Source organism: Lactuca serriola, chromosome 8 (genome assembly GCF_051521515.1).
Source record: "Lactuca serriola cultivar US96UC23 chromosome 8, Lser_US96UC23_V15, whole genome shotgun sequence".
Lineage (NCBI taxonomy): Eukaryota > Viridiplantae > Streptophyta > Magnoliopsida > Asterales > Asteraceae > Lactuca > Lactuca serriola.
In genome coordinates, this window is record NC_136415.1 from 135102619 (window position 1) to 135174707 (window position 72089).

At 37.4% G+C, this 72089-nt stretch overlaps 4 protein-coding genes and 1 long non-coding RNA gene across 7 annotated transcripts; 3 read left to right on the plus strand and 2 right to left on the minus strand.

Annotated features, from left to right (window-relative positions):
• The first annotated feature begins 30324 nt into the window (after positions 1-30324).
• On the plus strand, positions 30325-31857 carry LOC145067432 (uncharacterized). Its single transcript, XM_079014574.1, has 4 exons — positions 30325-30545; positions 30785-30941; positions 31035-31426; positions 31584-31857. Exons 1-4 carry the CDS (start codon positions 30325-30327, stop codon positions 31855-31857), a joined length of 1044 nt encoding a protein of 347 aa, XP_078870700.1.
• Positions 31858-41890: 10033 nt separating this feature from the next.
• LOC145066232 (Nuclear transport factor 2 (NTF2) family protein with RNA binding (RRM-RBD-RNP motifs) domain-containing protein) lies at positions 41891-45014 on the plus strand. Of its 3 annotated transcripts, none has more exons than XM_079013443.1 (8): positions 41891-42147; positions 42301-42365; positions 42789-42926; positions 43013-43751; positions 43842-43963; positions 44035-44103; positions 44191-44257; positions 44520-45014. In XM_079013443.1, the coding sequence occupies exons 2-8, from the start codon at positions 42321-42323 to the stop codon at positions 44783-44785; spliced, it is 1446 nt and encodes a 481-aa protein (XP_078869569.1). In that variant the 5' UTR covers positions 41891-42147; positions 42301-42320; the 3' UTR covers positions 44786-45014. The 3 variants fall into 3 exon arrangements, with proteins under 3 accessions (XP_078869569.1, XP_078869570.1, XP_078869571.1); XM_079013444.1 differs by having other exon boundaries at positions 44038-44103; XM_079013445.1 differs by having other exon boundaries at positions 44044-44103.
• Positions 45015-50647: 5633 nt separating this feature from the next.
• Positions 50648-53667, minus strand: LOC145069233 (uncharacterized). The gene is made up of 3 exons (XR_013689379.1): positions 53498-53667; positions 51423-53117; positions 50648-51135 (listed from the first exon to the last, which is right to left on the minus strand). It is a non-coding gene; the product is annotated as an uncharacterized LOC145069233 (long non-coding RNA).
• Positions 53668-56126: 2459 nt separating this feature from the next.
• LOC145067433 (uncharacterized) lies at positions 56127-57864 on the plus strand. Its single transcript, XM_079014575.1, has 3 exons — positions 56127-56366; positions 56464-57447; positions 57529-57864. The coding sequence occupies exons 1-3, from the start codon at positions 56127-56129 to the stop codon at positions 57862-57864; spliced, it is 1560 nt and encodes a 519-aa protein (XP_078870701.1).
• Positions 57865-58216: 352 nt separating this feature from the next.
• LOC145069239 (uncharacterized) lies at positions 58217-65847 on the minus strand. Its single transcript, XM_079016183.1, has 2 exons — positions 63651-65847; positions 58217-58385 (listed from the first exon to the last, which is right to left on the minus strand). The coding sequence occupies exons 1-2, from the start codon at positions 64870-64872 to the stop codon at positions 58351-58353; spliced, it is 1257 nt and encodes a 418-aa protein (XP_078872309.1). The 5' UTR covers positions 64873-65847; the 3' UTR covers positions 58217-58350.
• Positions 65848-72089: the final 6242 nt, after the last annotated feature.

A 72089-nucleotide genomic window follows, 5' to 3' on the forward strand; every position in this document is an offset into this window, starting at 1 on the left:
CAAAAAAATATATATAATTAATTTGGGATTACAATTTTGGTTTTGAATTTAACACTAAACTTTATAAATTAAACTTTTAAAAAAAACAATCTTTAGATTTTCTTTTAGATAAACTTTATAAATTATTACTATACGTATACGACGAAGTCACTCGAACCGTGATGGGTTTTGAGCACTATAATATCACTATGGTGCACATACAACCCTAATGCTTTGGATCAAAGTTTTCTCTAGTTATACATGCATATTTCATTTATCCAAAGCATGAAGTCTATCTAGCTGACAAATTGATATATGAATCATAAAAACTAGTTAGATGATTACCTCTTTATGTAGCTTGTATTACTTGGCCTTTAAGAGCTTAGCACCTCAAGTCTGATGCCTCAAATGCTTCACAAAACACCACTAACAGTTAGAGAACTTGAGAGGGAGGTTAGGAACACCCTAAAATTGGCTATATTCTTGCTATAACACTTGTGCATCCAATTTTGGGCTCTAACGGGTTACATATATAGTGTTAGAATTCCAAGAATCATGTGTAACCCTAATTCTTACACTTAGGCTTATGACCCACAACTCATATGGACTAACTTTTCATGGACTCTCACAAAAACTTAGCCCATCATGGATCAATAGCTCAAACCATATGTATCACTAATTTACATAATCAGTCCTCATTGATTTAATTAGTCTCTTTTGATCACTAAATTAATTCTTGATCAATACTAATTAGATAATATAATTTCTCAATTAATATATTATACTTATAATATATTAGTAAATCATAAACAACCTCTTTCTCAAATATCCATCCTATCAGATTGTTCTGGTGAATACAACCCAAGTGGACCATGCTACTCTCGGGCCAAGTACATGCTAATTATACTTATGGGATTAGACACCTAATCCAACAAACCGCTAGTATGCCTCATTCACAAAGTCGATCTATAAGGGGGTACAAGGAAACTGCCTATAAAATGATGGTTAAATGGGTGTCCACTCTCACCCACCGCTTCCTTGATTGGTGGAAGGTCGTTAGTTGAACGAGTTTGATAGGACAATTAATTCTCATTAATTAGTATAATGAATTAAAAAGTAACTAGATATTTTAATTAAAATTTCCAATCTTAGTTACTTTAGGAAAATGTGAATTTGTATGCTAACCCATGAAATTGCACATTGCACTTTATAAGTCGTTAGTAGAGCGTGTGTAGTTTAACCAACATACTAATAGGGACTAATAAAGAGTGGCAATGGTTGTCTCAAAAATTATCATTGATTAATGGAGCATGTGTGGTTAACCGACACCTTAAAAGGAGATGATAAAAGACATCGAGAGTACCAAACTAATTTGCATGGTTATTCACATCTTGTTTGTGATCGTCGGTATCCCAGTCACAAACGGAAGAGCATAATCGAGATTAAACATGCCATTGAAGAGTTTCAATGAATCTCAAAAGATATAGGAATTTCATTAAAAACCTAATTCGTTCAAATTTCGTTTTCTAGTGGTGAAATTAGTAAATCGTCATTTACCTAACTTTTTATAATTTACAATTAGATTACGGCATCCCTTATCTAAGTTGTGAATTATTTAGTTGGATACTAGCCTTGATATTTCATTTTGGGTGTTATATTGATGATTATTCTTATCTAACCAAAAAATGTCTTCCTTTTATAGATGTCTACTCCAACTGATGCTTCTGGTTACCCCTCCTCCTCCAACGACAACTTCTCCTTGTTGAACATATGTTCAAAGGTGCAATTGGATGACACCAACTATAACGATTGGATGTGCAACATAAAAATGGACCTTCGTTTCGAGGACAAGGAGTATGTCCTTGAGAGACCATTGGATGAGATCGACGAAGAAAAAGTCACTCCTGAAGAAATGGTCTCCTACAAGAAACACTATAATGATGCGACAAAACTTGTTTGTATCATGGTGGCCACAATGACTCTAGGATTGTAGATAAACTATGAGGATTACCGGCCGTACGAGATGAACAAGGACCTTATGGAGAAATACCATAATCAAGCTCGTCAAAAAAAAGTATGAGGTAGTAAAGTCCTTCATTACTAGCAAGATGAAGGAGGGAGAGTCTGTTAGTAGCCACGTTCAGATAATGCAACGATATGTGGACTGGCTCATCAAGCTGAATGTGAATTTTGATGAAGAGTTGACAATCAACAATGTACTGAATCTTCAACCTGAAGCCGAAAAAGAAGTTCAGTGGCTTCAAGATACAAAAGAAACGAAGAAGTGGACCCTATTCACAGATGGAGCTTCTAATTATAAGAGATCAAGTCTTGGAGTCGTACTAAAATCGCCACAAGGGGACATCATACCCCATGCAGTAAGTTATGATTTTCAAACAACCAAAAATGAGGCACAATATAAAGCACTAATATTGGGTTTAAAAATCGCTAAAGATATTGGAATAAAAAAACTTCTAGGATATACAGAATCATTGCCAGTTACTAACTAATTTAATGGAGAGCATGTAATGAAAAATGAAAAACTAACTTCATACTTGAAGATAGAAAAAAAATTGGCACTCAAGTTCCAAGAGTTCGACATCAGACAAGTACCTAAAGAAGATAACACTAAATTAGATACCTTCACCAATCTTGGTTCAACATTCAAGATCCATCCAAAAGCCAAAATCCCTATATCTCATGTCCTTAAACCAGTGACATAAGACATCCAAGAAGAAGTGGCACCCATCCAAGATCTTGGTTCCCAAGATCTTAGTCAATCTTGAATCCAACCCATCTTTTGATTTCTCGAAGATAGATTTATTCCTGAAAATGAGAAATGCCCAAGAACCATTAGAACCAAAGCTTCCAGGTTCAATATAATTGAAAATGTTTTATTTAGAAAATCTGTAGCAGGTCCATATCTTAGGTGACTTGAAGATAATGAAGCCCATATCATCCTCAAATAAATTTATCAAGGAGAATGTGTCAACCATATTGGGGGCATGACACTCTTCCCCAAGATATTAAGGACATGATACTATTGAACAATAATGAAGAAAGATGCTATGTAGTATGCTCAAATATGTGACACATGCCAAGACATAGCAATATCTTGCACAAGCCAGCTGAATCTCTACATCCAATAGTATCCATATAACCATTCATGAAACGGCGCATGGATATCTTTGGAAAACTCCCTGTAACACCAGGTGGCAAAGTATTCATGCTTGTAATGACCGATTACTTCTCTAAATGGATAGAAGTTGAAGCCTTTGTCCAAGCTATAGAAAAAGAGGTGATATCCTTCATCAAACACATCATATTAACCAGGTATGGCATCCATTATGAAATTATATGTGATAACAAATCTTAGTTTATAGGTAGAACCCAAATTTTATGTACAAGTTAGGAATCAAAATGGTCACTTTTACACCTGTTCATCCTCAAGCTAATGGACAAGTTGATTCATGTAACAAAATCATAATCAATAACCTAAAGAAAAGACTCACAAAAAGAAGAGGAAGATGGGTTGAAAAACTACCTTTGGTTCTTTGGGCAGATATGACCACAACCAAGAATGCAACAGGCCAAACACCATACTCGTTGGTATTTGGAACTAAGGTTGTGATCCCCCCCTCGGAAATCATGATCCTTATAACCAAGACAAGATTTTGCGGCCAAGTAGAAAACGAAAAGATCATAGTTAAAGATCTTGATATGGTGGACGAACTTAGGGATCTAGCCAAGATCTGGATAGCGACTGTCACAACTAGCATTTTTGCTAGGAAATTCTACTCTCATGTAATCATTCACCTAGTGTAATAAATTGTACTCTAAGAGAATATCATACTCTACGCTCATTCAAATACATCTCATGTGTTCAACTAAGGGCTGAAAACCCTAAAGATCCGGGTTCAAGTTCATTATGGACTAGGATTTCCTTATTGGGCCTAATGGACCAATAAGCATTCAATTCAACTATATTGGGCTTAGAAACCCTATTTGGATTCTAAATGGACCCAATTCATAAATCTATAACTTTTTGGACCATTTGGGCCTAGAATGATTCATTCTAACTATAATGGGCCTTATTGGGCCATAAATAAATCAATTACCTTAATGAACCAAAAACCCATCCCTTATCTTATGTTGGGCCGTAAGTACTTCCACGGGCCCAATGGGCCAAAAAATTTATGACTAGGCCCCAAAAATCCTAACTAAAGTTTAATGGGCTCAAACTATCCCATTCCTATTTTGTTGGCCCAAAATCTCGGCCCAACATCATTTAACAAAAAAAAAGGGAAAACAAGATAAATTGTGCACTTGCCACCTCATTAGTGCATGGGGGTATCCATGCACAAACCCACCATGTTCCTAGGAGACTAATACTCACCAAATATCTAGAAAACATCCTCTCTCCTCTCTCTTTATTACCCTTGGCCGAGAGGCAAACCACCCACCCACACAAAACTCAAACACTCTCTAATAACACCCAAGAACATCCTCCTTCCTTTCCTCTCAAATTTTCAAGATTTTGAGCATCTCCAAGACGGTTTTCACCACCAAAAATCATCATTTCATTGGTAAGTCCTTACATATCCAAGTTATATAACTTCATTCTCATGTTACATCACTCCTTCTAAACAAATTTTTGTGATCATACCTCTAGAAACCTCCTAAGTTCGAGATCCACTCAAGAAAGCTTGCTAGGACCAAAAATCTTTTCATTTCTTCTTCAAAACCGAAACATTAAAGCAAAAGTGAGTTCATACCCCCTTGTTTTCGGTTTTCATATGATTTTTAGGGGAGAATACAAGTAAAATGTGTAGACCTATGTGTTTTATGCATGTCTTTTGTGATTTCTTAGTTTATTATGTATAAAATGTGTTGGATCTTAACACATCTCGACATCTTAAGCAGCATTGAGTAAAAATCCATGAACTAGGACACCTTATACAACATATTATCAAGTTAAAAGTGGTTATATGTTTAAGATATAAAAATTTAAAGCAAAAATCTTGTTAAGAGTCATAATTGTCAAGAAAACAAAAGATAAAGGCAAAAAGTAACGTTTACGATTTTATAAGGATCAAACAGGTCATACTTATATAAAAATGATTATTCATGATAACCCTACTTTTCAAAGGGCCAAAAGTGTAAACTTTAGCCTATTGGGCTTAATATTTGGGCCTCACGGTTTTGGGCCCAAATTTGCTAAAAATAAGAAGTTTGGGGTTAAAAATGTCATTTGATCAAAGTTTGAGTCATAAATGTAAATAAACCAAATTTAGGGGTGAAAATAACATTTATTTCTAAATTGGGCCAAAAATGTAACTTTTATAAAAATTGGGCTGAAAGTGTCATTTTATGCAAATAAGGGGCTGAAAATATAATTTTCTGCAAAATTGGGCTAAAAATGTCAAAATATGAATTTTTGGACTAAATTCGTAAATTTCTAAACATTTGGGACGAAATTACAAATTTTTATAAATTATGGACTAAAGTGTTATTTTTACAAAAATTTGGGCCTTAATTGAAAATTAGAGGCTTATTGGCCAACAACGTCGTTTTTACAAAAGAGGACTTTTTATATCAATTTGGTAAACCTCAAGCTAAAAGAAACAACGAAATAATAACGAATGGACGAAATACATCGATAACAATTTTTTATTGGGCGTAATATTCAAGTTACATGGCCAATGGGCCTTAAGGACCCATTCAAGTGTATATTGAACCTAATATTTTCCATACATGTTTATTGGGCCTTGCGGCCCATTTACATTTTAATTTGGGCTTGAGCTATGGCTCACATGTTTGTTGGGCCTTGGTGGTCCATTTACATGTCTATTGGGCCTAAATTACCCTCTTACATGTTATTGGACCTTTGTGGTCCATTTACATGTTAATTGGGCTTGGACTAAAATTCACATGCTTAGTAGATCGTAACTATACCTTTTCATAATTATTGAACTTTGTATACTTATATATGTACCTTTTGGATATACAACATACGCGTAAACATTAAACTTGGTGAAAAACATAACAAACGTGAAAGGTTGAGAATCTAGTGAGACTTGTCGGTTGGCACATTTGAGTGTACAATCGTAGCCTGTACTTATAACCATAGTTTCCTGGAGGGAGAGCGGGAGTTTGTGTATAGATCTACACGGCGTGACCCCCCACGTCTTAGATGTTCGCTACAGCTAGACTAGGCATGTCTAGGGCGACAAACCTTACCTACATCAAAACTGGTGACTAAAAACGCCAAGAAATGCGAATTAGCCATTATATATTAAGCATGGTTGTAATGGCTCACTTAGAGACTAACTTCATCAAAGATTTCAGTATATTTATACAAATCTAGACGATACTAAAAACATACATACATCGATACTCGGTCTTGGGATTTTATGATTACGATACTTTTATATGCAGAAAATATCGGATTTTCTGGGATAAATACATTTATACATTACCTTCTACTTACAACAGAAAAATACATGGGTTTTTATCTGGATTACATTTTTGTTTATTTATACATTCCAAAAGCAGCAAACACACATGCATTAATACTTGATTTTCACACATTATTTTCAAACCACTTTACAGAAAATATTTGATTTTCTGGTGTTTTACGAACCATACAAAAGTTTTCAATCAAACATGATTATGAACTCACCAACATTATATATGTTGACGTTTTCAAAATAACTTGTATTCTCAAGGACTCATTAAGCAGAAGAATCAACAAGAATATGGGATTTTGTTTTGTATACTGTTAAACATCATACATTGAATGTTTTGGTCATGTAATTTAAAAGATTGTACTTGATGTAAACAATGGCAGTTGTATTATATTTTCATGGTGATGATGATATTGTGTTTCATTTATATTCTCACTGTAATGATATTTCAAGATGAAGTCGCGCACAAGCCCCCGGACGTTTCCGCCGTCTGGTTCGGGGGTGTGACAGCGATGTACCATCAAAGAATCTCCAAATCTTTCCGAAAGAATATCATAATCAGAAGATTCCATGTTGGAGATCTTGTCCTTAGAAAAGTATTTCAAAATACAACTAAACATAGTGTAGGGAAACTTGCTCCAAAGTGGGAAGGTCCTTACCTTATAGATTTAAAGGCTGGAAAGGGAACATACTGGCTCTCCATCCTAGATGGTCAAGTATTACCTATATTTTGGAACGATATACATCTTAAAACCTATTTCGTCTGAATCCAAGATCTTGGTCTATGATACTCAAGTACATTTTCCTTTCCAATTTCAATTATCAATTATATGTTCTTATTCTTGATAATGACTTAAGCATCGGAGGGGTGTTAGCTAAGTTAACACTCACCCTTTACCCAAGATCTTTGTTTTGAAGATATCAAAGAACCCGACCAAGATTTTAGGGGATTATCACCCATCCTACGATCCAAGGTATCCAAGATACCTTCTAATGATTAAATACTTACATCTTTTATGATATTAGGTTTAAACACTTCACTTGGATGCATGATTTCTAGTGATAGTCAAAGGATGCGAGTCAACTTACGCTTTAGTAGCCGGAAACCTCCATATTACAAATTATTTTCTAGAACTTAAGCTAAATTTTAATGGAATGACATGGGTGTTTCATAAATCCGGGAACTTATACCCACACGTTTAAAATTAACATGTTAAACTTAAGCCAAAGGAATATCCCAATGATGTATAAATCCCAAGGGAACAATCCTCAGACGAGGTTATCCAAAGATTTGCAACATTTTTATGTTATCAATGGGTGAGAACATCGCTATGTTCACTAAGTGAGAGATATTTGGATCTAAGATCAAAACCAAATATTTAAAACAACAGGGGAATCCTAAGATCTTAAACAAAGTATCAAAGATACTATCCCAATACTTAATTTCAAGATAACAAACGAAATCACTTTGGCTCAAGATACCATCCTAAGATTTCATCCAAAGATATTATGCATAACGTACACAATCATGATAACACTTTTGAGTTCTAAGATTGTTTCCTACTCATAATCATAATCCTTCCTCATTATAATGTGCCATATTTTTAACCGTACACTCAAAATTTTCATGTTGCATCAAAGTTATTTATTAAATTTTTATTTATCAAAGTACATTTTATCAAATATGTCTTTAAGAATAAGGTATGAAGTTGAAGATTTGTTTTAAACACAAATCCTTTTGCCTCATATCTTTATCTCAGGATCTTTCATTTCAAGGACCTATCTTGAATATTTAATCTTTTATTCAAAAGAACAAATGTTTTAAAAATATTCTTAACTGAAACCTATTTTCAAAAGAAAATAATTCAATTCGTTACTTGAAAAATGTTTTGTTAAAATCCTAAGAAAATATTTATAAGCAAACAAAATTAATTTAAACTGTTTATCATCATTCAAAAGAGAAAATAGTATTATGTCTCCTTAAAGCATGCATAACCTATCACGACTATTGCAGACCATAGATTGATTAAAGCATAAACCAAACCTAACTGTTCAAAGAAACCTAACAAACAACAAATTGAAACACATTGAGAGCCCATACCCCCACCTTTCTTCAGACCCTCAACATCCTGGTCCTCGACATTCCCCTCTCCAACCTTCTCATCTTCATGCTCCTCGTCCTTAAACTTCTTCAAAGCCTGCTCCCACTTAGTCGTATCTCAACAATCAACCTGATTCTTCTCAACATCCTCCACCATTTTCAACCTAGCTTCCAAAACCGAGACAATTGTAAATGTTTTAGTTTTGTTCTCAAGATCATCTAGCTAGTCCTTCAAGTCATACATTTCCTCCATCATTCTCTCCACTTCTTCTCTCTTGACAGTCACTTTTTTCACCTTTGCTGTAAGTTCCTTATCCTTCCGCTTCATATACAGCTTAAATTGTTTATTGGTGACCTCAATTTCCTTCTTGGGTACTTCACATCCCTTCAAAATAAAAGCGGTGGCCTGAAACCCAAAATTTATGGTAATTATTGAAATGCAAAAGAAGGAAGAACATAAAACTTACAGATTGAACCATCATAACCACTTTCTGCTTAACCTTGAAAGGATTAAGCATATCAAAACACTTCCTGATCCACCTCCAAAGTGAATTTCCTCTTATTGGGATTAGGACTCTTTACCTTGTTTTCTAATTTTCTTGTACCCATAATGGTGGATTTCTCGACTTTCACAACAAGATCTGTCAAAAGGAAGTCATCCACATTGAGAGTGAAGGGTTTTGAGCATTCTAACACTCCTATGGTGTACATGAAACCCTAAATACCTTGGATCAATGTTTTCTCTGTTATACATGCAAACAAAAAACTTTCCAAGGCATTACCCTAACTAGCACACAATCTTTGATACTTGGGTAATATAAGCAAGATAAAATACACACCTTTTAATGAAGCTTGAACTCTTGAACTTTAAGAGCTTAGCCCCAATAGTGTGGAAGCCTCAAGTGGAATCACAAATCACCAAAACCAACTTCGAATAACTAGAGAATAAGGATACTTAGGTTCTACTTATGAAATCGGCCTTGCCCTCATTTCTATGCATTAGTGCCAATTTCTTGAACCAATGACTTCTTTATATAGTGTGGAGGATTAGGGTTACATTCATGTAAACCCTAATACCCATGACCTTTCATTTCCATAGGATCCATGGATTAAACACTTCATGGACTATCCATGAAAGCTTAGCCCAACCTAAATGAACTTGGTCCACCACATATATATATATATATATATATATATATATATATATATATAAGAGTCCATATTTAATTAGTTCCTTTTTGATCACTAGATTAATTCTAAATTAATTATTGATCAGTACTAATCAAATAATATGATTTCATATTAATATATTAGAACTTATAATATATTAATATAAATCACTAGTATCCTTTTTTTTCTCATTTTTTCTATCAAATTGTTCCAGTGAAGTGCAACCCAAATGGACCATGCCAAGTCAGGTCGAATACATACAAATAATAGTTATGGGCTTAGACATCTAATCCAACAGTCTTCCACTTAGATAAGTATAAAACTATTATTGCGTATGACTCCAAAACCCGACTAGCAATCGTAGATCTTAAAGCCGCTGCCGTCGATGTAACACCCCATTTATTAAATAAATAAATAAATGAATAGAATCCCTAAAATCAATAATAATCGAGCAAGGAGTTGGTTTCGAGGAGTTAAAAGTCACGATTATATAAGTTGGGGGTTAAAATGTAAGTTTCAGATTTATTTTGTAAGTATTATGAAGGCAGGGACTAATTATGGGACTTCATTTGAAGAGGTTTTGGGGCCAAGGGGATGTTTGGTAAATTAGGGATCGAATTTGAGAATAATTATAGAAGCAGGGGTGAAATTAGTAAATATTGTACCTAAATTGCAATGAATCTTGGATGATGGGGGCTGATTTGTAAGTTATAGCCTTATAATGAAGAGAAGTTGGGAAGGAGGGGCTAAAGGTGTACATTAAGGAAAGGTTTGATATGGCTGGGTATTTAACCCGTCACCATGCACCGGTCACTAACCCTAACCCTAATAATTGGTTCAACCGTCTCTCTCTCAAATGACCACCTCCGGCCGCCGCTTAGTCGAGTGCGAGTACCGCCATCCATAACCATACTGCCAGATAGATGTAGCGAACAACAAGATCTTCAGGTGGGTCGCCGGAACACCATGAAGCGTGATTGTTGTTGCTGTCCTTGGTGGGTCTCGCGCCACCTTCCTTCTTCTCCATTCTTTCCGGCGCCGTTGCACGTCGCCATTTCAGGCAGCTTCTACGGCTGACGATTCTCCGAACTGCCACGCGCCACCGCTCGATTGCTGCTGACGTTGCTATAGATGACAAGGCCACCGACGAAGACGAAGATCGCCGTTAGCCGCCGTTGATGCCGTCGGGGAGGCTGGGTTGCTCACGTTGGACCACGTCTGTTCTCCGGCTTCAGTTGTAGCGTTGTCGGCTGCTATCGTTGTTGTTGTTTGCAAGTTTAACCCACTGCCACCGCCGTGCGCCGCCTGGTGGGTAGTGGTGTTTCTGTTCCGAACATTATGAATCATTATTGCATCGTTTTCAGTTGGTCGGACACTGAAGAGAGCCACCATGGCAGCCCACCATGGTGGCTGGCACCATGTTGTTCTGCCACCATCTACCACCGCCGGCCACCACAAGGTGGTTGTGGGTGTGTGTTTATTCTCTTAAGTGTGTGTTTATTCTCTTAAGTGTGTGTTTACTTTGGGATTAAAGATTGTACAATGTAGTTATAAAATTGAATAATAAAAGAAAGCTCGAAACCACCACTGTATGATGGTGGTTGCCGCCTCCTACCGCCACTGGCCGCCGTGTCGGGTGGCGGTGTGCTTTGATTGCGTTTGGACCTCGTTTAGGGGATGTTTGGACAATGTAGGACCAATGAAACCCTAGTGGGCCCAGTGGAACCCTAATGGGCGAATAAGGCCCAATGTGACCTAAAAGCCCAACCAATGAACTAATGAACTAGTATTGGGTTTGGAAAACCCTAAGGGCATAAAACCATAACTTGTGGAAATTGATCGTTAGTTATTTAATAAACTTGAAATATTAAATAATAATCATTGGCAAACTAACTTAAGGCAATAATTGAGTTAATGGATTAAGTCCTTAACGGGTTAAGTAAGAAACACTTAACCTTAATCATCGTTTCATGTGAAAACCCTAATTTTAGGATTATGGGTTTGGACTTATCGGGACCCACATTTAGGTCATTGCAATGGAATTGTGTATTAATCCCAATCAAACCATATGACTTATTTAGTAAAGTGAGGGACTTAATAGATTAAGTCCATAATGGGTTAAGTAAGAAACACTTAACCTTAATTGTCACTTTGTGTGAAACCCTAATTTAAATCGGGCTTTGTTTTGGGCCTTTCTATTGGGATTTGGTAATTGGATTATTAATGGACCATCCAAGAATGATCATATGGACTATAACAGGTTGATGGGCTTTAGGTTAAGGCCCGTATGAGGGGTTAGCCCCAATTTGGAAAATTGGGCCATAAATGGACCCTAGTTTGGGCATGTATGACTATGTGATATTGGGCCATGGGAATACCAAGAGTTTGGACCAGAATAAGTGGATGGGCCTTAAGGAAAGACGATGTAGAGGTCTTGGCCCAATTTGGAAACTTGGGCCGTATGTTGGGCTTTGGCCCATTACTTGGCTTTTGGGCTTTTGAAGTGTGAGTTGGACCTTGGGTTTGGAACCAATTATTAATTGGGTATTGTTTGATGTTGACAGTTTGGGAAGCTGTCAACCAGCAGTTGGAGTTTTATCTGTGGGACTTCAGCAGTGTCAGGTGAGTTATCCTCACTACATCAACATGGTCTAAGGCACCAATGTCGGCCCTTTATGGATTGTATTCAAATTATTATATGATATGCCTACTGATTTACATCCTGGTAGTTAGGATGTTATGTTAGTGACCTGTTAGGTCGGTATCCTGGTATATAGGATGAGGCTATGTTAGTAACTTGTTAGGTCGATATCCTGGTTACGGATTGTTGCTATGCTTTGTGATCTATTAGATCGGTTTGACTGTTATATATATATATATATATATATATATATATATACATGCTAGTGTTATATGATATCTATGTGCACATGATTATCCTGTTATAGGATGATGCTATGTTAGTGACCGGTTAGGTCTGTATCCCAGTTATTGGGATGTTGCAATGATTAGTGATTTGTTACATCAGTTTGACTGTTATATGATATGTGCTAGTGTATGATATTTATGTGCACATGTTTGTTTGATTTGGGGTTGGGTTGAGGCGCTCTTGCTTTGTGTTGTAGGCCATCATACCCAGTGAGCGGTTCGGATAGGCTGTAGGCCTTGCGAGGCGGTCCAGTCAAGTCGAAGGCTCGGGAGCTGTCCAGATAGGCTGCAGGCCCTGCGAGGCGGTCCAGTTAGGCCGAAGGCTCATTATGCATGTTGTTTTTTATTTGTTATATGATATGGTTATATTTGTATGACGTTGGTATTTTGGGGAAACTCACTAAGCTTCGGTCTTACAGTTGTTGATTTTATTTCAGGCATTTCTGATGATCGCGGGAATGCAAATGTGTGATTGTGCACCTCCTCATATTTTCATGATTGATTATAGGGATACTCTGATGCTTAAACTATTTTTAAAACAAATTGTAATAACTTAATGTATTTAAATGTTTTAAAAAGTTTTGAATTGGCTTGAATTTTACGGGTGTTACAGTCGATCTCTGAACAAATCAATGACGCGTCCATTAGATAAGAGATCATATATTCCTCCATTCTAGATATCATATGGACTGAGACATGGATTATAATCATTCTCTCTGTCCATTTGTTGTTTCCCGATTTCCGATTTATGACGACCGACTAATTGAACAAATCAAATCAATCCTGGCTTGGCCAAGCACTTCAGGGTGTCGTCAGTAAATCATTGAGGGGCCCACAGATATTGCTTTTATCCCTTCAAGGGTAAAATGAATGGATAAAATCCGACTCATATGCTTGTTCTACTACTTGTTGAATCATATACAAAGGCACGTTTTACAACATCGATTTACCAATGCGTTTTTGTACAATAAATGCATAACCAACTCATAGACAACAAGTCATATCTCTAGGTTTGAAGAATATAAGATATTATCGTCTCATGATCAATTGTGATAAAATCCATGAAGTGAGTCAAATGAGCATGGGTTTAATCCAATACTCAAAACTTACGAGCACTCATGAATGTTGCATCAACTCTTGCTATGTCCCATACCTTAGACATCAATAATCCAACTTCATTACGGTCTTGATTCATATCTACTTCCAACATATGATCGACTGTGGATGGTTTGAATAACTTAGTCATTCGGAAAGAACGACCTAGTTATTCTGGAAGTCAAAACATGCAAAGTGAAACACAAGAATAATCGAATCCAATATGGTCTCAAAACTTATGAATATAAATAAATCACCTTTTATTTATCACCATATTGATTACACATATTATTCATTGCATATTGTTTCAAACTATCAACTTTATACTTGAATTAAAACAATAGTTGTCCCATTCTCCGAGCATGGACACTATGTTTTCTAAACACTAGTCATGCCATACACCAAATATGCGCACTATGTTTTTCCAAACATTAGTTATGCCATACACCAAGTATGCACACTAAGTTTGTCTATGATCTTTACTTTGTGAAATAGATCGATTGAACATAATTCCAATGATTCTCATTTCACAATCCCAAATCCTTACCGCAAATGCAAGAATTCCAAATTGATGTCATTTACCGAAATCTGTTAGATTCTAAACTTATATGCATAGATCCTCTCGTAATTATTATGCACAGAGTCACCAAGACTTGTCAACAAACATTACAGAGTATTCCAATGGAGATCATTCCATGGAAACTAAGTCTCAGATTCAAAGTACATTGCTTTGAACATTCTTCTTGCATTAAGTTTCCTAGTCTTACACAGATTTAATGAATAACTTCCACCTATGGGAATATTTCCATATTCTCATTTTGACTATCACTTCTAAACAAGAGTTGCCTCTTTTCAGAATATGTCAACATGGTCCTTCCAAAATTAACACTATACTTCCAACTGTCCCTGAGCAACCAATCTTTGGTAAACCTTATATTGTCCTCGACAATTGCTTAATCAAATTAGTCATATCCAGTTCTAGTACTTTTTCCCTCTTAATGCTCTTGGCATTTGGAAAAAATTAGAACATATGAATATTATAGCACATACAATCAACCCAATCTCTGAAGCATATGGGACACGATTCATGATGTCTCACATAAAGACATGATACTAGACCAGTCTTTTTGCTATAATACTTCTATTTCTATTTGTCAAGTTCTCATAATTCAAATTATGTAAAGGGATGTTGTAATCATAATCGAATTTTAGAACGCAAATAATGGACCCATATATAGAATTTCCTTGTGTTGATCCATTCCAACATAAAATTCACACACACACACACACACACACACACATATATATATATATATATATATATATATATATCCTTGACTAAAGATGATTAAAACCTCTATCTAAGCTTTTAGAATTGAAATGAAGTATAATTTCTTCTCCTTTAATTATAACAAAACAAAATTTTCCCAATTGAAACTTTCATTTTCTATAATTACCATTGCTAACTTGCAACACTTATCATAATTATCATGCTCCCACTAACATGAGAATTATCAGCATAACACTTATGCTTCCACTAGCTTTGACATGTAATCAGAGATCAGCTGGACTTCTAGAAACCATGGCTTTATTGACTTTCTTACCAAAGTTCATACTTCTGATACGAGATGCTTTGATAAAAATCTTTATCAAAATCATACACCTTTCTTAAGATAGCACAAATGTATGTCTAAAAAATTTTAGAACTATGAAAAGGGATGTCGTAATCATAGTCTTAATTGTTTAGACCTTTTCCATTCCTCACACGTCCATGTTAGTGTGTTGGTTAACCACACATGCCCCACTAACGACTTTGAGAATGCAAATATCACAATTGCTATCTGCTTAAAATCTACTTAGTGAAAGCGTTTCCTCACCATCATTTTCATGAATCGGATAGAAACCTTATGACACTTAGATTTTATGGTGTATGTGTTCCTATCCATGTGAATTTGTCAAAACCATAATCACAAAGACACGGTTAATGACAAATCCAAACTCATATGGATTGAACTTATGCAGTCTTAACTTCTTGCCACCTGGCAACAAAAAGGTCTGCCATTGCTTCCAAGTTGTTAAGCAACCAATTGAGAACTCTCAGAACTCATATGCAAATCCGACTTTCACTGGAATGGGCACAGAAATAGATATATTTCAACACGATAGGTTATAAACCTCACGTCTTGTGCTAGTGATAAACTACAAGTTTTTACTCTTGATTAGATCTTGAAGTTTTTTCAAGATCTTTAAGACTCCCAATTGATGGATTTTAGCCATAAGAACTTTCCTATGTGCGCATACAAAACCCTAATGCTTGGATCTAGGCTTTCTAATTAAACATGCTTTGAATCCAGGACTTCTAATGACTAATTAGGTGTAATAACAATACTAAATCAGATCTAGAATCATACCTTTGAATCTCTTGTTTGATCTTGTTGTCTTGGAGCTCTAGAGTCACAATTGTCACTCCTCTAATGGCTTACAAACACCAAATAGCAAGGAGGATGATTTGGGAGAGAGGACAGGGGAGGGAATTCGGCCAGGGGTTCTCTACTTTAGATGAAGTGCCGATTTCCCTTTGCCATAGGGTCTATTTATACTTGTAGACTCCTTAAGGGTTACAGCTTAAACCCTAGTTGGATAATCTTCTCTTAAAGCAATCCAAATCCATTCCTTAGATAGCCTTGGACGATTTTAAGCTATCCATAGCTTCTAGAATCCGTCCACCATCTATTCAATATGGATTTACAGTCTAAAGTTTAACTATCAAACAATTGACAGTTTATACCCTCTTATTTAATTAATCTCTTTAAGTCACCAAATTAATTCTATGACTTATATTAATCAAATAACAATATTATTATTCTTTATATTATTAATAATATTTATTCTCTCTTAATAAACCATCCTATCAAGTTGCTATGGTGAAGGCAACCCAAAAGGACCATGCACAACCGGGTCAAATACTTGCCTAATATAGTTGCAGCCTTAGACACTATTCCAACAGTCTCCCACTTGGATAAGTCTAGTAACTATATGCACAAGTACAATTCGATTTGCAATCATAGCTCTCAAAGACGCTGTCAAACTCTGATCTAATCAATCTTGTCCTTTAGATAAGGGATCGTACAGTCCTCTGTTAGATATCATGCTGACAATTCTATAGAATAATTAGTCAAGCATTTAGGTTTCTCGATCTCTGATTTATTCGACATAGAACTTAATCGAACACATCAATTCAGTTCTGACCGGGCCCGACACATAAGTCAAATCTAATCATCGAGCGGCCGAGATATCGCTTTTACCTTCTTAGGATAAAAGTTACAGATAAACTTCGACTTATATGCATTTACTTATTCATTAACCAACTATACACAACAATGCGTTTTATAACACCGAGTTACTGATGCGTTTTCGCATTATCAATGTACAATCAATTAATAAATAACAAACCATATATCTAGGTTTTAAGACTATATGATATTATCGTCTTGTGATCACCCTTTTACATCATATTCCATAACGTGATTCCAGCAAGCGCGGGTTTGTTCCAACGCTCAAAACTAGTTCATAAGCACTCATGAACGTTGCAGCAATCTTTTGCTATGTCTAACACCATTTAGACAATCTACATACCAATTCATGACAATCTTCATTCATATCTACTTCCAACATATGAACGATTGTGGTCAATTTGAATAATTCGATTATTCTTAATAAATTCAATTATTCTGGAAGTCAAAACATGCAAAGTGAAACAATAGTTAAACAATTAACAAAAGATAGTAACATTACTCATAAATAAAACTCCTTTATTTAATCATCAAATGTTAATTACATTTATCTATTACACATTTCTAATACTATCTAATCTATGCTAATATCATCTCTCAGCCCAATACTCCTAGCATGCTGCAAGTGCTTAACCCTACTCAATCCCTTCGTAAGTGGATCTGCTGGGTTATCTTCTGATGATATCCTTTTCACTACGAGTTGTCCTTCTTATACACGATGTCTAATGAAATGATATTTTCTGTCGATATGTCGTGATCTACCATGATCCCTCGGTTCCTTGGTCAAGGCAACCGCTCCTTCATTATCACAGAAAATCTCCATGGGCTCCTTTATGGCAGGTACAACTCCAAGATCACCGATGAAGTTCTTCAGCCGTATTGCCTCCTTTGACGCTTTGCTCGCTGCAATGTACTCTGATTCTCACGTTGAATCAGCTACGGTTTCCTGCTTGGAACTCTTCCATGTCACTGCTCCTCCATTGAGGGTAAAGACCCAGCCCGACTGCGAACGGTAGTCGTCCCTGTCAGTCTGAAAGTTGGCGTCACTATACCCTCGCACCTTCAAGTCATCACTCCCTCCGAGGACTAAGAACCATTCCTTCGTCCTCCGAAGGTACTTAAGGATATTCTTCACCGCAATCCAATGGGCTCTGCCAGGATTCCCTTGATATCTGCTAACCATGCTCAAAGCGAAAGCTACATCAGGGCGAGTACAAGTCATAGCGTACATTATTGAGCCAACTGCGGAAGCGTATGGTACTCGGCTCATTTCTGCTATTTCAGCTTCGGTACTCGGACTTTGAGTCTTACTCAACTTGGCATTACTTTGTATCGGTAATTCTCCCTTCTTTGAGTTTTCCATACTAAAACGTTTTAGTACCTTCTCTAAGTAAGTGTTCTGACTAAGTCGTATTAGTCTCTTACTTCTTTCTCTTACTATCCTTATTCCCAAAATGTAAGAAGCCTCTCCGAGGTCCTTCATAGCGAAGCACTTCCCGAGCCAGGACTTAACTTCCTGCAGAGTCAGGATGTCGTTTCCTATGAGTAATATGTCATCGACATATAGAACGAGGAAGCTAACTATACTCCCACTGGCTTTGACATATACACATGATTCATCTTCGCTTCGTACAAATCCAAACTCTTTGACTTTCTCATCAAACAAAGATTCCATCTGCGAGACGCTTGCTTATGTCCATAAATGGACTTCTCAAGCTTACACACTCTATTCGGATGCTTCGGATCCACAAACCCCTCTGGCTGAGCCATGTAAACATCCTCAGCCAGCTTCCCATTAAGGAAAGCGGTCTTGACATCCATTTGCCAAATCTCATAATCATGAAATGCGGCAATCGCTAGCATTACTCTAATAGATTTTATCTTCGCAACTGGTGAGAAGGTCTCATCGTAGTCAACTCTGGGAGTTTGAGTAAAGCCCTTCGTAACTAATCGCGCTTTATATGTGTGTACGTTTCCATCCACGTCGGTCTTCTTCTTGAAGATTCATTTGCACCCAATGGTCTTACGTCCGGGCACATTATCAACCAAATTCCAAACCTGGTTATCATACATGGATTGGATCTCGCTATCCATTGCCTCTTTCCATTTTGCAGACTACGGGCCTGCCATGGCTTCCTTATAGCTATTAGGTTCATCAAGGTTTATTAGTGTACCATCACTAATATACGTGTCCCCTTCGGTAGTAATATGAAAACCATAAAACTGGGGTTGAACTCTAACTCTATCGGAACGTCTAAGAGGTAAGGACTCGTCAATCAGTTCAACCGGAGTTTCCTCCTCGGGTTGAGTGCCAGCAGTAAAGGTTCCTTCATCCATTGACTCTTGAATCTCTTCAAGCTCGATTTGCCTCCCACTGTCTCCTTGGCCTATGAGTTCTCGCTCTCGGAAAACTCCTCTCCTCGCAACAAAGACAACATTGTCCTTCGGTCTATAGAAGAGATATCCAAAGGATTTCTGCGGGTAGCCGATGAAAATACATTGTTCACTTCGAGGTTCGAGCTTGTCGTGAGTATCTCGTTTTACGAAAGCCTTGCAACCCCGAACCTTGATATGTGCCAACGAGGGAGCTTTCCCTGTCCACATTTCGTGAGGTGTTTTGGCAACCTTCTTAGTAGGGACTCGGTTAAGGATATGGGCGGCAGTCTCTAAGGCATACCCCCAAAAAGAGATAGGTAGTGAAGCACAACTCATCATAGAGCGAACCATATCCAATAAGGTTCGATTACGCCTTTCTGCCACACCATTCAACTGCGGTGTTCTAGGAGGCGTCAATTGTGAAACTATTCCACTCTCCTTGAGATAATCGTGGAATTCAAGACTTAGGTACTCTCCTCCTCGATCGGATCGAAGCATCTTGATTTTCCTGCCCAATTGATTCTCCACTTCATTCTTGAACTCTTTGAACTTTTCAAAAGTTTCTGACTTTTGCTTGATTAAGTAGATATACCCATATCTACTATAATCATCGGTAAAGGTCACGTAGAAGCGGTTCCCATCCTTCGTGGTTGATCTAAACGGTCCACATACATCGGTATGTATTAGGTCCAGTAGACCCTCACCCCTCTCGCACGTACTCGTGAAGGGTGATTTAGTCATCTTTCCAAGCAGACAAGACTCGCACGTGTCATCTTCCCTAAGGTCGAATGACTCCAACACTCCATCCTTTTGGATTTGGGCTATGCGTTTCTTGTTGACATGTCCAAGACGACAATGCCACAAGGATGCTCTATCCATACTATTAGAAGAATCTATGTTCAAAACATCATTTCCTAAGTTATCAACAATCATAACAGTTTCATAAATTCCATTACATGGTATAGCTTCAAAATAAAAGACACCATTTAGATAAGCCAAAATAGAACCATTCTCATTATTAAAAGAAAATCTAAAACCTTGTCTAAATAAACCATGAAATGAAATGATGTTTCTAGCCATTTCTGGCGAGTAGCAATAATTGTCCAAATCTAAACATAAATTATTCCTAAGCACTAAAGAATACACTCCAATCTTGGTGACAGGCGACGATCTTCTGTTCCCCATGATTAGATTGATTCTTCCTTGCTCCACATCCCTACTTCTTCTTAGTCCCTGCACATTAGAACAAATGTGATAACCACAACCGGTATCAAGAACCCAAGAAATAGCATGATTAGAATCGTTAGATTTAATTGTGTATATACCTGCGAAAGATGGCTTGATCTTTCCTTCCTTGATGGCTTGCAGGTACTCTGGGCAGCTTCTCTTCCAATGTCCTATCTTATGGCAGTGGTGACACTCTGCCTCCTTAGGGTTAGGACAGGGCTTAGCAAGATCAACCTTGGTCCCACTAGAAGAGGCACCATCTCGGGCTTTAACCTTGCGATAGTTCTTAGATGAAGCCTTCCTCTTCTTTCCCTTTCCTTGACCAATAGCCAAGACAGGAGCAGCGGGTGGATTACGAGTTGGTGCAACAGACTTGTCTTTGAAGTTGCTCTCAGCGACCCTCAAGAGACCTTGGAGTTTGCTTAGGGTGACCTCCTCTTTGTTCATGTGGTAGGTCATCCTAAATTGATTGTACATCGGAGGAAAAGAGTGAAGCACCATGTCGATCGCCAAGTCTTCCCCAAAGTCAACATTTAACTTGCGAAGGCGGTCGACATACCTTTGCATCTTCTGCAGGTGCACGGTAAGAGATTCTCCATGACCCATCTTAGCGGAAATCATGTTAGTGAAAATCTCATAACGCTCTTGTCTCGCGTTCTGGTGGTATCTCTCCAATAAGTCTTGATGCATCTCGTACGGGTACATGTCCTCATAGGACTTTTGGAATTCAGAGTTCATGGTGGCTATCATGATGCAATGTACCTTCGTTGCATCGCGCTCATGAGTTTCAAAAGCGGTAATTTCAGCCAGAGTAGCGATTTCAGGGTTGATCTTCTCGAACTTCTCATCGAGGACATACTCCTTATCCTCATAGCGAGCAATGGTTCGAATGTATCTTATCCATTCGCTAAATTTCGTTCCATCGAAGGTGACCTTTTGGCAAAGGCTCATCAATGTGAAGGAACTTGCAACAGCGTTGTTTGCGTTCTACATCTACAAATAGAAAGGACAAAGATAGATTAGAATATGAATCCCTAATTATCACCCAATAAGAAAAATTAGGGCTAGGATCCAACAACAATATTTACATATTAGAAAATGGATACCGTAATCCAACATGCAAATAAATTGAAGGTAAGTGAATGACGATTCACTAATTCTCCACCACAAAACATAACTTTAAGTCCTAAATGTATTGAGAATTCCTAGGTTCGAATGAGATTCATTGAAACTATTCAATGGCATGTTTGAATCTCGATATGCCCCTCTTGTTTGTGACTGGGATACCGAGGATCACAAAGCGGGTATGAATTACCATGCAAATTCACATGGTGCCTTCATTGTAACGATCACCTATTCGATGTGCCGATAAACCACACACGCTCCATCGAACTATGATAAACAATGAATCACCCTTTGCCACCTTTGCTTAGAACCAATTAGTGTGTCGGTAAACCACACACGCTCCTCTAACTTCTTAGCAAGGGTGCAAAGTGTAATTTCATGGGATTGTATCAATTCACTTTTCCTAAAGTAACTAAGATTGCGAAATTTTTAAAAAATATGTAGTTACTTTATATTTCTTATTATACTTTTAATGAGAGGATGAGGTTGCCCTATCCTACCCGTTCGGCGAACGACCCTCCACCGATCAAGCAAGCGGTGGGTGTGAGTGTACACCCATTAAGCGCCATTTTATAGGCCGCAACCTTATACCCACCTTATAGATCGGCTTCGTGAATGAGGCCTACTAACGGTAAGACTAGCATTTTTAGTCGTACATATATATATTATTCTTGTAATATTATATTAGTATAGGGTTGTATTTTAAACCTTTTAAAATCTAGGGTTTGAAATTTAAATTTTCTAAATTAAAACCTTTAATCACAAAATATAAATTCCAAAACTTGAGGACAAGTTTTAAACATTTAAAACATGGAGGATCAAATAACAAATAATTTTAATTAACAATTAATTCCCTAATTATCTATATTTGATTTATTCAAGATTTCATGCAAGATAATTACCAAATTAATCAAAATAATTAATTAATTATCATATAAGGAAATTAAATATTTTATTAGTTGATAAATATCTTTAATTAGGTCAAGATTATAGTCATATATATCAAAAAATCGGATTAGGGTTGATCTAATATGATTAAGGTAAGTTTCCATAAGATAATCATGAAGAAATTCTGAATCTGGCCATTCCTGACGCTTGGACTCGCCGAGTGCACCAAAGGGACTCGCCGAGTCAGGCCAACTCGCCGAGTCCACTATGGAACTCGCCGAGTCCATGACTCAGAAACACAAAATCGAATTTTGCAGTTAAGTTTCAAACAATTAAACAACAATTTAATGAAAACCAAGCCAGGCTCTGATACCACTGATGGGTTTTAGCCATAAGAACTTTCCTATGTGCGCATGCAAAACCCTAATGCTTGGATCTAGGCTTTCTAATTAAACATGCTTTAAATCCAAGACTTCTAATGACTAATTAGGTGTAATAACAATACTAAATCAGATCTAGAATCATACCTTTGAATCTCTTGTTTGATCTTGTTGTGTTGGAGCTCTAGAGTCACAATTATCACTCCTCTAATGGCTTACAAACACCAAATAGCAATGAGGATGAGTTGGGAGAGAGGAGAGGGGAGGGAATTCGGCCATGGATTCTCTACTTTAGATGAAGTGCCGATTTCCCTTTGCCATAGGGTCTATTTATACTTGTAGACTCCTTAAGAGTTACAGCTTAAACCCTAGTTGGATAATCTTCTCTTAAAGCAATCCAAATCCATTCCTTAGATAGCCTTGGACAATTTTAAGCTATCCATAGCTTCTAGAATCCGTCCACCATCTATCCAATATGGATTTACAGTCTAAAGTTTAACTATCAAACAATTGACAGTTTATGCCCTCTTATTTAATTAATCTCTTTAAGTCACCAAATTAATTCTATGACTTATATTAATCAAATAACAATATTATTATTCTTTATATTATTCTCATAATATATTAATAATATTTATTCTCTCTTAATAAATCATCCTATCAAGTTGCTATGGTGAAGGCAACCCAAAAGGACCATGCACAACCAGGTCAAATACTTGCCTAATATAGTTGCAGCCTTAGACACTATTCCAACACCAATGTCCTCTTGACATATAAGAATCTTTTCCCAAATATTCAAGAGATAGTGAGGATTCTTTATGAAGACAAACACTTCACACAATTGGACTTAATTGGTCTTTGTTTTATCCAAAACATCACAACATACCAATTTCAAATGTACAAGAATAGGACATTTTTACTCTTACATTTTACAAGTGCTATAAACATTTCTTTAAGATATGTCACCCAAGTAACAATCTTGGAGTATGACTCTAAGAATTGTTTTGGAAAAAAGTATGACTCATCTTCTTGATTTAACCATTTCAGCAATTCTTGATTCCTTTTCTTAGCCATAGGAATGCACTACGATCTCCTTAGAGGACCAATTGTGATATGGTTTCTTAATCATCGAGATGATCATAAAACATGATACTAAAGTACTCTCCCATCTTTTTAGATTTGAGAAACTTTTATCTTTCTGCCTAATTTGATTCTTGTCATTCATTATGCCATACATCGAAACTTTTCCAATGTTCCAGAATTATACTTAAATTGGTAAGTATAACCATATTTACTAAACTTTTGTAAATCATGACGAATAGTCTTATCGATCTTTTGTGGTGGACTTGACCAGTGCACAAGAATGTGTACTCGATCCCTTAGTCCTTCACTTGACGCACATATAAATGTGAATAAGGAATTAGTCTTTGTTTTCCAAAGATGAAAAATTCTCATTCATCATACTATACACCTTGTATGATTCCAAGTTTCTATCCACCTGAAAACTTGGGTGATGCGAATCTTTCCTTATTTAGTAAATTTAGACACTACCACAAATGAAAGAATCAAATTCATATTTCCATTGTTGCTAGAAATATACAAACATCAATTTTCCATAAGTGCCATTACAAGGACATATAAAATAAAACAAAATTTTATTTATTTATCAAATGCGGAAAAACTTTCCTTACAAGGCAACTTTAAATGGAAACTATGCTATTACATATTTCCTAGCAATCTATCATAACTCTCTAAGTAGTAGCTCAAGAATCCAATCTTCGAACCATGCGATGAAATCCATCTTCACGATCAGATTTTGCATACTCTTTCTATAAGTTCCCTTCCCTTTGCTTGATCTTGCCGTACATTAAAAAATGTATTAAGATCTTCAAATAGGAACTTAAGAGAGTTAGATAGTGAACTTACCTGAAGCAAAGTCAATATTTTTGACTAGACATTCTCTTAAATCTTTCAGGTAGTTAAAGCATCTTTGCAACCAATGCCCCTTCCTTTAGCAACATAAGCATATGGACCCTTTGGGAATGGTGCACTGGACTATCTCATACTTGCCTTCCTCTTTACCATTTAGTCAATCGAGTTGACTATGGCCGATCCCTTTCCATTGGGAAGAGAAAGCTTTTCTGGATATCCAATGTTACCAATCGTCAATGTCTAATGAAGTCTTGGAAGTTGATCTTCTTAATCAAATTTGCTTTACCAATGCTCCAAGTCATTGCTGATTCAGCAGCACAAAGAAAATAGATAAGATCATTAAGGGTTATGTTATAGTCTTTTACATAGTAGTCCATAAAGAACTCACTGTGCGACTTAGGAAGTGATTAGTCAAAATCCAACTTCCTCAAGACTTTGACACCCAACTCTCATGGCTTTTCAATATGTGACTTCATCTTCAAGATGTGAGCACACATAGACCTTGCTTGCCAATAGGGCTTAAGTGACCTTGAACTTGTGGGTTAGGGAGAATACTAGGAGGAGGTGGAGAATGAGAAGAATGATTTCCGGGACATCATCTTCATTAGGAAAGCTTGTTCCAAGAGTTTTGGGAAGATCATAAATGTCTGAACCAAACATCTTTTAGGAGATATTCAAGATAGTTGATTTAAAGTCCTTAATATAACACCCAATATGAAATATTAAGGCTAGGACCCAACACAATATTTTATAACTTGGAAGAGGGATGCCGTAATCCAATCTATCGAATATTTGAAGGTAGGCGAATGACGATTCACCAATTTCCACCATGAAAAAATGAAATAATTTATTAGGTTTTAATTGGATTTGAAACTCCTAGATCTTTTGAGATTCATTGAACTTTTCAATGGCATGTTTCAGTCTCTATTATGCCCTCTCAGATTTTGTGACTAGGATGCCGAGGATCACAAAACAAGGTGTGAATAACCATGCAAATATACTTGGTACCCTTAATATTTACCCCTCAATCGATGTGCCGGTTAACCACACGCGCTCCACCAATACTATGATAAACATTAAGTTACCCTTTGCCTACCTTGTTAAATCAAGCTAGTGTGCCGGTTAACCACACGCACTCCACTAACCGACTTAAGCAAAGTGCTAAGTGTAATTTCATGGGTTAGCACCAAATTCACATTTTCCTAAAGTAACTAAGATTGAGAATTTATAAAAGGTTTAGTTACTTTATATTTATCATTAATACTTTCAATGAAGGGAGAATTCTAGACCATATCCTACCCGTTTGGCTAACGACCCTCCACCAAGCAAGGAAGCAGTGGGTGAGAGTGGACACCCATTAAACTGCCATTTTGTACGCAATAACCTTATACCCCCCCTTATAGACCGACTTCGTGAATGAGACATACTAACGGTAAGACTGACTTGCTCTTATATATATATATATATATATATATATATATATATATATATATATATATATATATATATATATATATATATATATATATATAATACTATAAAGTATAAGGGTTGAATTTTAACTTTTAAAATTCTAAGGGCTTGACTTGGAATTAAAGTATTCATGAGGGGAAACTTTACAAGTTCCAAAACTTGAGGGAAAGTTTTTAACTATTCAAAAACTTTTCAATTCCATAACTTATGTGTTTAAAGTAGTTTTAATGAAAAAATTCTGCAAGTTCCATAACTTGAGGACAAGTTATGGAAGACTTCAAAACATTTAAAAATGAGACTCTCCATTTTTCATAACTTATGGAAATCTTATGAGGTTTAATAATCATAAATGTGACTTTTCATATAACTTGAGGACAAGTTACAAAAACACATATTGTGAACAACTTTTAGATTAATTTGGATTGAAAACATATTATCACATAAAATTTCTATTTATCTAAATCAACTCATAAGAACAAGATAATTCAAATCAAACACTTTTTCATGTAATTAACATAATCATTAAACTAATACAAAACATGAATTTATTGACAAATTATCTTTTGAATTGGATTAGAATGAACATTACCACATCAAAAACAGGTTTATAGGTTCAAAAACAGCTTATGATGATTTTCTTCATGGACTCGGCGAGTCCAGTGCCCAGACAGTCAGAAAATCGATTTTTTTTTTCAGTTTTTTCAAAAATTTGCATCAAGTATAATTGAAAACAAGCCTAGGCTATGATACCACTGGAGGGGTTTGAGCATTCCAACACTCTTATGGTGTACATGCAACCCTAAATACCTTGGATCTATGTTTACTCTATTATACATGCAAACTTGAACTTTCCAAGGCATTACCCTAACTAGCATACAATCTTTGATACTTGGGTAATATAAGCAAGATACAAGACATACCTTTTAATGAAGCTTGAAGTCTTGAACTTTAAGAGTTTAGCCCTAATAGTATGGAAGCCTCAAGTGGGATCACAAATCACCAAAACCAACTTGGAATAACTAGAGAATAAGGATACTTAGGTTCCACTTATGAAATCGGCCTTGCCCTCATTTCCATGCACTAGTGCCAATTTCTTGAACCAAGAACCTCTTTATATAGTGTGGAGGATTAGGGTTACATTCATGTAAACCCTAATACACATGACCTTTCATTTCCATAGGATCTATGGGTTAAACACTCCATGGACTATCCATGAAAGCTTAGCCCAACCTAAATGAACTTGGTCCACCACACACACACACACACACACACACACACACACACATATATATATATATATATATATATATATATATATATATATTTCCTTTTTTATCACTAGATTAATTCTTAATCAATACTAATTAAATAATATGATTTCATATTAATATATTAGAATTTATAACATATTAATATAAATCACTAGTATCCTTTTTTTCTCATTTTGTCTATCTAGTTATTCTGGTGAAGTGCAACCCAAACGGACCATGCCAAGTCGGGTCGAATACATATCAATAATAGTTATGGGCTCAGACATCTAATCCAACATAAATGAGTGTTGAGGAGAGCACCTGAGTGAGTTTGCCTTGCACCTAAATGAGAGACAATATCATCAACCAAGATATAAATAGTTCAAATAACAACTCCCTATAGCATACATGCAGACATAGTTGACTTTGAGTCTTCAATGGAGTTAAATGAGTTAAGGCTCCCTAAATGACAAGCTTCTACCAATTTGAAGCTTTTTTTTTCCGCTGAAAGCTCCACGAATCTTTGGACCTTCTCTTCAGCAACCTCTTAATAGAGGAAAAAAATTGTCAAACTTCGGTACTGCCCATGAAAAGAAGAAGAAGGTCAAAATTAAGGGAAAACCGCAAATGAAAATATCCAAAATGTAAAACCCCTAACCCTCAGTTAGCCAATCTTGGGGAGGAAGGTCATGTCCAAGAGAAATAGTCTTAACAAAGAAATATCTTTCTTTCCAATCATGATATGTATGAGAACTTTTTAAGACTAAATGAGAACTAACAGTCTTCACTTTGAGAACCACTAAAGAATAACCAAAAGTTTGAAGTTTATAGACACTCCCTATTTCAGCCAGACAAAGATTCAAACCCTAAGTCTCATTAAGATGGTGAATCCAAAATAGAACATGCCAAGTGACTAGCATGCCTTGGGCATAAGAGAGTTTGCTAACATGAAAAAACTCATAAATTAGGGGAGGGAAAGGAAAGGATATACCAATCGTATAAGGAAACTCATATAAGCAAGCCCAGTATGGAGAAAGATAATATGCTCTCAATTTTGGCCTAGGAACCCTAAATATTGTACCTTGTGGAAACATACTTGACAATCGGAGCAAATTGATACCGAAATTCGAAAATCTACTAACCTTACTTTCATTCTTAGGTAACAAACCTAAATCTATGAAATCCTCAACAACAGGTTTCTTAGATTTAGCCCTAGCTCAAACGAGTCTATTTCTAATGATCAAACAAACAAGAGTAATGTGACGATGGAAAAGAACACAATTATATTTATTTATTTAAAAATAAAAACTTATAATAACGATAAAAATCCTTTTTCATGTTCTTTCTGAGCTTTTGAAGATATTTAATTCCTCAGGACCCTATTTGTATTGTGCGAGACAAAATTGTCACTACAATATATGAGTCCTTTGTGTTGTATCCTTCAATATACATATATCTTAATGAAAAAACTTTTCACTTCTCTATTCACAAACTTCAAAGGGAAAATGACTTATGAAGGTAACTAACTATTTCGATCGTCCATATATAGGTAATGTTTTTTTTGTTCTCATTAATGAAACCAACTTGTTATTTATGTTCACATTTAGGTAATATGACCAGTTATCACCTGTTTTCACCCGTTTTACCCGGTTGCATCAATTTAACTCAGTTAAAACGAAATACGTGGATTCTTACGTGGCCATTGTTCCCCTTTCTCATTTAATTAGGGTTCGACAAGTTCAATTTCACCAAAATCACCTCCCAGTTTTATATTCGATTAATCAAATTGAAGATTAGAGTTTAGAGTTGAAGCTATGTCTTGAAGTCGACTGTAAGATGGCGTCCCAATCATCTACAAGTAAGTATTTAACTGTAGATGTTCATTACAGTGGACTATTTGCTCCAAATCCATTGAAATACTTATACCCCGAAAAAATAACAGTGTGTGATGTCAATTTTGGAGGATTTACATACAAAGAGTTGCTTATGTGGCTTAGGAATTTAACCAATGGAAGTTGTGATAATGTGTACTACTGTAATAGAAAGGAAACCTTGGGTGAGGGTATTATAAGAATCGACAGTGATGCTGATTATTGGGAGTTTGTTGAAGCGACTTATATTCCTGAAGCTGAGTTGGATGTCTACATTGACCACCAAAATGATACAATCCTTGATTGGGCTGAAAATGAGGTGTTATCAGATGGCAACGAAGAAGAGGATGTCAATGAAGAAGAGGATGACAATGATGAAGATGATAACTTGGATGATATTATGGCATATGAGCATGAAGTTGATGAAGAAGTCCATAACTTTAACAAAATTGTTGGTGACAAATTTTTAAACAAACTTTCAGTTATTGGTAAGCTTAGTGATGATGATGAACCTAACAATAGAAAATATGATAATGTTGTATTCCCTGTCCATGATGAGAATCAAGAATGGGATTAGATGGTGCCAATTCTAGGTATGAAGTTTGCTAACCCAATGCGATTGAAGCTATGTATAACCAATTATGCAGTGACGAATAGGTATGATTTGTGATATGAAAAAAGTAATCATAACAGGTTAGTGGTGAAATGTTGTAAAGGTAAGAAGAACAAGAAGAATAAAGGTTGTCCCTTTAGGTTGTGGGCAACCTGGATGAGCAATGAAAGGTCATTCCAGATTAAATCTTTAATTGATAACCATAATTGCTCAAGAGTCTTCAATTTTGGGTCCATTATTAGCTATAAATGGATAGGGAATCATTTCATGAATGAGATACTCCAAAAACCAAAGATGAGTGTGAGGAAATTGAAGGCTAAAGTTAACAAGACATTTAATTTGATTGCAAGTGTGGGACAATGCAGAAATGCTAGGAGGTATGCATTTAAGGAGATAGAGGGCACTTTAAAGGAACACTATGCTAAAACTTGGAGATATGGAGAAGATATATGAAGAACTAACCATGGATCAACAGTGAAGATGGATGTAGATGTCATGCCTGATGGAGCCACTTTTCAAAATTTTATGTATGTTTAAAGGGTGTGAAGGATGGATGGATTAAAGGTTGTAGAAGGGTAATTGGACTAGATGGATGCTTCTTAAAAGGTGTTTGCAGAGGTCAAGTGCTTTCTGCTATAGGTAGGGATGCAAACAACCATATCTACCCTTTTGCTTGGGTTGTGGTTACAGTGGAGAGTAAGGAAACGTGGAAATGGTTTGTTGACCTTCTCCTTGATGACATCGGAATGGGAAATGGACATGGGTTGAGATTAGTATCAGATTAACACAAAGTAATGATTTTATATGCTCTCTTTATTTAATACTTAATTTATTTGAAGTTTATGTTTTGTTTGTAATGCTAACAGGGATTACTTGAGGCTGTTAAGGAAAGGGTGCCTGCAGTAGAGCATAGACAATGTGCCAAACACATATGTGCAAACTTCATGAACAAATTCAAGGGTCAACAGTTCAGTAAACTTTTCTGGTATGCTGCTGCTTCTACTACCCAGGCTAAATTTGAGCAGCATATGAATGACCTCAAGAAGATAAAACCACTTGCCTATGATCATCTAATGGAGAGGGACCTTAAAACTTGGAGTAAAGCTTTCTTTCATACTGATAGGGTATGTGATGCATATGAAAATGGTGTATCTGATAGTTTTAACTCAATCATTGGAGCTGCCAGGAAGAGACCTCTAATTACTATGTTAGAGGAAATTGGAATTTATGTGATGGAGAGACTTTGTAGACAAAAAAAGTAAGGGAAGTTCTTGGGGAGACTTAAACATATGTCATGCCATTAGACTGAAATTATCCAAGATTAACGAACTTCAAAGGTTAGTGCTTGAATACCTTCTATATATATGTGTGTGACATTCAATTGTGTATACGTACATTTAAGTGTGTGTGGACAGATTTTGTAGAGTTATACCATCTGGTTATCAACAATTTGAAGTGAGACTTTTATATGATGCACATGTTGTAGACCTTGGTAAGAAGACATGTGGATGTAGAGGTTGGCAATTAGCTGGTTACCCTTGTGTGCATGCATATGTTGTCATTTCAAACCTCAATAGGGATCCAGAGGACTATGTATCACCGTGGTTGACCACAACAATGTTTTGTAATGCCTACATGTACGCCATTAAGCCACTAATTGGTAGTGATATGTGGCGCGATGTGGATTAGATCAAGCCATTGCCTCCCAAAAATAGAAGGATGTCAGGAAGACCATCAACAAAAAGGAAAAGGGATCAGATTGAGAGTGAGCTAAAGGGAAATAAGCATACAGTCTCAAAAAGGGGTATTGTTATGAGATGCAACATATGTAGAGATCCAGGGCATAACAAAGCAAAATGTCCTCAAAAACCAATTGGGGAATCATCTAATCCAAAGCCAAGGCCAAAGTCAAAAAATAAAAAAGCCAAAAAAGAAGGTATTTCTCCTCCTTTACCTTTTGATTACAATATAACAACTTTTAATGCTAACATTTGAATTATTTCATAACAGGTAAAGTGAAGGTTGAATTGGTTCAAGAAGTTGATGTGTAAAGTGATGGTGACAGTAAAGTTCAAAGGGAGCCTGATAGTGAGGTGGAGTCTTATGAAGTTGATTTTGAATAGGGTAATCATACATATGAATATGTAGACCAATCTGAGGTTGAAGCTGAAGTTGGAGGGGTTGAAGAACATGTTGAAGTTGAAGCACATGTTGAAGCACTTGTTGAAGTTGAAGTTGAAGAAAGTGAATACCAAGTTGCAGTTGTAAATCAAGTTAAAGTTGAAGTTCAAGGACACGGTGAAGGTCAAGAAGGTGAAGAACTTGCTGTACTTCAAGATCCAGTTGAACAAGATGACCAAGGACAAGCTGCAGTTCAAGATCTAGTGGAAGAGGAGCATATGCAAGAAGTACGAGCATTTCAAGTTCTACAGGGAAAGAGAAAAAGAAAACCTTCAAAAAGAATCACAAAAATTCAGATAAGAAATAAGTGGGAGGGGAAACAGGGGAGTACTGGTGAAAATCCAGTGGAATTGGAACAGAATTTGACACTTTGTTATTTTTTGGCATCATTGATTGGGAATCTTTTGTCTAGTATATGTGTAACTTTTGGACTTGTGTCTAGTCATATGTGTAAGTTTTGGAATCTTATGTGTACCTTTTGGCAGTAATGCATGTGTAATTGTGTTAAATTCCAATGTTTTGTAAACAATGTTTCTTGGGAATCCAATGTTTGATTATATTACAATCTAATGTTTAATTATATTACATTCCCATGTTTGATTATATTACATTCCAGTGTTTAATTATTTCTTATTCTAATACATGTAACAAAAACATCAGAAGCAAAAACATGTAACAAAAGTTTCATCCATTCATTACATACACATTCTAATACCAATCAAGTTTCATTCATGAACTACATCATTCAACCCTAATACATCATGATCTACAATCAAATCAACATTTTCACATATAATACAAATAACAAAATCAGCGCCACTTTGTGAGTAAACGACTTCCACTTGACTTTGGCAAATTCTTGTCTATTAACCAAATTGGTGTTGTTTTCTTGTTCGATCTTCATCCTACATATGTTGATTTCATTCTCCAAAGTGCAAATTTTCGAGGTTAGATTATAGCTTTATTCTGGTTTCCTCCGATAAGGCTTTCTTCCACCTGTCCTCCCTTCATCCTCATCCAGCCATTGCCAAAATGTACAAGTTGGACTTTTTCCATTCTTGAAGAAAAATTTTTAAAAAATGTTAAATTAAAGGATGAATAAGAAGAAAAGGTCTTCAACAAGATGAAGAAGAAGAAAGTTGCAACGTATTCAACAATACTGATTACCATTGAGTTTTGACAAACTCTAAATTTTCTTCCAGGGTTTTCAGGGGTTCTTGAAGTCTTCACACGAGATGGTAAGTTGCAATCACATGGATGATCAGATTGAAATTCATCTTGTCGTTTTGAAGAATAAGATGAGGAAGAAGAAGCCATCGTCGATCTAGGGTTCAAAATCAGGGGTGTAAATATATGCACAATGCCACGTAGGTGCAACGTATTCAAGTAATGTGTCGGGTGGCTGTCACATAAGCAAAAACATGTGATAACCAGTCATATTACCTAAATGTGAACATAAATAACAAGTTGGTTTCATTAATGAGAACAAAAAAAAGAACATTACTTATATATATGGACAATCGAAATAGTTAGTTACCTTCATAAGTCATTTTCCCAACTTCAAATCCAGTTAGTGTGTGTTTTTGACCTCCCGTTCAAATTACATAAATATATTACTGTATATTAATTTGTATATATTTCCTAAAGTTTATTTGGTATAGCTATTTAGGCCATTGTATATATTGTAGCCGATCTTGAAACGACCCAAAATATGACCCAAAATTTTTCGTTTAAATAATACTAAGGTTATCAACGATTTATGATATATCATGAAATCATACGTCATAAATCCCAAAAGTTATAATAGATGTGTCATGACAAAAGAACTGCATCAACATAACATAGTACAAAAGCTAAAATTGTGGTGTGTGCAATGCCATCATCCCGAGCCCTTCCCTTTGCTTGCGGAAGTACCTGAAACCAAAACTAAAACTGTAAGCACAAAGCTTGGTGAGCTCCCCCAGACTACCATATACCATACAATCATATAAACACATATTGGGCCTTGCCCACTTCATCGGACCGAAGTTCGGAAACTGCATCAGACCGAAGTCCGAAACTGACTGGGATCTTATCCCCTGCATCGGACCAAAGTCCGGAACTAACTGTATCAGATCGAAATCCGGAACTGACAGGGACCTTGTCCTACATCGGACCGAAGTCTGGAAACTAACTGAGCATAACATAGCATAGCATAAACACATCAACTAGCATAAACACATATACTGCACACTGCATCGGACCGAAGTCCGGAACACATAACTCAAAGACATGCTTGAATCACAAAGACATCAAACACACTGAACTTCTGCATCGGACCGAAGTCCGGAACTGACTGCTAACTAGACGGGCCGACATTGTGGCCGTAGACCCGTTCCTACTGGAAGGAAAACTCACCTCGAAAGTTGGCTGCTGAAACTCTACTCGGGAATTGTTTGCTGCTGCTTCGGTCTCTCCCGGCTACAATTCCCACAAACACACTCAATCAACTACTGATAACTATACTGAGGGTAAAATGACTATTTTACTCCTGGTCAAAGTCAACCTCCTGGCCAAAGTCAACGTACAGTTGACTCGACTCGTCGAGTTGGGCCGCCAACTCATCGAGTCCCTACTCTTATTTCTCATTCCTGCCCGCTACTACTCGTCGAGTTTGGCATAGACTCCTCGAGTTCCTCCTCGATACAAATAAACAATCTATCTTCATTTGACTCGCCGAGTTGTATAAACAACTCGTCGAGTTCTCCTTCATCATAAGAGCATTCTATTATGAACAACTCGTCTGACTCGCCGAGTAGTATGAACAACTCGTCGAGTCTGCTCTTGAGGCAAGAAGATTGTCCTGGACTCGCCGAGTCGGGGCATTGACTTGCCGAGTCCCTCCATCGTTGAGTCTGACTTTCGACTCACCGAGTCCACCTCTAACTCAATGGTTCCACTCGGCATAACTCAAAAGGGGAAAAGTTGGGGACTCGCGACTCGACTCGCCGAGTCTGAAGAACAACTCGTCGAGTCACTTCCATGCAAACACTATACAGTCGATTCTAATCAATTCCATTGCATTCAACTTATAGATCTGGGTTCCTAAGGTTTGTTTCACACGTAAAGTTTCCAACTTTACGTGTGTTTATGCATCAAAGAAGGTTTAAAGGCTCTAAAGGGACCAAAAGTGTAGATCTAGGGCTTTTATACAAGAATGGTCCCATAAAGGCACCGGATCTGAGCTTCTAGAGCTCAGACATGGGTAGATCTGATGACTACTTTATCACCACATGCTCTCTATACTACTACCAAGCCAAAAATGGCAAAAACAATCCAAATAAGATATCTAAATGAAGAAGGGAAAAAGTTTGAGCTTGATACCTCAAAGAAGATTGTAATACAACAAGGAAATCAGATCTACTTTGCTCCCCTTTGACTCCTCTTCTTCTATTCTCTTCTTCTAGTTTTAAATGCACCAACAACTTGCACAATATGAGAAATCACACCAAAAATGACAAGGAACGACTAGGGTTTTAGTATGGAACTCTCTGTGGGTGAGGGAGGCTGATTAGTACACAAAAGGTTGTTTAAATAGGGTGCAGACCCTTAGATTTAGGGCTTCATCCAGACTGGCGGACTCGCCGAGTCCAAGAATATGGACTCGTTGAGTAGCCGATTCAAAACACGTGCTTATCCCATCTCTACTCGACGAGTCGGGCTACTGACTCGTCGAGTTCCTCTTAAAAACTTGAAAAAATAGATATTTAAATACATACCAGAATTGGGGCGTTACAGATCTTATAATGTACTTATTTTTGGAATACAGTTATGGGAAAACTAGTCGAACGCTCGCTCGTTGCGCAAAAAACACCTATATAGTTGAAGTCTTTACAAAAATAAGCTTTTTTAAAATATAACAATAATGTTGTTGTTAAATTTGATATCATAATTCGTATATTAAATTGATATAATATATTGATTATTTTGAATTATATGATAATATATATACATCTATTATAATTGCATTATCTCAATAGTTTGAATGACTTCTACCCGCGAATTACACGTAAATAAAATGAAATATAATATATGGTTTAATGTTATTTGTAGTTGTTATTATTTTTAATTAATTTTTTAAAATTTATTTGCTTAATGTTTTAATTTCTATCATTATAATTATTCAAAACATAAAACATTGTTTTTTGATTTTAAATGTAACAATATAATCATTTATATATAGTTATTTTTAACTATTGTTACTGTAAGTTATTTTAAGCTATTTATTTGAAAACTTTTAACGATTACAAAAATATATTTAGGAAATATTTTAGTTAAATTGAGATTACAGTTTAGTTTTTGCATTTATCACTACAATTTATCACTTTAAACTATTTATAAAATATTCTTTGGTTTTTTTTAAGTGGAAATAAAATTTATATTTAAGTTGACACTATAAAGTTATATTTAAATTAATAATTTAAGTATTTTTGTCCAAACTGTTCAAAAGTTGTAGCTTTAAACTGATGATGGTTTACATACAACAACATTTTAAATCTAATAAATTAAGTATAATATGTCAAAAGTTGAAGACATAGCTTTATAAGTAGAAGTAAATATATTATTTTAAAATTAAAATTTAGTTTATTTATGATTGCACTTACGTTTGATATTTATTTGACCTTATTAACCAAGTTATAATCATTATTAGAAAGACACTACAATTTATCATTTTTAATTATTCACAAAATATTCTTTTGGCTTGTTTAAGGTAAACTAAAATTTATATTTAAGTTAACCATGTAATGTTATATTTAAATTAATAATTTAAGTATTTTATACAAATTGTTCCAAAATTGTATCTTTAAAATGATAATGGTTTACATCCAACAATATATAAACCAATAAATTAAGTATAATATGTTAAAAGTTAAAAAACATAACTTTATAAGGAGAAGTAAAGATATTATTTTAATATTGAAATTTAGTTTATATATGATTAAACTTTAAGTTTGATGTTTATTTAACTTTATTAACAAATTATAACTTTTATTGGAAAGAAACTAAAAAATCATGAGAGTTTCAAATGCATGAGGTTCAAAGAAAAATGTTAGCTTTATAAGATATATAGATATAGATATATAGATATAGATAGATAGATACATGGTCGTCAAAATCGCGATCTTGATCGTAGGATCGTACGATCCTAGGTATGAAAAACGATCCGGGTCGTAAAAAGATCGTATTTGAGATAGGATCGCAGGTAGGATCGTAAGATCGTAGGATCGAGATCCGATCCGATCCTACCTTCCTTTGATTTTTTTTTTTTTGCAAATGAATTTTTTTTTACCATTTTATGTCTTTTATCCTTTACCAATTTACCATTTATCATTTTGTATTGTGGCTTATTATTAATATTTTGAAGTTTTTGAACAAAAAATTAAATGTTTGAAATATTTTTCATGATTAAAAATTATAATTTAAAATTATATTTTATTTTGTGGGATCTTAGGATCCCGATCCCGATCTTGCAAACTCAAAAACGATCCTAGATAGAATCCCAATATTGACAACCTTGGATAGATAGATATATAAATATAGATATCTCTTTTTCATATATATCATACATACTTATAAAGCTAACATTTTTTTTTGAATCTCATGCATTTGAAACCCCCATTCTTTTTTCCTTTCACCACATTCATTTGAAACTCCCATGACTTTTCAATTTCTTTATAATAATAATTATAATTTGGTAATTAGGTTAAATAAATATCAAATCTAAAGTGTATTTATATATAAAATAAATTTCAATATTAAAATAATATCTTTAATTCTACTTATAAAATTATGTTTTTTAACTTTTAACATATTATACTTAATTTATTAATTTTAATATATTGTTGGATGTAAACCATTATCATTTTAAAGGTATAATTTTTGAACAATTTGTATAAAATACTTACATTATTAATTAAAATATAACATTATAGGCTCAATTTAAATATAAATTTTATTTAACTTAAACAACCCAAAGATTATTTTATAAATAGTTAAAAGTGATAAATTGTAGTGTCTTTCTAATAATGATTGTAAGTTGGTTAATAAGGTTAAACAAATATCAAACCTAAAGTGTAATCATAAATAGACTAAATTTCAATTTTAAAATAATATCTTTACTTCTATTTATAAAGTTATTTCTTTAAATTTTAACATATTATACTTGATTTATTATATTTAAAATGTTGTTGCATGTAAACCATTATCAGTTTAAAACTATAATTTTTGAACAGTTTGGACAAAATACTTAAATTGTTAATTTAAATATAACATTACAGTGTCAACTTAAATATAAATTTCAGTTCGACTAAAAAAACCAAATAATATTTTGTAAATAGTTAAAAGTGATAAATTATAGTGATACATGCAAAAAAACTAAATTGTAATATCAGTTTAACTGAAATATTCCCTAAATATATTTATATAATCGTTAAAAAATTTCAAATAAGTAGCTTAAAATAACTTATAATAACAATAGTTAAAAATAACTCTATATAAATGATTATATTGTTACCTTTAAAATCAAAAAAATAATGTTTGATGTTTTAAATAATTATAATGATAGAAATTAAAACATTAAGCAAATATATTTTAAAAAATTAGTTAAAAATAACAACTATAAATAATATTAAACCATATATAATATTTAATTTTATTGATGTGTAACTCGCGAGTAGAAGTCATTCAAACGATTGAGATTATGACGTTATAATATATTTATATATTATCATATAATTCAAAATAGTCAATATATTATATCAAATTAATATACGAATTATTATATCAAATTTAACAACAACGTTAGTGTTATATTTTAAAAAATATATATTTGTAAAGACTTCAACTATATAGGTGTTTATGCGCATTACAATGTCAACTCAAATATAAATTTCAGTTTCATTTAAAAAAACTAAAGCATATTTTGTAAATAGTTAAAAGTGATAAATTGTAGTGATAAAAGCAAAAACTAAATTGTAATTTCAATTTAACTAAAATATATTTTTATAATCGTTAAAAGTTTCCAAATAAGTAGCTTAAAATAACTTACAATAACAATAGTTAAAAACAACTCTATATAAATGATTATATTGTTAGCTTTAAAATAAAAAACAATGTTTGATGTTTTAAATAATGATAATGATAGAAATTAAAACATTAAACAAATAAATTTTAAAAAATTAATTAACAGTAAAAACAACTATAAATAACATCAAATCATATATTATATTAAATTTTATTCATGTGTAACTCGCGGGTAAACGTCATTCAAACGATTGAGATTATGAAGTTATAATAAATGTATATATTATCATATAATTCAAAATAATCAATATATTATATCAATATAGTATATAGAAATTATTATATCAAATTTAACAATAATGTTATTGTTATATTCAAAAAATTCATATATTTGTAAAGACTTCAACTGTATAAGTGTTTCTGCGCAACGCGCGGGCATTCGCCTAGTTTTTAATAACCTGATAAAATATCAGTTTCCTTACTTCTCTTTCATTCTTCCAATTCCTAATTAATATTTAGACAAAACTTCAAAAATGGTCCCTGTGGTTTTCAAAAATATCAAGTTTAGTCCCTAAGTTCAAAAAACCTCACAGATGGTCCCTGTGGTTTCAAAACTTTTAATGTTTAGTCCTTCCGTCTAACACCGTCAGTTTTCTACCGTTAAGTGAGGGGCATTTTCGTCATTTCAATACCCAGGGACCATTTATGAGGTTTTCTATTTTTTTTTTGAAAAAAAAGAAAAAAAAATGAAATTTAAAAGGCTCTCTCTCTCTCTCTCTCTCTCTCTCTCTCCTTTAATCCCTCGATTCTTCAAATCCCAGAACACTTTTCCTTTTCCTTCTTAATTCTTCTTTTTCGACCATCTTCTGGACTCTCTCCTCCTCTTGGTCTTCAATAAGATCGGTGATGCCAAGGATTTAGGTCATTGTTGCGTTGTTTCCAAGCTATTTCATACCCTTGTTCCTCAGGTCGAGAATCTACGACGATGATGCCACCTCCGCCTCCGGTGCCTCCGATAAATCTTGTGGACCCTTTTCCAATCTTGTTTGTCTCGTCTTTGGTGGAATCGTTAAGCCCATCCAAGCTCTTGGAAACTTTTTAGGTCCCAAGAGATCTTCGTCATCCTTATATGTCGGTAACAACGTTGATGCTGATGATGATCTTGAACATGGAGGTGGAGTTACACACCATTCTCCCACTCAAGTTCTCAAAAACTTCGTCGAAAACGTTGATGCTGATGATGATCTTTTGGTTTTACAGTGGTGCTTTATGTTGTAGATTAAGGATCCAGATTCCGATTTCACGATGATCAGTGTAATGAATTCCATGAACACTTCCATTAATGAAGTCGGCAAATGCTTGGATTCTCAGTTATGGCACGCATGTGCTGGTGGTATGGTACAATTGCCACCATTAAACTCCAAGGTATTCTACTTCCCTCAAGGCCACGCCGAACATGCTGCATCAGGAAACGTGAATTTTGGGGATTTCTCTCGAATCCCACCTTACATTAGTTTAGGGATACGAGAACTGGATGCTTAAAAGCTTGATAATTGCTTCGACCTACAGTGTCAACAAGATGATCAACAAAGCAAAGCAGCTATCTGATGTTTTGAAAGATAGGGTAGGGTTTTTATTAATCTGGTAGCTCTGCTCCACCATTATTGTCTGGATTTCTTGATTTTTTTTTTTTGGAGCAGATGACAGATTACACGAAACATTTGTTGTATTTTCTAGAATGTTGTCCATTGATATGATACGAATTAGGGCAGATTAACAAAATTGGGTTTTTTTATAAGGTTAGTGGGTAAAGCTTTTGCTTTCTTCCATTGATTGTAGTTCTGGAAATGCACACACATCTGCTTTCAATGGAAACTGGGAAGAGGAAGAGGAAGAGGACGAAGAGAGAGAGGGAGAGAGAGAGAGAAGGAGAGGTCCCCTTGCATATTAAATTTTATTTATTTAAAAAAAAAGTAACTGAAAACCTCATAAATGGTCCCTGTGTAGTGAAATACCAAAAATGCCCCTGACTTAACGGCTAAATGGTAACGGAGTTAGCCGGAAGGACCAAATGTTAAAAGTTTTGAAACCACATGGACCATCTGTGAGGTTTTTTAAACTTAGGGACTAAACTTGATATTTTTAAAAACCACAGGGACCATTTTTGAAGTTTTGTCTAATATTTATTTCCTCCCTTACACATTTATTTGCCCATTAACAAATGACTATGAACTAATGCTATACTTGGAAGAGACATACACAATTCTCAAAAACCGTATTATTAATGTTTTGATTATTCATCGTACATAAATAAATTACAAAGATTAGGATTTTTTGCATCATTCCAACATCCAGATTCGAAAAATAAATTACATATTTAAATTTAAATTTCAATTTCAGATATATTTAAAATAAGGATTGCCTCATATTTTCAAGCGATTCCACTAATAAAATAACGAAATCATGTTAATATAATTTTGGGCAAAAGAAAAAAGGCATCCTCTAGTTCCTTGCCTTCCATAGTCCTTTACTATATAAACCCTGAAACCCTTTTGACGCAAAATACTCGTTCCTCATTCCCCTGTACGCACTCTCGTTCGCGCCCCAGCGAGATCCGTAATCGCAACAACAAACCCTAACCAAGAAGTAGAGAGAGAAAGGAAGAACAGGATCACAGATTCTCTCTTTCTCTCTCACTTCAGCCTCGATCTTAACACATCTTGATCCTTGATTCTGGTACGGATTGTTTTCTACGCATCTCCATCTCTGTACATTTATATTCTCTGCAATTATCGTTAGATTTTTTTGTTTATGCTTTATGCGTGCACGTTTCCTTTGTTGTTTTGGATGTTTTGTAACGATTAGTAGTGTTTTTGGCATGTTCTCCAGGGGTTTGGCATCGATCTATAATGGCGGCTCCGGCAGAAGTAGCGGCGCCTGTATCTGCTCAAGTTGTATGTATCGAATCATTGAGCTTTCTAGATCACTTTATGCTTGTTTGAGATTTTATTTATGGCGGCGCTTGATATAGAGCCCCCAAATTAATTCTAGCTGTACTATTCTTGAAAGAGGATATTTTTAATTCTACAATATTTATTCTCTCCGTCTATAGAAATTTCATCTAAAACGATGAAAAGAACGGTTGATAATCTACCACTACGCCAATTTAATGAAATCCAGTGGCGTGGGGGATAATATTCCAAACACATGATTCCGTAAATATGTAACATAATGGTTAAGGTCATTAAATCATCATTATGTTTTAATATTTTGTTTGTGACTCTGATATATGTTTGCTTTACAATGTGTTATTATTTTATTGCATTGTTTATAGTTAAATGATTCTCATTGACGTTTCTTTGATTGCTAATAAACAGGTTGGGAATGCTTTTGTTCAGCAGTACTATCATATACTGCATCAGTCACCTGGACTAGTTCATAAGTTCTATCATGATAGCAGTAAAATTGGTCGCCCTGAGGAAGATGGTACTATGAGCGTAACTACTACCATGGATGTATGAGATCTTTCTCCATCTTTTTTATTCATAAATTATGTGCTTAAAGTCCTTCCTTTTTTCTTAATCTTGTTATTGATTTGCAGGAAATCAATGCTAAAATACTGTCCCTTAACTATGAGGACATGAGGGCTGAGATCAAATCCGTTGATGGGCAAGAATCATTAGGTGGTGGAGTCAACGTTCTAGTCACTGGACATTTGACTGGAAAAGATAACATTGTGCGTGATTTCACACAATCTTTCTTTCTCGCCCCTCAAGACAAAGGCTACTTTGTGTTGAATGACATGTTTCGTTACTTGGATAAACCTAAACACAATGAAGTTTCCACTGAAGAAGCTGTGGTGGTGGATCCTATAACCCCTGAGCAAGAAACTGTTGCGATACCAGAAAACAACATCCCTGAGGAGGAAGCTGCTGATTCTGATGTGACAGAGGAACCTCAACCAGAAAAGAAGATTGTTTCTGAGGAAAATGGTGAAGTAGCCATTGTAGATGAGGAAGTTGAAGTTGAAGATCCAGTTCCTGAAGCTGTTGTTGATGAAGTGCCAGTGCCCACTTCATCATCAGTGGTGGCTGTTGAAGTCAACACCAAAACTGAGGAAGCCCCAAAGAAGTCTTATGCATCTATTGTAATGGATCTGAAGAAGCAAAATGGTGTCCCCTTTTCATCTCCACCTCCTGTAATGAGGAGACCTCAACCAAGAAACCAAGAACAACAGCCATTGAATAACGCTGTTGCCAATACCACCACTGTAGCACCTGAACCAGCTGCTGCTTCCAATTTGTTGGATGCTACTGAAAACGGTGTTCATGAGGAAGAAGGTAGGGTTAAGTTTGTCATGGAGACCTTTCATCTTTCTGCTATCGATTCATTGTAAGATTTTTTAAAAAAAAAAAAATATATTTGTGTAGGTGAAGGTTACTCGGTGTATATTAAGGGTCTTCCAATGAGTGCTACACCTGCAATACTGGAGGAGGAGTTTAAGAAGTTTGGAGCAATTAAGGCGAATGGGATTCAAGTTCGAAGCAACAGGGTATGTATTGACTTCATCCTTGTGGTCTATTTCAATATGTTTTTGATTTTGACTTGCGAAAACTCATATAGCAGCAACAGGGTTTTTGTTTTGGTTTTGTTGAATTTGAGACGCCTGAGGCTGTTCAAAAGGCTATTGAGGTATGTTATGTCAGTTGTTGATATGAATATGATTGTTCTTTTCTTGTGATGATTTTGACTTATTTATTTATTTTTTTAAATATTTAGGCCTCACCAGTCCCAATTGGTGGACGCAATTCTGTTGTTGAAGAGAAGCGCTCCACAAACTCCCGAGGTAATTCAGGTTTTTATTTTATTTTGGTATAATGAGGGTAGTTTGGTCTTTTAATTAAAAGGAAAGAATGTAATTGAATGTGCATTTGGTTCGTAGCATGTTTATGGAAGGAATGTAGCATGCAAACTAAAGGAATCATTTATATATTCTTTGTTTATTGTTGACATATATATAATTGAATTCTTGAGTAAATATATGACAGGGGTGTTTTTGTCTTTTAATAAATGATTAATTTCTTATGAATGATGCATGGATTGTATAGGAGGAAGCCGGGGAAGATTTATGGTTGGAAGGGGAGGTGGTGGATTCAGGAACGAAGGTGTGAGAGGAGGTCGTGGAAACTACGGTGGGGGTAGGGGTTACAACCGTGGCGGTGGCGGTGATTTTGGCGGCAGCCGGAATGATTACGGGTACAGAAGTGGTGGCCGTGGAGGAGCAGCTTCAAACCGTGGCGGCAATGGCAATGGCAATGGGAATGGTTATCAGAGAGAGAACAATGGCGGAGCCGCCCGAATTATGGCACAGTGAGTTGCGGAAAAGTGGATAGTGGTTCCTGACTTTATTTTTGGCTTTGCATTGGTAAGCAAGTAAGGTGATAAGATAATAGAGACGGATAGAAAGAGGTTTGTTTTTTAATTTTTGATTTTTAAATATTTTTTTTCAACTTGTAGTATAGTCGTAGTTGTGATTTTTTTTTTCTTTTTTGGAGATTGGTATTATTTTGGTGACAATTGCTATTGATTTTGTTCAGGCGGAATTTGATGAGTTTGATCATGATTTTTTTTTAATATTCTTTAGGTTAAAATAATACACTCTAGAAAAAAGTATGAACATGGCTCAATGATGAATTGAGAAGTAAAGTAATCTCGGGTTCTACAGAATTAATTGATTTAGGAAAAAGATTGTTTGATTTGATCAAGATTAGATCACTTTGATTGAATGTGATGATTTAATTAACATACTGAAAAGAGTAATATATATCTTATTGATGAATCATATTCCTATGTTCCTTTCACATCAAACTCGACTAATTTGGTTGTGTTCAATCCTAACTTTGTGCTTCTACACAATCTTAAGTTGGATAATATATTTTAAAATCTTAAATAAACATGAAACAGAGCCTACAAGAAAAGTGCTTTTTTGAAGAGTATATTTTTGTAATCATGACATATTTATTATTTATTATGTATCAACCTTAAAATACGTTGATAGGTCAATTTAACCTAACCAATCGTGTTTTAATATATATAATGCAACATGTTACATACACTAGGGCATCTGGTATACCAAGAACGAACCTCTTCGTAGTCTATGTGGCCACTAACCACTATAGTGGTTAGGACTGTCGAACATGTAAATTTTTGGGTTTCAGGTAGAACGGGTATTTCCTTAAGAAAATAATACCCGATACCCGATTTATATTGTAATTCGGGTTTTCGGGTTTCGGGTTTAAGGTCGGGTCGAGTAATTATCGGGTTTACCCAAAAATTTCTTAAATTGATTTTTTTTTATATGTTGGTTGGTTTACTAAACAATTAGGTAGGAAAATACTTCATACAATTAACAAGTACATATATAATAACAATACAAATCATTATAATATGTTATGTAATTTTTTAATTGGGTTATTGTCATTATGACCCAATAAACTTTAGTATATTGGTTTAAATGGTCCCTCATGACTATTTTTTGTATTTGAAGGGCATGAACTTGTTTTTTTTAGGTTTTAAAATGTCCTTTTAGCAAATTTGAAGGGGTCACCCGGTGACACTCATCCTAATCAGCACCTAATCAACAACTTTAGATGCCAAATCATTTGCCACGTGTAACACCTAATGTAATTGAAACAGTGTTGATGATACAGTCTGTGAGTCTTCTCCCAAAGCTAGACACCATTCAAGTACATCTTCATTTCTTCATCTTCTCAATTGTAATATTTTTGTTGCTCGAATCATAATTTCGTTCTTTGATATGCGATTCATTCGGGTTTGCATCTGATTGCGAGAGATGTTGGGAAATCGATGGCAAAAGAGCTTGTCGGTTTACAAGAGAAGCTTGATTCGTTAACATTTGTAAAATCTGAAACCCTAAGTGAAATTACAGAAGAATCTGAAGAAGATGATGATGGAAAAATCAGAAATACTGCTCTTGAGCCATAGGTGGAATGGCAAAATGAAGAAAAGCCCGACAAGCTTAACAACAATCAAGAAGTCGAAGCTGCATATCCTATACACGATATGAAGCCGGAGCAACTAGTTGAACAGATCTCCGGTGAGTTTAATATGTCAACAAAAGTGATTTTTGACCGATTCAAAGATCATGAAACACACACAGAATTAATGGATTTAATTTTTTTTCTCTCTGTCAAATAAGAGATTCATGGGATTGATTTTGACTCTGAACCTTGATAAATTGAAAATTACGTCTAGAGTAGGTACCTCTCCATCGGCAAATTACCCTACATCATTCGATTGTCTACATCCTTTCTTGTTATTATCACCGACCACCCATAGACTACCATCGTCTTGCAGATCTGATGAAGACACATACAGATCTAAAATCGCAAAGCTGATGAATTTGATTTCGTTAAAAAAAACGAAGTTGGAGACACATACGTGCAGATCTGAGATTTAAGATCAAATAAACTATGTAATCGATCAACGCTTTTTTTACTGATCCATCTTTTTTTTTTTATATATATTTTACATTTGTTTTTTTTTACCATGGTTTCAGGTGTTCATCAATGGGTTCATCAATAGTGTACATACCTGTTTCGAACATTCAACAAGCATGGCTTCAACCTCATCAATTGGGGGAGAGAAAGAAACACTAATGGTGTTCAGAAGTAGACGATGATGCTGGTGATTTCTGGCTTTGGTGGTAGAAGATGGATCGAGGTGGTGGTGAGGGATGGATAGTGATGGTGGATGGTGGGAGATGGATGATGATGGTAGTGGTGGGAGACTGGGAGGTGGAAGGTAGGCGGTGGAAATGATCGGTGCTTTAAGGATCTTCATGAACATGAACATCATTATAGAACATGAACAGAGCCTGAAATTTATTTAAATATTTATAATTTCACTCAAATTGTAGGATAATCAATCACCTTTTCACTCAAATTCTAGGATAATCAATTGCCTAATCACAGTGGAAATCTTTGTTCCTTGCTTCTAAATACCTTATTACAATCGATTTAGGGGGATTTTGTCGTCGATGATTTAAGGAACCCAAGCTGCTGGATGAAGGTGTTGGAAGGTGGGTGTTCTTCGACATGAACATATAAAGTCTTCGTGGGTATAGTTGGTAAAATGAGACGAGGGTATTATTGTCCATATATTATGTTTCAGTGGATGGATAATTTGTGATGTGGATTTTAGTTTAATTTTATAACTTGTGAAAAAAAAACACGTCATCAAAGCTACCGGTAATAAGAAGTCTTGGGCATTTTTAGCAGGTAAAAATAGACTTTATGCCCATAAACTACCAAAAAAAGTCACGGGGGATCATTTAAACCAATAGACAAAAGTTTGTTGGGCTACAATGACAATAACCCTTTTTAATTCCATTCCAAATATTGATTAAAAAAACCATGAATATGATTAGCATGGAATAATAGGTCTAAACACAACAAAAAAAAGTCTAAACACAACCCAACTAAACAATAAAAGTCTAAACATAACAAAAGAGTAAAATTCATAAGTCATAACCCAACTCCAACCATAAAAGTCTAAACATAACAAAAAGAGTAAAATTCATAAGTCATAACCCAACTCAAAACATAAAAGTCTAAACTTAACAAAAAAAAAGTCTTGCATCTTCACGTTGCCATATTCATTTCCATATCCAATTCGAGCTCTAATTAGACGTGCCAACTTCTCCCAATCCTATACAAATAGTATAAGCATTAAAAGGACAAAACATAACATGTGAAAATATTAAAAAATATTAAACATAAACAACTACCTTTATCAAATTCTTGTAGGTTTTCCCAATCTTGTTCAAAATCGATGTTGTCACTTATATCACCCCGAAGCCAATCTTGGGTACAAATTATACTTTCAACAATCTTAAGAGTCAAAGCACTCCTATATGGATCCAAAACCCTCCTGCTAGTGCTAAAAACAAATTCTGAAGTCACTGTTAAGGTGGGAATGACAAACAAATCTTTAGCCATCAAGGATAGAATCGGAAATCTTTGACTATTCACTTTCCACCACTCTAAAATGTTATATATTGACGAATCTTCTTCAACACTTTCTTTCAAATACTTTTCTAACTCTCCAATTGATTCAACTATGTTTGTTTTCATCTTTTCCCTTAGTTTATTCCTCAATGGTGGTTTTGGTGTCGTAGCATCCGGATTTTGGCGTTTCCCTAAAATCGACGATGAATTACTAGACCCGTTAGTACTAGAAGTAGTACTTGGAGAATGAATTCTAATGTAATTATTATATAATTCATACATAGAATCCATAATATATTTCTTTTTCTCCTCTATCTTTTCTTTTCCATAACAATCCTCAAGTAGTATAACCAAATACTTTACTTTGTTCCTCAGGTCAAGAATCAAAGCAAAGTAGAGCAACAAATTCATTTTTTCTACGTCGCCAAAATACTTATCAAACTTTACTCTCATTGCCAATGCAATATCACAAAGGCTAGCATCGGAAATAGCATCATCTAAGAGTGTACAAATGGAATAAATATCTTCAATGCACATGTTTGATGTCACGTATAGTGTCCCGGAATTCCTTTCAGTAACATCACAAAATGGTTTTAAAAAATGACACAAATGCCTAACATGTTCCCAAATCGATAAACCCGCCTTTTTAATGTCGGAACGAAACTCATATTCCTCTAGATCATATCTTTCAAAAGTTTTTTCATAACTTTGGGTAATATTCAACATACGATAAGTTGAGTTCCATCTTGTTGGAACATCTCTTACCAAGTTTTTCGTTGTACCCGGATTAACAAGCTTAGCAAACTTGGTGAATTTGCCAATTCATTAAGGTGATTGCCTAATCCACTTTACCGCCCATCTAATTATCTCAACCGGCTTATCAACCTTTTTAATACCATCTTGCACCACCAAGTCTAAAATATGGGCAACACATCTCATGTGTGTCCATTTCCCATTTAAGAGACACTTGTTGGGATTTTGAAAGATTTTTTTTAAACTCAATTGCCACATCATTAGCACTTGCGTTGTCAATGGAAATTGTGAAAACATTTTTTATTCCCCGATCTATTAAACATTTCTCAACCACTAATCCAATATCAACCCCACGATGACTCTCTCGAGGACAAAAACTCAACACTTTTTTTTTTTCAATTTCCATTCATTGTCTATAAAGTGAGCGGTGAGACACATATAACTTGATTGTTGTGTAGAAGTTCAAGTATCGGTGGTCAAACAAATCCTACCAACGTTTTTTTTAATAAAAGCTTGAAGTTTTTCTTTTACTTCTTGAAACAATTGGTAGGTATCGGAGAAACCGATGTCGTGCGATGACTGTTCATGACTTCAGCTTCAATGTCGTAATCATATTCCCTTTGCGAGTTTGCGTCGACTATCGAGCCGTCGTTCATAAGAAGGAAACAAATGTTTTTTTTTGAAGCGTGCGTACGTGACTGCATTGTATATTTGGTATTATTTAAAAAACGAATTCGGGTATTTGGGTATACCCGAAAATAAATATTCATACCTTAAACCCGACCTATATTATTATTGGGTTAACCTATTACCCGAATGTTCATACTCGTTATCCGTTCTACCCGACCCATTCTACCCGAATTCGGAACGGGTCGGGTGGGTAGAACGGGTTTCGGGTTTTATCGACAGACCTAATAGTGGTAGTTAATGGTAGTGGTGGATTCTGGTTCCCACAACGGAAGCCAACGTCCAATACTTTTATTTCTCTCACTCACTCACTCACTCTCTCTTTCTCTCTCTCTCTCTCTCTCTATATATATATATATATATATATATATATATATATATATATATATATATAATTTAAAAATCAAAAAATAAGAGGGTTATAGTAACCTTTTAGTGGTTGTGTGGTTGTGTTTGATGATGATGTGACACTCACCACTAAAGTGGTTAGTGGTGAGTATAACGGATGATCTTGTAAGAATGGTCCATTTATTCATGCACTTTCGTCGTGTTTAAATTAAAATACTGAAAAGTTATTATAGCCAAATTTTGTTTATAGTTTGGTCATTTTTTATGGGTTGCTTTTTAGCTATTAGTGTTTTTTTAAACACCCAACCATAAATTAGAAAGAATCACAAAATGTTTTTAGGAATTGCAACCATCACTACCAGAAAAAGGTTAATCTAATACGTCTGAAAAGATAAATATTATACATAGGTATAGAAAAAGGTTAATATAATGCGGTTGAAAGTATGAATATTATGCATATGTAGAGGTCGTAGTGTGGTGTATTAGATTACATTGCCTAATAGAGTAGGGCTTTTTAAAGTACTCTATATGAATCCTATAATGCCATCCAATATTCGATACAACTGTACTTGTATCGTATTCCACCATATTCACGTATGATTCCGTTCCATTCCACCCTATTCCTTTCCAGCCATTCCACCCCTACTCACATGATTGCATTCCAACCCTATCCAACAACTAATTACAAACCTTGTTATACTCAAAGCTACTAAGGACTGAACCACACCAAACGCTAACATGGAGATCGAGGGACCTTAATCGCTAATCTTGAACTTCAGAAAGGACCATAAAGATTCTTCAATTCGGATTCCTGTTGTTGTCAGAAATATAACATAAAGAACTCCAGTTGCTTGCAGAAAAACTCTTTCCACATTTTCAGCATATATTCGGGATTCAAAGGCTTACCCTACAAGTTGCAATAAAGTTATATGAAAACCTAGACTCGAAGTAAATGCGAGCATACATACATATTGGGGGTTTGACAAAAAAAGGAAGGAATTGAATAAAAATCGTTGAAAAACTTGGAAGGAATCGTGAATTCCATGAATATATGAAGGATTCAAATTCCAAACACGCCATGGAATGGAATCTTAAAGTCCATTTTCCATTTGATCATGCAGTAATCTATAACAAAATATAAGAAGAAAACTATACTGAAAGCACCCATTGACATGATATATAAGTAAAAATTACCTCGACTTCTATATGCCTGGGTCATGTTATATTTTTTGTGTTTACAACAAAATCTTGCAAACTTGACCTTTGCAAATGTGTCTTCACCAATTGTTCGGCCAATCTCATATTTCCTCACCTTCTTTGTTACCCTCTTCATCATTTATCCAAGGCTTAAAGAACATAAATCAGCCACAATTTCTCTGACTTCAATGGAAAAACTTCACATCATCCAACATTTATAACTATCTATGTAAAATAACAAAAGTCAAATTTATAAAGTAACTAATCAAACCAATTATGGCGCATTGACATCATCAGCTCCAATCCTCTACTTTAAAAATATTATTATTTTAAGAAAGTGTTGAGCTTAAAGTAACTGTTTCGCTAGTTGCAAAAGTAATCATCATTACAAAGAATTTGGAAAAAAAAAATTTAAAGGCCCTAATTTTTGTAGTTAATATTATGTTCATCAAACAATTTATAAGATTTCGATTGCAATGGGCTAGATAGGGACTTCGATCTAGAACATTCAAAAGTATTGCAAGAAGCATCAAGAAAATGATTTTGTCGGTTAGCCACCTCTGGCTATGATCGGGTCTTGTACTCCGGTGAAGGTCGGGGGCTTTGTGTTATCGAAGTCCTGATACTAAAAAGACTGACCTGTCCCCGTAGCTGCAGCTGCCATGGCTGCGGAGGCTGTAGTAGCATCCGTCTCAGCAATAGATGTGTAGCGATCATCAAAGAACTCCATCATTGCGGTCTTGATAGACCCGAACTGTGACATCCCCATTTTCACGGCCAGAAAAGACCGATTTTGTTTATGCTTTATAAAAATCAGAGTACTTCATTTTATAAAAATGTTGCGGAATTTGTTCCCAGAAAAACATGGTAAATACGTTATTAAAACATTTTCGATGAAACGTATTTATTTCATTTTAAAACGTTTGGGATGTCATCGTTAATACAGAAACATAAGCATAAACAGAACTTACAATTATTTACACTAGTGATCTACATCTCTTTAAATCTCTCAGTGTATTGTGACTTCATATCAACACCTGTGATAAAAATAAACTGAGTGGGTCAGGTTGGGAAACCTGGTGAGCACATAGGGTTTTCAACCCACAATAATATAATTATTATTTTTAAATTACCCATTCCCGTTATCCTCACATTACGTCCCTAAAACATCTAACACAAGGGACCTAGTCAAAGGACTATCATTGGGATGGAGTATATCTGGTGAGCACACAGTTCACACAGTTCGAATAAACACACAGTTCGGTTAAACACAAAGTTCGAATAAACACCTACAGGTTGCGAGCCTGTTAGTGTTCCACTGGACTGTCTAGAATAGTCCGTGGTCGTCATCTATACTCTGCTAGATGACTAGATCATCAAGAACATCTATAACGAGGCATCTCATTATTTCATTTTATCACACAGCAACTAATACATCTACCCATGTTTTACCCAACACATTTTGTAGATATAAAATACATATACAGTTTAAATCATTGAAAACATGTATAAAACGTTCATCCAGCATAGATAGCAAGTATACAGATAATATACACACACATCACGTAATTTATATAAAATACTTCATATCTATGTGTAAGCTGAAAGTAACTATGCACTCACCTGAGAAGGTGGTGACTCGGTACTCGGACAGCGCTTCGTTTACTTTAAAATAATTTCCTTTGACGAAACCTAGTATTATCACCACTAGATTTTAGTCTAATATTACCGTGACTAATTATTAGTCTTATTATTATTATTATTATTATTATTATTATTATTATTATTATTATTATATAAGCGTTTAAACAATACTTTCCAACTACTATGTACAGACAGGGGCCAGACATAAAACACCGGAGGGCAGGACCATTTTGGCGTATAGCACTTCTGAAATCCAACAACCCTATGCGGCCCTTTAAACCAGATTCCCCGTACCGCGAGTAGTTAAAAGATATTATAACGACACTTATATAAGTCATAATAATAGCCCAAATATTTATTATAAATTTATAATAACAATACTAATTTTAAATATAAACTATATTTAAAATAGGGTAAACATAACTTACTTTCAAGGCGATTTTAGCTAGGAGTCGGGCTCTGCAGGGGCAGAACTTCGTCGCTGAATCTTTCTAAGAAAGATTCGTGCAGCGCTTCAGCGCTCACCTTACTATACTAAAACTACAGAAAGAGAAGTCGAATCACGAGGGACCGAAATGCTCGGGGGATAAGGAGAGAAAGACTCTTGAATCAAGAGAATGGTGCAAGAAATATGAGAGCCCAAGGCTCTTATTTATACTAATTGAATTTTCAAAAACTACCCTCCATAATTACTTAATGACCTTTTAGTTATATAAACAACTAAACACCCCTCTATAATACTATTTTAAATGGATTTAATGATCTTTGTACTAAACTAATGTCGAAAGAACTCAACATTAGTTTTATAATAACCGCATCGTCGATACCTTTCTAATGATATATACATATGTATATATATGTGTACGTATACATGATTTATACTTTATTTTAATACGTAAATATACTACTATAATTTGTAACTCGCTCATACGAACTCCGTTTTTGACGTTATTTATATCCACGCGTAGGTGGAGACATACTCTACAACTTTCTTTTAGACTCCGTTGGTTAATTTTGACTTTATTTTTAAAGTTATATTTTTAACAGGCCAGGACAGGATTGGTCCGTTAAAATCTCATAACTTCTTTATTCGATGTCCATTTTCGTCTGTATTTTTATCGTTACGCTACTAATAACGAGATCTTCGATTCTTGTTTAGGTTGTGTCGGCTAAAAATCAATCGATCTAAAATTCGAATTTCGGGCTGTACACCGCTAATCCGAAACTTCGAAAAATCATAACTTGTTCATACGAAGTCAGATTTGGGCGTTCTTTTTATCGATGTTCTTAGTTTAACATATTCTACGACTTTTGTTTAGAGCGCTAAGGCTAAATCTCTATATATCATAAATTTACTATTTACGCTTCCCGGCGCCGTGCCGGTTCCGACGCGAAACTTCGACGGGTCATAACTTCTTCGTTATAACTCGGATTTCAGCGTTCTTTATATGTACGGAAACCTTGTGACATATTCTACAAATTGGTTAAGATTATTTATTCTAAATAATCTTTTTGTCAAAAAGTCGTTTTCGACCCCTATTGCCTCTAAATTGACTAGCCCGGATCTGCGGGCGTTACACGAACATCTACAGAATCTTACCCCGGACGATAGCAACCACCTCCTCATGGATGATCTCCCTGACACAGTCCTCTGACAAGGCTGGCCCACCCTGACTACCAGCTCCCGATCCCAACCCAAATCCGGTCTCAAATCGCCTCGCTGAAAATATACCAGAAAGATATCAGACATTCCATATAATAATGGGAAACCAACTCCCAATAAAACCCTAGGGGTTGTGACTTCCTTGCAACGCGTATGATTCCTGTTGTTAAAATAAATAATGGTTAAAGTTACAAATTAACAATTTGTTAATTAAAATAAATACATTTGTAGATGTATGTGTAAAAGGGTATTGCAGGTAAACTTCCAGATTGTAGAAGGGTGCAATGTGTTGAGTTAGATACATATGTATCCAGGTTAACACGCAGATCCTTCGGGTTGAAGATGACCCATGTACTTAAGGTCAAGAGTACCTGATCGGGTCGTTCATTCAGTCACTCTTCCTTGTTTCATACACTTTCTCTCTTGTTGTAAAGAACTCTTGTTATTAGGGTTTATTCTGTAGTGTTAAGATGATCTATCATCTGTTCTTGATCTTGTTCTATATTAGGATTGAGAGATTCATTGTTGAGAGTAGTGTAGGTTTATGTTGTAAGTACTTGAAAACCACCTGTCTGTTAATCCTCAAATGATATAATAGATGGTGATGTTGGGAAATTGTGTTCTTACTAGTTTTTACATGGTATCAGAGCTTTAGGGCTTCGATTCTCGTCTCTGTGTGTAGACGCTTCGTTAGTCTCCGATTCTAATCTCGGTGTTACTATCGACGCTTCGTTTTTTCGTCGATTCGAGGTAACTGTTTTAAATCCCAATTCTTTGTTGTTTTCTGTTGATCTTCATAATCTGTTTTAGTCTAGTTTTCTTGTTGAAAACTAGATCTACCTTCAGATCGTGTAAGATTAGGGTTTTGTTTGTCTATTACAAACAATATCTTCTTGATCTTGGTTACTGTGAGTATTTTTTGTTCTTGGCTTGCAGATTCAGAAGAGGAACTGTTTGTGCTACATCATAATCGAGTGAAGGCCTTCTCTTCTACCAGATCGGTTGGTCAATCTCATAAGATCTGAAATAACTCACTAAGGATCGGATTTCATCACCGATAAACCTTAGTTGAGAACGGATCTGAGAGCCGATCGGTTATACTGGTTGTGTTCCCTTCTAATCTCGCTGTGAGGTTTTCTTGTTCCTTATTTCTTCTTGTTATTCATAAGATCTTATTGTTGTGTTAGATCTTGTTCTCTTGTGTTATCATAAGATCTTCTGTGTTAGTGATTATCTTGTTTTTAAACATTCTTGTTTTTTGACTTGGTGATTGCTTGTCTTGGGCCCCGACATACAGTGGTGACCATCTGGACTCTAAGGCTTTCACTATTGTCTGCTTTTGTTAATTTCTAGCTTTCTTTTCTAGTAGACTTTTACTACTTCTTTTGTTAATTATGACTGATTCTGGTGTTGAGTCCACTGGTGGGTCTGGGGCTCAACCTGATCCTGCAATAAACTTTGATGATCCTTTGTATGTTCATCCTTCTGATAATGCTGTTTCTAGTGTTATTAATTTCAAATTGTTAGGCACTAAAATTTTTAGGATATGCCGCAGTTTTATGGTTAGAGCCTTAAAGGCTCGTAATAAACTTGGTTTTACTGATGGAATTGTACCTAAACCTGTTAATGATCCTGTTAAAGCGTCTAAGTGGGAACGTGCTAATGCTATTACTTGTTCTTGGATTCTTGGGTCTATTTCTGAAAATTTATATGCTAATCATGCTTGTTCAGGAAAGTGCTCATGATCTGTGGAATGAATTATTTGAAACTTATCATAAAACAGATGGTTCTGTTATCTTTAATGTTCATCAAAGAATTGTTTCTCTTACTCAGGGAAGTTTGTCTTTATCTGATTACTTTAGTAAACTTGATTTATATTGGAAAGAGTTTGATGGTTTAACTAATCTTACTGAGTGTACTTGTGAAGCTGCTAGTAGTTTTAAGAACCATTCAAAATTAATGAAACTAATACAGTTTTTAAGTGGTTTATATGAGTCTTATAATCAAGTTAAGAGTCATATTTTGCTTATGGATCCTCTTCCTTCTGTCAAAACTGCTTTTTCTTTAGTGTCTCGTGAGGAGTCAAATAAAAAACATGGTTCTGATTCTTTGATTTCAGGTTCTAAAACCTCGTCTTCCGCTTTTGTGTCTAAATTTGTTGATCAGAAAAAATCTAAATCCAAGGGTCAAATACCACAGTGTAAGAACTGTGGTCTTAAGGGTCATTCCATTGATAAATGTTTCAAAATTATTGGGTATCCAAAGGATTACAAGCCAAGATCTGAAGTCAATAGTCAAAACAAAAGTTTTTCTAATAATTCAACTTCTGGTTTTCAAACTGAATCCCCTGGATCTAGAACCTGTGATAGTAGTAATGATTGTCGTTTTTTAACTAATGAACAATATGCAAAGTTTCTCAGTCTCATTGGTGAAACAAAGCAAGGGTTGGATGAGACACCTGTCAATGCCAATATGGCAGGTATTTCATGCAACTCCTTTCTTAATAACAACTGTCCTAAATGGGTTGTTGACTTTGGAGCTAGTCAACATATGATTAGCTCTGAGTCACATCTTCAAGATTCAATTTATGTTTGTAGATTAAATCTAAGGGTTAGTCATCCTAATGGGTCTTCTGCTCAAATTAATAAAATTGGGAATATGCAATTATCTAATTCTCTTACACTGTTTGATGTCTTTGTTGGTCCAAATTTCAATGTTAATTTGTTGTCTGTTCATAAGCTATGTAAAGATAACAAATGTGAAATTGTTTTTAATGAACATAATTTTCATATTTAGGATTCACAGTCCAAGGGGACGGTGGATACTGGTAACCAATCTGGTGGACTTTATTACCTTGATCCATATATTTCAGGTAATAAGTCATGTGTTTCTGAGAATATTTGTTGTGTGTCTAAATTTACTTGTCATAGTAGACTTGGTCATCCTGCAGATCAAGCTTTAAACATTCTTAAGAATAAACTCAATTTTAGTAATGTTTCTCTCCCACCTTGTGAAGTTTGTCATAAATCTAAACAGACTAGAGAGGCATTTCATAATAGTCTTCATGTGACAAGTTTCTTGGTGAACTTGTTCATCTTGATGTGTGGGGACCATATAGATTTAAGAGTGTAGGAGGGTTTAGATTCTTCTGGACTATTGTGGATGATTTCACTAGAGCTACCTAGGTGTTTCTTCTTAAGTCTAAAGAAGAAGTTTTTCAAAGTTATGTTGTATTTTTAAATATGTTAAAAAATCAATTTCAAGTTGTTGTTAAAACTATAAGAACTGATAATGAAGCTGAATTTACAAATTTTCGTTTTAAAAACTTTTGTGAAAATCATGGCATTGCTCATCAGACCTCTTGTGTTTACACTCCACAACAGAATGGAGTTGTGGAGAGGAAACATGAAACGACCCAAAATACGACCCAAAAATTTCATTTTTCAATATAACAAAAAACCATAAATCTGAGTATCATATCATAAAACCACACACTATGTATCTCAACCGTAGTAAAAATACTATGAGGAAAACTGTATCATAACTATAACATATCAAAATCAAGAAACTGAATCAACTCCCAGGATGAAAACTGAAGCTGTGGTGTGTGCGATGCCATCATCCCGAGCTCTTCCCTTTGCTTGCGGAAGTACCTGAAACCAAAACTGAAAGTGTAAGCACGAAGCTTAGTGAGCTCCCCCAAACTACCACATACCATACAATACATATAAGACACATACTGGGCCTTGCCCACTGCATCGGACCGAAGTCCGGAACTAGCTGCATCGGACCAAAGTCCGGAACTAACTGCATCGGACCGAAGTTCGGAACTAACTGCATCGGACCGAAGTCTGGAACTGACTGCATCGGACGTAAGTCCGGAACTAACTGCATCGGACCGAAGTCCGGAACGGACTGCATCGGACCGAAGTCCGGAACTACTCATCATAGCATGGAATAACACATAGCAACTAACATAAACACACATATTGCATTCTGCATCGGACCATAGTCCGGAACATATAACACACAACGTGCTTGAATCACGGAGACATCAAGCATACTGAACTACTGCTTCGGACTGAAGTTCGGAACTGCTACTAACTAAATGGGCTGGCATTGTGGCCGTAGACCCGTTCCTACTGGAAGGAAACTCACCTCGTGAACTGGCTGCTGTGTGTATGGCTCTGAAAGCTATCTGCTGCTGCTCCGGTATCTCCCCGGCTACAAGTCCATAAACACACTCAATCAATGCTAATCACTGCACTGGGGTAAAATGACTCTTTTACCCTTGGTCAAAGTCAACTATCCTGATCAAAGCCAACTCTCCTGGTCAAAGTCAACTCTCCTGGTCAAAGTCAACCCACAGTTGACCTGACTCGCCGAGTTAGGCCGCCAACTCGCCGAGTCCCTATTCTCACTTCTCGACCCTACTCGCTGCTACTCATCGAGTATGGCATCAACTCGACGAGTTCCCTTTCGAATCAAAAACTTAGGCAATATGCATCCGACTCGCCGAGTCATATGAACAACTCGACGAGTTGTTCTTCGAGCTAAGAAGATTGCCTTGGACTCGCCGAGTTGTATGAACAACTCGCCGGGTCCCTCCATTACTGAGTCTGACCTCAAACTCGCTGAGTCCACTCTACCACTCACAGGTCGTATTCGGCATCACTCGAAAAGGAAAAATCGGGGACTCTCGACTCGACTCGCCGAGTCGTTCTTCCGACTCGCCGAGTCGCTTGCATGCAACAATTCAAAACTCGATTCTGCTTGAATCCAGTGTATAGAACTTATAGATCTGGACTCCCTTAACTCGATTGGCACGTAAAGATTCTATCTTTACGTGCCCATATGCATCCATGAAGATAAAATAGCTCAAAAAGCATAATAAAGGCTAGATCTAGGGTTTTCATGCAAAGTATCTTCAAAAAGGCAATAGATCCGGGCTCTATAACTCCTAAATGAACAGATCTAAGGATATCTCGATCTACTAAGGCATACATACGATCATAAGGCTTGAGAAGGCATAAAACTATTACTAGAAGAGTTCCAATGGAAATTTGAAGTATAAAAGGGGAGGGAATCCAAAGAATACCTCAATGGATTCTGATTTGCCCTTGAATCTTTGCTCTACACTTCTTCCCTTTGCTCCTTTCTTCTTCTTCTTCTTCAAGCCTTCAAAATATCACACAATAACACTTAAATCACTCAAGAACGGATTAGGGTTTTCTCACAACTCTCTGAGGGCGAAGGAGGCGAGATTGGGGGCTATAAGGTGGCTTAAATAGTGAGCAACCCGGGGATTTAGGGTTTCTTCCAGACAGGCAGACTCGCCGAGTCCCGAATATGGACTCGCCGAGTCGCCGACTAACACGTGCTCGAAATCCCGTCCCTACTCGGCGATTCAGGCTATGAACTCGCCGAGTCCCTCTTGCAAACTTCAAAATAAATACCATGGAATCATCATACCGGAGACGGGTCGTTACAATTCTCCCCCACTTATATCAGACTTCGTCCTCGAAGTCTGCTACGGCTGAATCTGCAAATATCTCTGGGTAGTGCTCTCTCATCTCCTCCTCAGCCTCCCACGTCCACTCAGACCCCTTCCGGTGCTGCCACTGCACCTTCACTAACTGAATTTCCCTGTTCCTCAAGGTCTTGGTCTTCCGGTCCAGAATCGCGACCGGCCTCTCAATATAATTCAGGCTGCTATCAACCTGAATATCCTCTAGGGGAACGACTGCTGACTCATCCACCAAACACTTCCTCAACTGAGACACATGGAAAGTGTTGTGGATCTGACTAAGCTCCTCAGGAAGATCCAACCGATAAGCAACCCGACCCACCCGGGCCAAAACCCTGAAAGGACCAATAAACCTGGGACCCAAATTGCCCCTCTTCCGGAACCTGATGACACCCTTCCAAGGTGAGACCTTCAGAAGGACCATATCACCCACCTGGAACTCCAAGTCTGAACGCCTCCTGTCGGCGTAGCTTTTCTGCCGACTCTGCGCAGTCTGCAGTCTACTACGGACCTACTGGATCAACTCGGTCGTCTTGAGCACCACCTCTGTGCTCCCGATGACTCGCTGACCGACCTCGCCCCAACAAATCGGGGTCCTACACTTCCTCCCATAAAGCATCTCAAAGGGAGGTCGATCAATGCTCGCATGATAACTGTTGTTATACGAAAATTCCGCTAACGGAAGATACGTAACCCAACTGCCACCGAAATCTAAAACACATGCCCTGAGCATGTCCTCGAGAATCTGAATCGTCCTCTCGCTCTGCCCGTCCGTCTGAGGGTGGAAAGCGGTGCTGAAATGGAGACGAGTACCCATCTCGTCGTGGAACCGCTTCCAAAATCTGGATGTAAAACGGACATCTCGGTCTGACACCACCGATACCGGCACTCCATGACGTGCCACAATCTCTCGCACATAGATATCGGCTAACTTCTCTGCCGATATACTCTCCTGGATCGGGATAAAATGAGCACTCTTCGTCAACCGATCCACTACTACCCATATCGAATCTACTCCTCGTGCGGTCCTGGGAAGCTTGGTGACAAAATCCATGGTGATGTCCTCCCATTTCCACACTGGAATGTCTAACGGCTGCATCTTGCCGTGAGGCCTCTGGTGCTCCGCCTTGACCTTCCTGCAGGTCAGGCATCTCTCAACATACCAGGCGACGTCCCGCTTCATGCAGGGCCACCAATAATCGGGTCAAAGATCTCGATACATCTTCGTCGCCCCTGGGTGGATAGAAAATCGAGACTTATGAGCCTCGTCCATCAACACCTGCCGTACTCCACCCCAGTACGATACCCACACCCTCCCGTGAAGCGTCAGCAATCCCCGACTGTCATAATCAAACGAGGCTACTCGGCCCACTATCCTCTCACACTTCTGCCTCTCCTCCTTGAGGCCCTCAACTTGAGCCTCCTTGATCCGCTCCAACAATGGAGTGATCACTGTCATCCTCAAACACAGATCTCTGATAGGGGCTGCCGACACTTTGCGGCATAGGGCGTCGGCCACCACGTTGGCCTTCCCTGGATGGTAAAGGATCTCACAATCATAATCCTTTAGCACATCCAACCATCTCCTCTGCCTCATGTTCAGACTCGACTGATCCATAAGGTACCTCAAACTCTTGTGATCCGTGTAAATAGTACAACGGACCCCATAAAGATAATGCCTCCAAATCTTGAGGGCAAACACAACCGCCCCCAGCTCTAAATCATGGGTAGGATAGTTAGCCTCGTGAGGCTTCAATTGTCTCGAGGTGTAAGCTATCACATGGCCCCGCTGCATCAATACTGCTCCCATACCTGTGATCGAGGCATCACAGTAGACTACGAAGTCCTCTACTCCCTCTGGCAAGGTAAGGATTGGAGCCTCGCATAATCTCTCTCTGAGGGTCTCGAACGCTGCCTGCTGCTCAGGCCCCCAACGAAATACCACCGACTTCTTGGTCAGTCGGGTGAGCGGCACTGCTATCTTGGAGAAATCCTGAATGAATCTCCAGTAATACCCTGCCAACCCTAGGAAGCTCCGAATCTCAGATGGAGACTTCGGGACCTCCCACTGCATCACGGCATCTATCTTGGCCGGATCTACCAAAATACCCTTCTGGTTGACGAGGTGACCAAGGAACTGCACCTCGCGCAACCAGAACTCACATTTGGAGAACTTTGCGAAAAGTCTCTCCCTCCTCAAAACCTCCAGCACCTCCCGCAGGTGCTCCTCATGCTGCTCTTGCGTCTTGGAATACACCAAGATATCATCTATGAATACTATCACTGACCGATCCAGCATCGGCCTGCACACGCGATTCATGAGATCCGTGAACGCGGCTGGAGCATTGGTGAGCCCAAATGGCATCACCACAAACTCATAATGACCATACCTGGTCCTGAAAGCAGTCTTCTGTACATCCTCATCTCTAACCCGCATCTGATGGTAACCGGAGCGTAGATCGATCTTGGAGAACCAAGACGCTCCCTGAAGCTGATCAAACAAATCATCTATCCTCGGAAGTGGGTAACGGTTCTTCACCGTTACCTTATTCAACTCCCGATAATCTATACACATACGATGCGACCCATCCTTCTTCCTCACAAACAGGATCGGCGCTCCCCAAGGCGAACTGCTCGGCCGAATGAAACCCTTGTCTAACAGCTCCTGCAGCTGCGTAGACAACTCCTGCATCTCAGGGAGAGCTAGGCGATACGGTGCCTTGGCTATCGGAGCCGCACCAGGAATCAGGTCGATCCTAAACTCAACCTGCCTCTCAGGAGGTATTCCCGGTAAATCCTCGGGAAATACATCCGGGAAGTCTCGCACTATCGGAACATCTTCAACTGCCGTCTTGCCCTTCTCCCGGGCATCCAAGACATAAGCTACATAACTCGCGCAACCCTGCTGGAAATAACGTCTCGCTCTCGCGGCGGAACAAAAGGTCGGTCCGCGCTGTGGCCTCTCGCCCTGAATCACTAACTCTCCCCCACTGGGAGTGCGAACCCTCACTAGCTGAAGCTCACAATCAATCACCGCCCCATTGGGGCTTAGCCAATCCATGCCCACAATAACCTTATTCCATCGCAGGGGAATAGGAACCAAGTCCACTGAAAACTGCTCATCAAACAACTGAAGAGAACACCCTCTATGCACTCTGCCGACCCTCACGGTCCTATCATCTGCTATCTCAACCTCTAATGGACAATCCAGCTCCCCTGGAGCTCTACTAAATCTCTTGCTAAGCGCAAGCGATACGAATGATCGGGTAGCCCCCGAATCGAATAATACCATAGCAGAGATGTCGTTCACAGAGAACGACCCTAAATAAAACATACAATAATAAGCAATAATCAATCAATAATAATAAAGGGATGAAGGGAAGATACATACCTGTCACCACATCAGTAGTCGCTCGCGCCTCCTCTGTTGTCATCTGAAACGCCCTACTCTTCGCCACTGGCGTCTCGGCTCGGCCCTGCCGGCCATCAGTAATCCTCAAGGTAGCAGGGGCAGGTGCAGCCACCTTCCCTGCTGTGGCTAAACTCGGATACTGGGACTTTTTATGTCCCCTCTGATTGCACTGAAAGCAAATCAGATCTGATGCTGCAACGGTAGTAGCAGGGGCCGTACAATCCCTACTCAAATGCCCAATCCGACCGCACTTGTAGCAGCCGGAACTCCCTGCCTTGCACGCCCCCTCGTGCAATCTCCCACACTTGCCACATCGACCGTGGCTCTGCTGACTCCTAGATCTGTGATCTGAAACCTTGGGCTTTTTGCCCGAACTACCTGTACCCGAAACCGCCTCCGGTTTCCTCTTCTTCTCCATCTCGAGATCAATCTCCCTCTCCCGAGCCCTAGCAATCATGTCATCCAGCGTTTTACAGCTGGACCGGCTCACAAACAGGCGGATATCGCTCCGCAACATCTCATGATAACGGGCCTTCTTCATCTCCTCATCGGCTGCATACTGAGGAACGAGAAGAGCCCTCTTCCTGAACTTGGCGGTGATCTCCGCCACTGTCTCTGTAGTCTGGGTGAGGTCCTGAAACTCCCTAGCTAACTGCTGCACCTCAATAACCGGTGCAAACTCTGCCCTGAACCTGGTAGAGAAGTCAGCCCAGGTCATGACGTCCAATGCTGCATCATCTCCAATGGTATGTCCGACCTCCTCCCACCAATCCCGTGCCCTGTCCTTCAGAAGACAGGACGCCAATCTGACCTTGTCCCCCTCGGGACACCTGCTAGTGCGGAAAGCGTTGGCCACATCCGCCAACCATCTAGTACTCGCTATGGGGTCCCGCGCCCCATGATAGTCTGGAGCTCCACATGCCCTGAACTCCCTGAATGTAAGGGTGCGCGACCCCATCATGGCCGCCACCTCGGCACGGAAGGTGCCCAATCTCTCATCCATCAGCTCTAGGATTCCCTCCTTGATCGAACCGAAGATCACAGGAGTCTGCTCTATAATGATACGCGTAATCTCTGAAGAAAGAAACTCTCGGGTCTGCTCATCCATGCGCTCGTCCCCCGAGCCTGAACCTGATCCCTCCCCGGCACCTCCACTGCCGGCTGCTGGTCTCGAACGCAAAACCACCATTCTGAAACACATCACAACTACATCAGAAAACTGAAATATCTCAAGGGATCATTGATACTACAACTAGCTTCCTGGTCTTGTCTCAGCCTTTCTTGATTCGAGTACGGATCCTCTGCTTTCAGTAGTACGGGCCCATACTACCTTCCACATCTATCCGTACTTTCTTCAAGAACTGCCTTGACTCCACCAAGTCACTTCTACTACTACTGATCTCTGCTACTCTCATCCTAGGCTTGCCCTAGGGAAACCTCAGACTCAACTCAAACCAGTCCTCAGCTGCTGAAGGCCTCCTCGTGATGCCAACTAGCCACCACCTGGATACCATCACATGTGACGAGGCTCAGATAATCCTTCGAGTAAAAGACTCGTCCCTACAACGGTTGGACTCAAACGAGAGCTGCGAAATAGGGTCAAATCCAGCACTCTGAGATTATTCAACCCTGATCACATGTAATGTAACGTATTCACCTAATGGCTAACTCCCATCACTCAGAATCCCACAAAGCACAAAGCAAGCAGCATTCGGATAAAGGAAACATACTCAGGCAAAACTATTCTCATACCAAGAAACTGTACTAGCATATAATGCTAGGCTCATACTATCAGGCATAACCTAAATAGGCTATCCTACTGCTGTCTACTCAATACTAGCATGCAATGCTCATAAAGCTGATACACATATAGCAGGCACATAAGGCATCCTCCTAGATCCTTAGTCCTATACTAGCATGCTGTTCTACTGAAACTGAAACTGAACAAATAACTTGTATGGGTAATTTGGGAGTACTTACTTGAGCTCGGCTGATCGCATGCACCACACCCTTATCTCGTTTAAAAATTTCTTTCTTTCTAAGTGCTTTCAACATTCTTTAGAAAACACTTTCCTTTTTAAAAATCTTTCTATCTTCCCCTTTGTTTGAGTTCAGATACACCCGGAAGTGTATCCGAATCCCTCAAACCAAGGCTCTGATACCAACTTGAAACGACCCAAAATACGACTCAAAAATTTCATTTTTCAATATAACCAAAAACCATAAATCTGAGTATCATATCATAAAACCACACACTATGTATCTCAACCGTAGTAAAAATACTGTGAGGAAAACTGTATCATAACTATAACATATCAAAATCAAGAAACTGAATCAACTCCCAGGATGAAAACTGAAGCTGTGGTGTGTGCGATGCCATCATCCCGAGCTCTTCCCTTTACTTGCGGAAGTATCTGAAACCAAAACTGAAACTGTAAGCACGAAGCTTAGTGAGCTCCCCCAAACTACCACATACCATACAATACATATAAGACACATACTGGGCCTTGCCCACTGCATCGGACCGAAGTCCGGAACTAGCTGCATCGGACCGAAGTCCGGAACTGACTGCATCGGACCGAAGTCCGGAACTGACTGCATCGGACCGAAGTCCGGAACTGACTGCATCGGACGTAAGTCCGGAACTAACTGCATCGAACCGAAGTCCGGAACTGACTGCATCGGACCGAAGTCCGGAACTACTCATCATAGCATGGCATAACACATAGCAACTAACATAAACACACATATTGCATTCTGCATCAGACCATAGTCCGGAACATATAACACACAACATGCTTGAATCACGGAGACATCAAGCATACTGAACTACTGCTTCGGACTGAAGTCCGGAACTGCTACTAACTAAATGGGTCGGCATTGTGGCCGTAGACCCGTTCCTACTGGAAGGAAACTCACCTCGTGAACTGGATGCTGTGTGTATGGCTCTGAAAGCTATCTGCTGCTGCTCCGGTATCTCCCCGGCTACAAGTCCATAAACACACTCAATCAATGCTAATCACTGCACTTGGGTAAAATGACTCTTTTACCCTTGGTCAAAGTCAACTCTCCTGATCAAAGCCAACTCTCCTGGTCAAAGTCAACTCTCCTGGTCAAAGTCAACCCACAGTTGACCTGACTCGCCGAGTTGGGCCACCTGACTCGCCGAGTTGGCATCAACTCGACGAGTTCCCTTTCGAATCAAAAACTTAGGCAATCTGCATCCGACTCGCCGAGTCATATGAACAACTCGACGAGTTGTTCTTCGAGCTAAGAAGATTGCCTTGGACTCGCCGAGTTGTATGAACAACTCGCCGAGTCCCTCCATTACCGAGTCTGACCTCAAACTCGCTGAGTCCACTCTACCACTCACTGGTCCTACTCGGCATCACTCGAAAAGGAAAAATCGGGGACTCTCGACTCGGCTCGCCGAGTCGCTTGCATGCAACAATTCAAAACTCGATTCTGCTTGAATCCAGTGTATAGAACTTATAGATCTGGACTCCCTTAACTCGATTGGCACGTTAAGATTCTATCTTTACGTGCCCATATGCATCCATGAAGATAAAATAGCTCAAAAAGCATAATAAAGGCTAGATCTAGGGTTTTCATGCAAAGTATCTTCAAAAAGGCAATAGATCCGGGCTCTACAACTCCTAAATGAACAGATCTAAGGATATCTCGATCTACTAAGGCATCCATACGATCATAAGGCTTGAGAAGGCATAAAACTATTACTAGAAGAGTTCCAATGGAAATTTGAAGTATAAAAGGGGAGGGAATCCGAAGAATACCTCAATGGATTCTGATTTGCCCTTGAATCTTTGCTCTACACTTCTTCCTTTTGCTCCTTTCTTCTTCTTCTTCTTCTTCAAGCCTTCAAAATATCACACAATAACACTTAAATCACTCAAGAACGGATTAGGGTTTTCTCACAGCTCTCTGAGGTTGAAGGAGGCGAGATTGGGGGCTATAAGGTGGCTTAAATAATGAGCAACCCGGGGATTTAGGGTTTCTTCCAGACAGGCAGACTCGCCGAGTCCCGAATATGGACTCGCCGAGTCGCCGACTAACACGTGCTCGAAATCCCGTCCCTACTCGGCGAGTCAGGCTATGAACTCGCCGAGTCCCTCTTGCAAACTTCAAAATAAATACCATGGAATCATCATACCGGAGACGGGTCGTTACAAAACACAAACATATTCTTAATGTTGCTAGGTCTCTTATGTTTCAATCAGGGGTTCCATTAAAGTATTGGGGTGATGTTATTCTCACATCAGTTTTCCTTATTAATAGAACTCCTTCTTTTATTTTAAAAGGGTTGTCTCCTTATGAGTTAGTTTATAAAAAGTCACCTAATTCTGATAATCTTCGTGTGTTTGGGTGTTTATGTTTTTCTACTAGTTTAAATAATACTGATAAGTTTTCTGCTCATTCTGAAAAGTGTGTTTTTATGGGTTATTCTTTAGAAAAGAAAGGATACAAAGTTTTAAGTCTTGATTCAAATTCTATGTTTGTTTCCAGGGATGTTAAATTCTACGAATATGTGTTTCCATTCAAAATGCAGAACCCTGTGTTTAGTAGGTCCAATGATGTTTCTTGTGGGATTGATCAATTTTCCTATGATGATCCTTTACTTTCTGAAAATTATGTGGATAAAGGTGTTTCTAATAGAACTCAAGGACTGGATCATCATTTAGATGGTGCTAGTTCTCCTTTGAGTCCTAGTAGAAAAGATCCTACAGAGAGGAACATATATACTAGTTTAAGATTTGAAGGGTCCAATGTGCCTCTCTTTGATAGGTCTGGTCCTAGTTCTGTTGGTTCCCCTGACTCTCCTGTCAGGTATGAGGAAAATAGTCCTTTAGTTTATGATCCTTCTGATACTCAGTCTATTGGTCTCACACGTACCAGGTGAGAAACTAGGCTTCCATCTAAATTTAGTGATTATATTGTAGAAGGAAAATATAAATATGGAATTGAAAAAACTGTTAACTATTCAAATTTAATTTCTGAAACAAGTGTTTTGTTATTATCTTGATAAAACAGTTGAACCTCAGTCTTATTATGAAGCTTCTCTTAATCCTGAATGGGTTAAAGCTATGAATCAGGAAATGGAAGCTTTGTATAGGAATAATACTTGGGTTATAACAGATTTACCTAAAAATAGAAAACCTATAGGATGTCGTTGGATATATAAAATTAAATACGAAGCAAATGGTGAAATAGAAAGGTATAAAGCTCGTTTAGTAGCAAAAGGGTATAATCACGGGAAGGTATTGACTATGAGGAAACTTTTGCTCCTATAGCGAAAATAGTTACTATTCGTGTTGTTCTTACGTTACCTGTAAACTATAATTGGAATTTGTATCAGTTTGACATTAATAATGCTTTTTTTGTATGGTTCTCTTGAAGAGGAGGTATATATGACAATACCTCCTGATATCATAGTAAAAAAGATAACAGAGTTTGTAAACTGTTAAAATCTTTATATGGTTTAAAAACAGACACCAAGAAAGTGGAATGAAAAGCTAAGTAGTTCTTTGATTAATTTTGGTTTTAAACAGAGTTATAATGATTACTCAATGTTTTTTAAGGTTTCAGGAAAGTTGATTGTTATTTTGTGTAACGTCCCAAAATTCAAGACTAAAAATTTCTTTTAATAAAACATTACTTTGAGCAAATTCATCATTTCAAAACATAAACGGAGTATTAGTTTAATACATGTTCGTTATCAGAGTAAACATTCCCAGGCTGACTAATCTATGGTGTGTGCCATGCGATCATCCCGAGCTCCATCATCCGCTACCGGAAGTACCTGAAGCCAAAACTGAAAACCGTAAGCACGAAGCTTAGTGAGCTCCCCCATTATACCATACATTCATATAACATACATATACTGTCAGGCATATCTGGGTGCCCGACCTACCCCTTCGGTCCTTTCGACCGGATACTGCCTAGCATATCTAGGTGCTAGCCTCCCCTTCGGTCCTCTCGACCGGATACTGCCTAGCATATCTAGGTGCTGGCTCCCCTTCGGTCCTCTCGACCGGATACTGCCTAGCATATCTGGGTGCTGGCTCCCCTTCGGTCCTCACGACCGGATACTGCCTAACATATCTGGGTGCTGGCCTCCCCTTCGGTATCTTTCAACCGGTAACCGGGGACTATTTCACCCCCTAACACTACCACATAAAAGCATAGCGTAAACACATAAGTCATATACTGCCTAACATATCTGGGTGCTGGCCTACCCCTTCGGTCCTGTCGACCGGTAAGTGGGGACTATTTCACCCCCTACTACCACTATCACATAACATCATATCATGCTAGCACATAAACATAACATCACATACTGTCAGACGTATCTGGGGTGTCTGACTACCCTCCGGTCCTAACAACCGAACTCTACTGATGAGCCAGGGAGCCCCGTCCATGCTCCTACTGATAGTGAGATACGGGCCCAGCCCTCCCTCACTCTTTCCCTATCTTGGGCCTCGCCCTTGACCTGCTGCTAATGAGATGTGAAACACCATCCACACTCTGCTATTGGTGAGGTACGGGACCTCGCCCACACTCACCACCCTACCAGGCACATACAAGTATCACACAGACATCAAGTATAAACTATCACATAAACCATTCCTTGGGCACCCGCCCGCTATCATTAGACCTTGTCCTGAATATCATACTAGCATACTGTGCCTAGGGCTAACCCTCGGGTCTTCTACTTATAACTACATGGGCCGGCATTGTGGCCGTAGACCCATTCACACAAAGGGAAACTCACCTGCACTGGCTGATCTGGCTGATGAACCCAATAGCTGCTGCACGGCAACTCTCTGAACTTCAGCTCCACTCGCTCCTCGAACTACCAATATCAATACAACACTGAGTCAAACTGACCCCCGACAGACAACCAAGTCAACTCTGGTCAAAGTCAAAGTCCTGGTCAAAGTCAACCTCCCAGGTCAACCCTACTCGCCGAGTCACCCTATTGACTCGCCGAGTTCATATGTTCAGAGTCCTTCTATTCGCGACTCGACTCGCCGAGTCAGTCCATGACTCGCCGAGTCTACCGATTTCCGAGTCCTGACCTGTCCAACTCACCGAGTCTCCATTCGACTCACTGATTCGATTCTCAACTCGAAGGGTTTGGGGGTTTCGCGACCTGACTCGTCGAGTCCAAGACAACCTTCAATAGACTCGCCGAGTAGTTCATCCAACTCGCCGAGTTCCTGCCCAACTTCATCTGACTCGACGAGCTGTTCATCCCACTTGTCGAGTTCCTCCTCGTCTTCATGCTACTCGCCGAGTCCACTCAAAGGACTCCCCGAGTCCATTCAGATCTCCATACATGCAGAGGACTTTTGAGTCATGCATGGACTCCAAATTGTAGATCTACCCTTCCCAAGCCTATTCCTCACATAAAGTTGCAAACTTTACGTGTAGAGAAGGAGATCTAGGCAAAATACACCATAAACTAGGGTTTAAGGCAAGGAGGCTCCATAATCAACTCAAGGGCTGAAACTTTATGCTTCCCAAGACCAAAATCGGCTTAGATCTGAAGTAGCAACTCCAGATCCGGCTTCTAACTCAAATGGGCAACTAATCATGGCTAAAAAGCCCCAAAACTCACAACCAAAATAGATCTAAGGGAAGGAAATGACTTAATACCTTCAATACCTCAGAAAGGCTCCACAAACTCCAGATCTGAAGCCAATCCTTGAAGCTTCACTGATTCCCCTCTTTCTTCTTCCTTCAAATCACCCAAAAATGGCTTGGAAGATTGAATGCACAACAATGGAGGCTTAGGGTTTGCTTTCTGAATGAGGGAGGCTCTAAGGAACCCTAATGGAGAGAATAAGGAGCTTAAATAGCGCCCAAAGTCCCGGATTTATGGTTTTCCTCGCACAGACCAGACTCGCCGAGTCCACTTGGCCGACTCGCCGAGTTGGTCACTTACACCTCGACCCGGATCCCGCTCGGACTCGCCGAGTCGCCCCTAAAAATTAGGGTTTCCTTTCCTTTCTTGGCCTTCAAAACTTTGGGTGTTACATTTTGTTAGTATATGTTGATGATATTATTGTCACTGGAAACTGTGAGAATGAAATAACAAAAGTAAAAGATTTCTTGAAATCACAATTTCTTATAAAAGATTTGGGAAAATTAAAATATTTTTTGGGTATTGAAGTTATAGATATTCCAAATGGTATTTGTTTATCTCAAAGAAAGTATTGTCTAAAACTTTTACATGACTTTGGTATGTTAAGTTGTAAACCTGTTAAGACTCATCTTGAGTCAAATATTGTGTTTGATAATAGTAAAGATGTTTTAGTAGAAAGTGTTACAGATTTTCAGAAGTTAATTGGTAAGCTTATTTATCTTACTATTACCAGACCTGATATTGCATATGCA

Excerpts from the sequence above, each read along its gene's own strand:
- LOC145067433 (XM_079014575.1), top strand. The coding sequence starts at position 56,127 with ATGACTGATTCTGGTGTTGAGTCCACTGGTGGGTCTGGGGCTCAACCT. Across the intron at positions 56,367-56,463 it reads CTAAACCTGTTAATGATCCT|GAAAGTGCTCATGATCTGTG; the intron begins GTTAAAGCGTCT and ends ATGCTTGTTCAG. Across the intron at positions 57,448-57,528 it reads TTGTTGGTCCAAATTTCAAT|GATTCACAGTCCAAGGGGAC; the intron begins GTTAATTTGTTG and ends TTTCATATTTAG.
- LOC145066232 (XM_079013443.1), top strand. The coding sequence starts at position 42,321 with ATGGCGGCTCCGGCAGAAGTAGCGGCGCCTGTATCTGCTCAAGTT. Across the intron at positions 43,752-43,841 it reads CGGTGTTCATGAGGAAGAAG|GTGAAGGTTACTCGGTGTAT; the intron begins GTAGGGTTAAGT and ends ATATTTGTGTAG. Across the intron at positions 44,104-44,190 it reads CTGTTCAAAAGGCTATTGAG|GCCTCACCAGTCCCAATTGG; the intron begins GTATGTTATGTC and ends TTAAATATTTAG.
- LOC145067432 (XM_079014574.1), top strand. The coding sequence starts at position 30,325 with ATGAGCAATGAAAGGTCATTCCAGATTAAATCTTTAATTGATAACCAT. Across the intron at positions 30,546-30,784 it reads CAATGCAGAAATGCTAGGAG|AGGTCAAGTGCTTTCTGCTA; the intron begins GTATGCATTTAA and ends AGGTGTTTGCAG. Across the intron at positions 30,942-31,034 it reads ATGGACATGGGTTGAGATTA|GGATTACTTGAGGCTGTTAA; the intron begins GTATCAGATTAA and ends TAATGCTAACAG.
- LOC145069239 (XM_079016183.1), bottom strand. The coding sequence starts at position 64,872 with ATGTGTTTCAGAATGGTGGTTTTGCGTTCGAGACCAGCAGCCGGCAGT. Across the intron at positions 58,386-63,650 it reads GACTACTGATGTGGTGACAG|GTACTTCCGCAAGCAAAGGG; the intron begins GTATGTATCTTC and ends TTTTGGTTTCAG.